Here is a 72,089-nt window from a genome sequence, read left to right on the forward strand (position 1 = left end):
TAAAAACAATTTTTTTTAGGACCATGGACAGTGTTTGGGGCTATTTTAATCTGAGTCCATCGACAGCAGAAGATCCTCCGGTGTTTTTGAGGAGGAGCAGAAAAGTTCTACTTGAGTTGGACAACAGCAAGTAGACATGAAGGAGATAACATTTTAAACTTGACATGCAGTGAATCCACATGTCAATCCAGTCTGGGGCAAAATGAAAAAAAAACAAAGGTAGAGGGGAGGGGCTCTTTTAAATGGTGCAAAACTTCAGAGATGAAGTTGAAAGAAAGAAAGAAAAATGTCCAAAAGCCTTACAAGGACCAGAACAAGTGAAATAGAGCTGGAAATCTGAAAAAAAATCAGATTTCCATAACCACTGACTGTATATGAGAACTGGACTGAGTGACTCCTCCCCCTGGTGTTCCAAACAGGAAATACCAGCTGGCTCCAAGAAGCCAAAATCCCATAGTCTTCTATAGAGAAATAAACAGCTGTTACTCAGTCATTCTATTGGTCAGAATAAACATGTTTCATCCGATACATTTGTTTAACATTTCCTCAATAATCCTCATTTTTTATGATATTTTTTTATGATAGTTTGTTTTTTTTACTGCAGTTCTAAACCATAGGTACCAAAGTAGAATCAGATCAGGGCTTAATGTCAAAGATTTTAAAGGTAAATCTCCATTTATTTAGTTAAAGATTTAGTTAAAAAACATGAAGTTGAACAAAAAACACCAATCTTCAAACGTACCTGCAATAAAATAATTCAACATTTCTGAATTTCCTGCAGCCACAAATCAGATAATCTGACTTTGTTCATGTTTGGAAAATGCTAATGCATGAATTTCAGACCTTCTGTGTAGAAGGTGACTTCCTTGTGGGCAAGCGGAACTTTGAAAGTGAACTTACAAGGACGCGTTGCAATCAAACGCCGTCTTGTGGTTCCGGCGTTTTCTCAAAGGAGAAAAAACTGATTATGCTGGGGGGGGCTGTGTATGTGTTTTTTTTTCCTTTTAATTGTGCGGCTGAAAAAAAAAAAGCTGACAGTACAAGCTATCTCTACAATTCCTCCTCAATTTAAAGCAAAGCGGTTTTTCAAAAACCACATCTTTGATATTCAGCAGAGGGAAGAAAAGATAAAGGAAAAACTTATTACAACAATCCTTGAGGATTACCAGGGTCAAAGTGTTTTGCTTCAGTCATTCTTCAGCAACGACCTTCCAAGAGAAAAGAAAATATGATGAAATATATTTTGGTATTCAGAGTATGATCAGTCACATCAAATTAATCAGGTTTTTGTGGGAATCACTTGTTGGCTTCAAGGAAATAATTTTAAAAATTAAAAAAGAAAAAGATAGGGTTTTGATGGCTGCTTCTTGTGTCCAAAGAAACCTTCAGTTCTAATGTGGAGAAGACGCAGAGCTCTGTACGACATTTTCACTATTCCTAAACAAACAGACAATAGTTTGTCCTGTTGGGGGAAAGTTTGCAGCAGCAATCTGAGGATTTAGGAAGAAACAATTCCTGGTGTTTGTGAGATGAAGACAGATGACTGCCTTTAATTTGGAGCTTGACGGTGCAGACCAGCCTTTTTCTGCTCATGCAGATTAAGGACTTGTTGGTATTTTGGTTACGGATTAACACGCAGCACATGTTTCTGCATGTGAATGATCAGATTTTAGTTCAGAGATTTGCATCTAAAACATCAGTCGGCTTTTAATGCAGAAATTAAAAGTCTAAATTCGACGGTGTGAAAGGGCACAGACCGTCCAGTGGCGTAAAACGTCAGACGGCGTGAAGACAAAGAGGCAAAAACATGAAAACGGTTGGAAAAATGTCCCTTTGGTAAGAATAGTGTAGTGAAACAGACTAGAATAGACTAGGGATGGATTTCATCTGGTGCCAAAGCGGTACTTTGAAAGCGTTCCGGTGTCTAAACAGTGCCTCAAAAATGGAAAAAAATAAACAAAAAAACACAATTGTTTCCAGAAACATTTAAGGCTGATGAAGCAGCTTCATAGGGGGGATGAGAGCGCTAGAATGGGGGCTAAATTTCCCTACGGGAATTATTAAAGTCGACCTTAATCTTCAAAAAAAACAGGAGTGAGCACTTTTCTTTTTTTTTACACATGGGCCACAAAGGTTTGTAAAATTTGGCAGAAGGGCCAAACCGGCGGCAGATGTTGGAGCGTTTTGGTAATCCACCTTATAAGACACAGGAAAAACATGTCTGGACTGCTTTCATTTTGATTGAAAATTGATTTATATATTTAAAAACTAAACATTTTGGACATTTCATTTGAAAGTTGCGACTTTTGTTTTCATTTTAGTGCCAACTGCACCAAAAACACAAACTTAGATAAACGAATTGTTCATGAATTTAGTGGAAAAATGTCCGACTCTGAGAACACATGAAAAGCAGTAAATCTTCAGTTGTTTTCTTCCTCTTTAGAGCTTGTTGCTGTCGCCCCCCCAACAGGGGAACTGCATAACATTTAGTCCTCACCTAAGAGTGCACTGTGAAAGCAAACCAACGAAGGTACAATTTTCACAACTGCCCTTTTAGAACACTTTAGTGGAAAAAAACTATTGTAAAAGCACTTCTGATCTACCAATTAGGATCATGAACCTTTTTTTTGGCATCAGCATCACCCACTACTACTCACATTTTGGGATTTTGACACGGTGGGTGTCTCACAGCGGTTCAATTTAAGGCTTTTGAAACCCAAAACAAACTCGATTAATATAGAGTAACAAAACTTAACGCACATATTCAATGGTTTTCAAGAAATGACATGGTTGCCAAGAACAAAACACCTTTGTTGAAGCCACAGGCATTTTAAAATATTTAATTTGGGTAGATTTAAAGCATTATTTAGCTGCAGGTGCTATTGCCATGGTGACCTGTGGCTGCAGCGGTGGTGCTGCTCATGGGTTGTAGGCTAGATTACAAACAGCCGTGGATGTGAAGGTCATTCAAAGCTGCTTTAATTTCATTTCCTTCAGAAGAAAAGTGGCTCTTTTGCCAGTGTGAGAGCTTTATGACATTTCATTTCACCAGTCATGAACTTATTTTTTACCCAGCAAAAAGAGGATTTTTGTTCCTTGATAGGGTTTGTTTAATTTCAGCTGACTTTCTTCTACATACATACACCTTAGATGTTTTCATATGCAAAATAAGTGGTGCAGCTCAAGAAAAAAGGAAACTACATGTCCAGCATCAATAGGTTTTATCCCTCCTTTTTATTCATTCCCTCTGTGCTCCCTCTGTTTACTCTCTGGAGTATTTTCCTCATTTCTGCTCCATATCACTCCATCTCCTCGGCTGTGTATCTCCACCAGAGCAAAACACAAACACACAGAAAAACGGGGCAATGTGATGAAACGACTCTATAAAAGTCGGCAACAAATCAGCCAAACACTTCCAGAGGCGGCTGGGTGGGTTCAAAAACAGGAACTCAGTGGTAAAGCCTCACATACACAGAGGCTTAAGCCTCGTCTTGTTTTCAAACCTGTGGTGAAAGGTTCGTGCAGGTACAGGTGTATGTAAAACACGGCGGAAGTCATCGTTACATTTCTGGAGGTAGACATCAAACAAGTTTTTTAATTTTATGCCGTAAACTCCTGGACTGAGGCTTCATTTTTATAAATATGTTTTGATTTGAAACGTAAAAAAATGAATCCAAGAAGTGCTTAATGTAGGTAAATCAAAGAAGCTTTAGGAACAAAAATAATAACTCTGCCTAATTCACAACGTTACCATGACAACCATGCAAACTTTGGGTAACCAAATGTGCCTTCTACATGACGATTATTTGTAAGGTAGGAAAAGTCATTACAAACCCGACCCCTGACGTTCATGAGGAGAGATAAAGTCAAAGTGAGGCGTTTCAGGAAATATACATTTTTATCATTTGCAAATTTTTATGCGTTTATCCGATGCTCGGCACAAACAAACTTGTTCTTAAATTAACCGTCCAGAGCCATGGGTGAATAAAATTCGTGGTAACTGACAGTGTTCTACAGCTTAAAAAAATGTTCTGTTCAACTTGAACACATTTACTTGTTATGTCTTGTTGCCATCACAATTATATCAGTGTTCTAACTGTGGTTGCTATGAAAAACTTGAAATTTGACTTTGCATACGGACATAAATAGTCATGTATGTAATTAACTGCACCAGACATGAAAAAAAAATTGTACGGTTGCTATAGATTTTTGGAATTGTATGAGGCCAGGTTAAAAAGTGGAATGAAACAAGCAAAGGATCTGGTTGCCAAGGAAATTTGTAAATATATAACTTTGTCCTACAGACATAACATTTTCTGCTTGTATCCATCAGCATTAGACATGAAAAAGATTGTATGGTTGCTATGGATCTCTGACCTTCTGTAAGGCTAAATGTCTTTAGCACAAGCAGCAGCTGCCAAGAAAACCCGGGAAATTGGGAAACAGACGAGGAAATTACAGAATATATTGATCTGACCAAGACTTGAGGACAGTGCCATGGTGGCTATGACCTGTAACCTTCAATGTGGTCACCATTTTGAACAAATCTTGACGTCACAGCACCACTGAGGGATGTAACTTCATTGGAACTTATCATGGCAGTGAACTTTAGGGTTTAAGCTTCATTTTCTTAATATTTGTCCTCCATGATCAAAATAAATAAATAAATAAACAAGAACATGTTAAAAACCTCCATTGGGATTGATCTTTAAAACTAAGAGTTTGCCACTTTACTTAGTTTCTTGTTTGTATTTATTTATTGGTGTTTACATTTTTGACAGATTTGCATTTTTTTTCCTGGATCTGAAAAAACTTTGCTGCTGCACAGAAAGTTTTAAACCTCTGAAACACAATATTTTGTCTTCTGACAATCAGTGCGATGTGAAAATTTTTTGTTTACACCTTTTTTTTTAAAAAGCAAATGCGTAGATTTTTTCAATGAAGGAACAATGTAATGATGGGAAGATCCATTCTGTCATTGCTTATTCTTTTTGTTGACACTTGACAAAAAAGTGTTCTTCTTTTTTTTTTCTTTTTTTGACTAAATGTAATTTTTTCTTAGGGAACCATGAGATTGCAATGAAAAAACAAAACGACTCTGATTCTTCTACTTTTCAGGTTGGACAATGTAAATATTGCAGGAGCTGGGGGGCTCCACTAGGTGGCACTGTGGATGTGCAGAGGAGCAGTAGCACCTTCAGTTCACTCTTTTGTCTCATTTGTGATCATTCAGTGGCTCATTCACCAGACCTGAAGATCTCAGCAGTTCCACTGTGAAAGGAAGGTTTTAAATAAAAGGTAAAAGTAATCAACTTGTATTGAAATAAAGGCAAACACTTAATTTGTGTCATCAAATACTGCTTTTTAACCTGATGTTTGTTGGAAAAAATGACTTCTGACATTTAAAGAATCCTTTACATAACAGCAAAACAAATGTATCAACTCAAAATGCTGCACTTGCAGTAAAATGAAACTCAGTCAAAGCAGCAGATTTGAATACAGAAGTGAGATGAAAACTACGGAGCCCGTTTTCTGACATGGATAAAATAAAATATATCTTGTTCCCACAAAATAATTACGTTTGGCGAATGAAATATTATCTTGTTCCCACAAAATAATATTCCGTTACCACGAATTAATTAATTTGTGCGGACGAAATAATTATTTACGTCATAACTCATTCATAAACACGGATTGCTGCTTCACCTACCGGACTTCGTAAACATGGACGTCAACAATAGTTGGATTTACACCAGATACCTTCTCATTTCTGTCTGTGTGTGTCTCCTTACATTGCACGGAAGACACGGAGGATGTTTAGAGATCAGATTTATTTATTTTAAAAAGCAAAAAAGCATCGGTAATCACGTTTTCATGTCTGGGTTCATTCACATCCCTGTGCCCTCTCCGTCCATCCTGCTGCAAAAGCCGCTTTCTGCCGCTACTTCCGTGTCACTGTGACCCACATTTGTTCAAGAGGGGGAAAATAAAAACAAGAATGATCTATTATTCTCTCAATGAAAATCAGAAAAATATCACGAGATTTTGGATGCCCAAGCTTCCTGCTTCACCTGCCGGACATAGCTTCTAGCTCCGCTGCAGAGCTCTTTTGCTTGTCATGCCGGCATTCAGGCAGCTGGCTGGCCGGTAGCTTTGGTATGGGATATTGTAATTTAGGGTCGAACAGGAATAATAATATTTAGGACTTGTCTTTTATTAACATACTTGTTAGCAGTCACTTTACATCCGAAGGCTAGTAGGCTACATGCTACGTAGCCAATCGCATGTCCTGTTGTCTATGAATGCATCACGGTTACAGGGCCACGGCGATTTGTCGAGATGCATCATGGGATATCTGTGATGCATGATGGGATACGTGGCATGTAGCCTTCGGTTGTAAATAAATAGACAATAAAAGATCGATCATTCTTGTTTTTATTTTCCCCCCTTTATTTTCCAAATATTGCTCACATCCGTGTTTATGAATGCCTTATGGCGTGAATAACAGGTTAATGATGGGCTAGGTAGCAAGTAGCCTACTAGCCTTCGGATGTAAAGCGAAGTGACTTATAACGTGAATAATTATTTCGTTTGCACGAATTAATTATTTCGAGGGAATGAAATAGTAACGGAATATTAATTTGTGGGAATGAGATATGTTTTATTTTTTCCACGTCAGGACAAGGGCTCCGTAGAAAACCACACAGAAGCAGAAAAAGAAACGTCTAGGTAGCAGGTCAAAGGATCAATATATTCTTTATTAACGAACAGGAGTACTTACTCTCAAAAGGCCAGTTCTTCATACGAATTATTTTTATTATTATTTCTCTGGTTTTTAACTATTTGAACACACATTGAAGCACTTTTTATGTAGTTTTATTTATTATTTATGATTTTTAGTAGTAAGTTGTGTTGTTTTGTAAAGGTATAATGTTGCACCGACCCAGGAGGCACTTTTGATTTCATTCTACGTGTGACAATGACAAATAAAGATCTAACTTTCTATCCATCTGGAGACATGAGGACTTCACCAACTGTAGCTCTTTCACAGACTTTTACAGGACACAATAACAAAATAGAAGCAGGCAGATTAAAGACAATGCAGTGATGGTTAGTAATTTTATTTTAAAGAAAAGAGTCTTGACGAGGCTCCAGAAATTAACCTTGAGGAACTCCGCGTGGATTTACCCCCCCTGAACTTTATTTGTTTCTCTATATCCAGTGCAGTTTCCCACCTAAATTCAGGAAAATTTTAGTTAAAAAGCTCCAGAAACATCCAGAGCTGCACACAACAGATGAGCCTGATTAGCCTATGGAGGCGCAGAGTCGCTGACTGCAGTGCAAACTGATTGTTGAGAATAATAAAGCAAAGTCTTGATAATTTAGCTCAAAGAAGAAAACTATGGTTAGAATAAAGAAATTAAGATTAGTTTGCCTTGAATAGTGGATGCTTTGCAATTCAGGCGGTGCAATTTGTGGCCGGTGGGTTTGCTTTGACAAGAAATGTTGTTGGTCATCACAACACTAAACACATTTCTTCGGGAGCTGCAACATCTTCACCTTGGAGGTTAAAATCCCAGTTGGAACGGTTCTGTTTGGGGTTTGCATGTTCTTCCTGTGTGTTCTGGGCAGGTTTTATTCTATTTGTGGGTTAATTTGGTGACTCCAGTTTGACTCATGGGGATCTGGTTGAGCCTCTGAGGTTAACTGTATCTGTAAATGACCTTATGATGAACTAGAAACCTGATCAAGCCTGCATCCGTAGACTTTAAAAAAAAAAGATGGATGGCAATCCTTCCATTGGTTTGAATTGAGCTGATTTGAACACAGTTTTTCAGTGCTGGGGGCTTGACAGTCACCTGTCAATAAAGAGACCACGCCCACATTTTGATTTCTTTTGTAGTTTACAAAAAGCTTTTATCGGGACGTCCTGCCTTTGTCCAATGACAGCTGGGATCTGCTACACCTACCCACCACGAGTCTGATCTGCATGAAGCGAGTGTAGATAATGGATAGATGGTTGTAAACGCTTTATCTCACCTGCCTCCCTGTTTGTAGCCTGAAACCAAACAGTAAAACATAAAAACAGCTGATCTGAAACCAGACAGGGTTCAGATAAAGGCCTGCACCTTTCCCAAAGAAAGAAAGAAAAAAATAACGAAACACTTCTTCGTTTGAATTTATGCAAGCTGCAATATCACTTCCTTCACTTTGGCAGTTTATTTTCTGGACATTAACATGCACGTCCAGAATGTCAAACAGTATAAAAATGTAACTCATCCCCCAGGATGCTCTGGAGCTGCAGCGTCCCCTGACTGACGTGCATTCACGACTTAATGCATCCTAAAGGTGCCCACCTGAACGCACATAAACACTTGGCCTGATGGCCTGGCCATGCACGACTCGCCTCCCCCTCTATTTATTTTATAGCGTGCATGTATCACTTTATGGCGCCCATCTATCTGGCAAACCTTGAGAAGGCTGTTGAGACTGCGGATAAATCTGAGGCTCTGACACTCTCCGATCTGCCCGTCCGTGTAGCCTGAAATCTCTGTCGGTGATTTGCTCTCTTTCTGACTCTCAGAAGCAGAGGCTGATCTGGTGTGCGTGTGTGTGTGTGTGTGTGCACGCATGTGTGTGTGTGATCAGATAGTGCAGCCCGGCTCTAATGTCACCTGTCAAGATGCAGCTGACAGAGAAAAATACAGAAATATTGGCGGCTGATGTTGGAGCCTCCTGCACGACCGGCTGGGATCAGAGGGAGATGGGTTTTGGCATACGTGTGTGTTTGTGTGTGTAAAAGAGCATGAGAGTGTAATTAATGATGTGTTCCTCCTCTTCATAGGGTAATAGGATTTCCCCGCCCCAGGCGGTACAGAGAGAGGGGGGGGGGCACTCTGCACATATGAATGTGAGAGGAGGGAGAGTGTGTTTGCTGCAGAGTCAGTGAATGGGAGCCCCATGAAGCGATGCCAATAGAGGTTTTTGTGTATGTGTGTCTGTGTGCGTGTGTCTGTGAACACGTGCACGCGTGTGTGTGCATGTGATGGGGGGAGGAGGAACAAGCGAGTGATTTATAGCACCTACTTCAGGTCTCTCCTCTTTCCCTCAGCAGCAGCACAAACACATCCATTACGAAAGCACTGATGTTAATGGGGCTGCCGTGTGTGCGCGCCGGCCTCATTCTCGTGCACGGGAGTGAGAGTGATAACCAGATGCTGCTGGGTGAGAAGGAGGTGAAGGTTACCAGGGGTGCAGGTTTCTCTCTGTGGCTGCGTCCTGTTTATGCCGCTGTGCAGGAGCGTGCACACCAAAGCGCATGCTGGACTTTTTTTTTTTTTTTTTTTTATAGAGTGTAGGCCAATTTCAGTGCGGCGCGTCTGTTTGTGTGTGCGCTTCGCGTCTTGCTCTGCTGGAGACACGCAGCTGAGGAGATGGAGTGATAAAAAGCTGAATTGAGGAAAATACTCTTGAGAGTAAACAGAGGGAGCAGGGAAGAAATAAAGAGGATGTATAGAGCCGCTTGGTAATGGACTGGTAGATGCTGAGGAACACATCCTCGTCTGCCGTGGCTGTGCGAGTGTGCAGAAATGCACACAAACACACACATATGTAGGTGATGTGTGGCTGTCTCCTCTCACATTACCCTTTACCTTAAAACCAGTCAGGGGTAAAATTACTGCAGACTTGGGCCACGTCTGCCCACCTGGCCCCACAGAAAGGGGGGCTGAGGGAGCTGAAGGCTGTCCAAAGTTGTGATGTCCAGATAACCAGAGTCCACTGCAGGTTTGGTATCTGAAAGATATTGGTTATTGGGGACTTGAGCTCGGAAATGACATTGTTTCGCCCCAGTGACAATTTCTTATTTAGCAAATCATTTCGATTGATTCTCGAGGAATGAGAAACATGGCAGGAAAAAAGGTTTGGGTCTCGGTGACCCATCTGTACGGTGGCCATGAAGTCCAAATCACATCAACAGATGACGCAATGCAAAAACATATCAAAGACCACAATGACAATTAAAAGAGCAATTCTTCTTCTTTTCCTTTCGGCTTTTGCCTTCAGTCACCCCGTCTTCTGCATCCTCTCCTCTTCTACTTCTACCACTAACAGGAGTCCAATTTCCACCATCGTCGATGAACAGCACCAACGGCGATTGCGGTTATGGATAATCGATTTGCATATTTGGTTTGGCAGAGACTTTATGTCGGATGCCCTTCCCAAGTCAATCCTCTGCATTATTCCAGGTTTGGGGTCGGCCCCCCTCATCACTACATTAATTAAAAAAAGTTAATAAAAAAACCCAAAAAAAACAACATAACATTTATTAAATCAAATCATGATCCATTGTGAATTTCTGTGGGGCCGTGCGTGAGGAAATCATAAAAATCCATAAAGGAGCTGGGATTTGAAGGTATTGTGATACTATTTGAAAAAGCAATTTAAAATAGCTAAACTAAAAGACAGTCATTCAAATATGAGATTAACAACTTGTAAATCAGACGCCACTAACCAACAGCCTGTTTTTTTCCGTTTACATTCTGGGTTTACGCCGTAGCTTGATCGGACTCGTTTGTTTCTTTTAGCTCATGTTTTTGTTTTCTTTTTAGTTGATGTCATAGTTTACATGTTTAAATAATAATTGTGTCATTTTCTAAGCTATGGTTTCTGCAGAGCGGCTGGAGTTCATTAGAATTTCACCTCTGAGTTGTGGGCGGGACCGTTGGCGCGGAATGAGTCCGCCTCATGCATCTGTTTATATTCTCTCCCGCTGGCTTACAGCTCCCCACACCCCCAAACTGACATTACTGGTGCAGCAGAAATGGCGAGCATTGTCAGTTGTTGAGTTTAGATCCAGATTCCAGCTCAGATGAGGAAAACAAAGACTTACATGGATTTACTTGTAGATTGCAAGCGGATGCATAAGAATGGAGCAGAGCAGGAAGCTTGTGGCTTGCCTTTGTAGGTCCTACGTCACACCTACAAGCTTTTTCAAACAGAATTTTTGTTCGTCAACAATTCAAAATAATGAAGTATTTAAAAATGTAATTTTAGATTAATTTTCTATCTACATGTTATTAACCATCAGAAAATGCTACAAGAACATATTAAAAGCAATATTTTCATTGGAGTGAATCTTCAGCCACTTCAAAGTATATTTTAACCCCCTCCCATTCCATTTTAGTTCATACTTCACATTGTAGTTTGTGCCATAGTTTGCCTTTTATTTGCCTTTTAATTTTGCCTCATGTTTTACTGTAGGTTTAATTTACATCACTGATGGAATTTGATGTTGTGTATTTTTTGCTGTCTTTTTAAAGTTCCATTCCCCCTATTTTAGTTTGCAATGCAGCTTCCATCATAGTTGCCTTTTTTTCCCTCACGTTAATTGCAATAGTTGACAATTTAGCTAATACATATATTTTTTAATTTATTTAACCCTGTTTTAGTTTACATCTTATTTTACATTTAAGCTTATGTTGTAGGGTACTTTTTAGTTTTCTTTTCCCTTTGTTTCAGTTCACATTTTGGTTAACACTGTTTTTTGTCAAAAATTACACTTTAGAGTTTTTCTTTTATCATGTTTTAGTTAGATATTTAAATGTCAGGTTTTACATTGCAACTTCTTTTTATTTTATTTTCAAACACATTTATTTCAACCCCCATCTAAGTTTACATTTTAGCTTTATGTGGCAGGAAATAGCAAAGTTTGAAGCTTTGTCAGGTTCCTCCACATGCCAATCAACCTGTCAACCAATCAAGGCTGTTAACAGGTAAATATGATTATTTTGAGTGTAAAATTTGACTTTTTTTTTTACATAAAGTCAATGAAAAATTGTTCCCTTTCCCAACCTGCCTCTAGTGGTCTTTTGTGGTATTGCATTTATGACACTTTGTGCTTGAATTGGCAACAGAAGAGCGGAACGTCTCAGTAACAAATGCCATGATCAGAAGCCCAAACAAGATGAACTTGTGGATCTACATGTGGTTATTCCAGAATAAAAAAACTTTTCTTTTTCTTTTAATAAGAAACTCATCATTTCAGGTTGTTGTACAGAACTCCTGACCCTAGTTTAGAGTTGAATTTACCTCAATAAATAAATGACTCCATAGAAGAGTACATTTATAAGAGTTTCTAATTCAAATTGGTTTCAATGAATGAACTTGAACTCGTGAACCGTCAATTAGCAGACGGGCAGCAGAACGGAGTCTGCCTGTTCTAGTGACATTTAAGAAAAGGCCCATCAGGCTAACAACATACCACCGAAGAATGGCTGTTTTGGTTTCAATGAATGGCTTTTTCCCCACGCACAGACGCGTATAATATACCATCATCGTCAACAGGAAATAGGTTTCATGACGAGCACTCAAAACTGTTTCGATATTCATATATATCACAACAGAAACAAACTACAAACAGCTCGTCTTGTTTTAATTCAGAAACTCCAGTGGTTCCATTGATTGGTGGAGGGTAAATGAATGAAGAGTGCCACCTACTGGGGGGAAGGGGGGTTATTATAAATTGACACCTGTGCTCAAGCAAGATTCTGTATGGATTACCTGTTGTGGGCGTGGCCTTAGTTCTTTCTAACGGAGGTTAGCAGACCTCAGCTGCTCTTGCAGCATCTCCATCCCATCCAGAGGTTTCTTAGATGTTTCCAGAACATGCAGGGGATGTTGTCTCACTGCCTCAGCCTGGATTTCTGCTCTGTTGTAATACGTACGTCTCAGTGTGTGCAGAAGCTGTTTCAGAAAAGAAAAATCCTTTAGGATAACTTCCTACGAGGCCTTTTTGATCTTTAAAAACCCACTCCGATCATCATTCTATTTTCAAAGCATTTCCTGGTGGTCTTTTAACTATGATTATGCCGTTTTTAGCCAAAACGTCATAAATATGATCTTTTTCAAACAGCGTGTTTTCATCTGCACCTGCTTCATGATTTGAATAAAGAAATATTCTGCAAGACTATTTTGAGCTTAATTTACCTTAAATACATCCTCCATCATCAGAAAAATGTCACAAAAACATGTTAAAGACACTGAAAACACCTTTTCCATCACTGTAGTTCATTATTCGGAGCTTCTGACCGTATCTGAGTGATGGAATAAAGATGAGTGGATGAGTTATAATCCAGGCTGCTAACCCTCCTTTCTACTTTTTAATCTGCTTTCATTTTATGGACTAAGCAAACCAAACCTTTGATTTCTTAGTCAAACATGAGGAGAAATAAAACTAAATGTATAAAAAAAATATTATATTATTATTAGTATTATATATTAGTATTATAATCTGCCAATCAAAATGCGAGCGACCAGCAGCATTAAGAGCAACTAAATGAATAATTTCTAGGATGTTAAAGACACAGATGTCAGAGAACTGATTTATTACTGAGAGTAACAGGAGCATCGGTTCATAATTGGTACAACATTGATCAGGAAGGAAATATTTGATGTCCGATAAGCTTTGTCATTTTCTCTTGCTGCTGTGTCTCTATTGTCTTTACCTTTTTTTGATCTACTTGTGACGCAAACAAAAAGATGTCCAATCACAAGCCTGCATCTACCAAGTTGAGTCAATGACAATTGGTTGAAGTTGAACCACAGTAAGGGAAGTGTCTTGTGTGCACTAAAGACTAGTTGCCTGAGCCATATCAACTGGCTCCTCTGGATGTAGGGGAGCAGCAGTTTCACTACAAGCTCTCTCCGGTCGACCAAGCTCCTCCCCCTATCTCTAAGGGAGGATCCAGCCACCCTACAGAGGAAGCTAATTTCAGCCTCTTGTATTCGAGACCTCGGTCTTTCGGTCATGATGCAGAGCTCATGACCATAGTTGAGTATTGGAACAAAGATAAACAGGTAAATTGAGAGCTTGTCCAGTACAGCGACCGCATAATGGCGGACGCCGCTCCAATCCACCTGTCGATCTCACGCTCCGATCTTTCCTCAGTCGTGCACAAGGCCACAAGGTATCCTCCACCTGGGGCAGGAGCACTCCACCCAGAGAGGACAAACTAACTTTCTCCGGTCAAGAACCATGGCCTTAGCCGCTTCACACTTGGCCACAAACTGCCCCAATGCCCGCCCGGGGTCCCGGCTCGATTAAGCCAACGGGACAACATCATCTGCAAAGAGCAGTGTTGAGTTATATCTTTTCATTTCCAATGCTGCCCAACTTGAATGGCTCAGGAGACAACTGAGGATGCTGGACAACTCCACTCATTTTAACTTATTTTTATTTTCAACAAAGAATGGATGAGAGCTTGATAACATTTAAATAAAACAGAACATAATTAAACAGATATCAGAAATGTTTGTCAGAAATGTACTGTTATTTTAAACTTTTGCAAATATTGTGCCGTTTAACTATTTCGCTTGTTGAATAATGTTCCCACAAATGTCAGAATATAAATGAAATTGAAATAAACGTACCAATGGCGTCACCGAAGTCATCCAAGCATTGAAATGTTTGTGGTTCAGCTCACCATGACTGCCAGACAAAACCGCCACCTGCACACTGTCACCTAGTCAAATACCTCTTCCCATCTACCTACCTGGTAGATTAGGATTCACATTTTCCTTATACTGCCCCCTGCAGCTATGGAGTTGATCCTACCTGGAACAATCCTCCAAATCAATGTTCAGGAGCAAAAATAAAGAAAATAGAAGACAAAAAGGCAGAATAGACAAATCTTAACAAGCAGTGACAAAATCCTGTAGCCCCCAAACCAGACACCCTCTGGCTCCTGGCTGCACCTAGAAATTCTGTCTAGTAAGAAAAAAAAGGTTTTCTCTGGTAAAAGTAATTTTCATTTATAGTTAGGGATGTCAAATAAATAATAAATATCTAGATTGTATCCATTCAGGTAAAAGAACTGGACTGTATCGTATCGCCACAAAGTTGGTTGAATCTTTTATGAGTCGATTCGTGGACCATGCATGGCGATAAGGATCAAATCATGTGAGAAGAAAAGAGACACGTCCCTAACCAGTCTCCTCTCTGGTCTGTGTTTGGCTTTCTTCTTCTGGCTTCAGGCTTTCTTAAGCCCCATTTTTTTCTAGATACATCCAAGATAATTGCTGATCTTTCATCTGAAATGTGTCTGTGCTCCACTTTGCTCTTTTGGGACACGTTTTGAAATGACTTCTTTTTCTCCACATTGGGGAGATTTCAAACTCACTTCAGATTTCACAGCAAGCGCGGCTGAGGCTTGGCAACAATCGACCAGGAAAAAAAACATCTGTGCTGAATGAATTGTTGGCTTTAGGCTTAAAAATTGTGCTGTTTGGCTGCAGCTCAGGTCCTGCAGCTGTAAATATTTGATTTGGTTCCTCTGCAGCAGCTTGTTGCTTTCTGTTTCAGCGTCATTCTGTAGAAATGTTAAATAGTTCTTTTGTTAGAATGACATTATTAATAGTTTTAGAGTCAATTTTTAGAAAGGTTTTTACCCAAATTTGGTGTATTTTTAAAGGTTTTATTGTTATTTGCAGTTTTCTTATCATTTTCAGTTGATTTTTTTTTCAATTTTTAAAGAATTGTTTAATATCTACATTTTTTTATTTATTTCTGTCAAGAGAAATTCTCTCAATATTTATCCCATTTTTAAATTAACTATACATTTTACATCCACTTTGTAATTTTAACTAGCTCGTCCAACTAAAAGTTTTGATTATTTTTTATAAAAAAAGTTTACAAAATTGTCAATTGTTTTTACAGAACACTCACAAGAGATCATACAGTTTTTCTATGTCAATATTTTGTTGCTAAGTTATGTAACCATAAAAAATGGGTTTTAAAACGTTTGACTGTTATTATGATGTATGAATTAAACATATCTGGATCATTTTTCCTTCTTTTATTTGATGTTTGCTCCGGTTTCTCTTTGTATCCACTTAAAAAATAACATTATTAGGTTCCAAATGTCCTTGCAAAATGCTACATTTTTATCATGAGTTTATTTTGTGTATTAATCCTCTCCTAATGCAACTCTTTTTGGTTTAATGTCTATCTTTATAGAAGATATTGTGTAGTGGTAACGAAGCCCAAACTCCAGCGCAGCGTAAGCAGCCATGAAGCGGGCTGGTCTTAGTAAAAACTGTGGTCATGTCAGAAATCTGTAATTTAGGCAGCAGAATCACCAGAATCAACAAAATTGGGCAAACAGGAAGTCAATCAATGAGAAAGAGAGATTACGAAAGTCTCCTAGACTTTCAAAATAAAACAACACACTCAAACTCTAACATCACCTTCAATCTAAATGGTAAACTCCTGAGTTTGGAGCCACTGTGGTTCATAAATAATCTGCTGCCATAACATGCCTAGAATAAAGAGAAGTTTGGATTTACTACATTTTTTATTCCTTGTCTCGTATTTGTCTAAAAATCAACCTTGGCGACCTTCAATTAAGTAACAAAGGTTTATGAATATTATACTTCATGAGAGTTACAGCTGTTTCACCAAATCCGTTTTTTCTGTCTGCTAATTGTACTTTTCCCCCTAACTTGCTTGTTATTTTATTTCCACTTCTGTTTTAAGGTGATCCACACAGCAGCTGATCCTCTGATTTCCAGTTTTCTTTTGGACAGTTCAGTTATTTATTGTGTTTTTGTTTCTGAGGTATATTTTTTTCCAATTCCACTAATGAGAAGTTTGGAGAAAATACGGCATAAATACAACACATATCAGCTCTCTGCAGGTAAATGAGGAAGATTATGTGGAAATTTCAAGAATTTGTGACTTAAAACATAAAATTAATCTATAATTCTTCAAAAATGACTAAAGTGGCATTTGTCTGCCCCCTCAAATAAAGGCAAAACTGTTGATTTACTAAAAACCCCAGACATTTTGGGATTAGATTTGGATTGAAAAATTCAGATCATTTTCATTACAACAACAATTGTAGAAATGACTTTAAGTTTAGTGATGTTTGCAGAGTGAACAAAATAAAAAGTGGAGAAAAAGACAGAAACAAAAGATGATTTTCTAGTTGTAAGAGGTTTTATTACCAGTGCTATTTACATCAAAGTGATACAGCCTTCCCATTTCCCACCCCAAGAACCCCCCACATTCACACCTCTGCACACACACACACACACAATCATCCACACATTCACACAACTGTATCCAAGAATATCTGGGGTACGTCCCATATAAGACACATTCTTTGTCGACCGTACACGGCGTCCAAAGGAAACACAAAAACATCTCACAGGTTTTCCATGTGCTTCATGAGTTTGATGAACCGAAGGCTGAACGTCAAACGTGACCATGAACTGCTCGCACAGGCTTGACCACTAGATGGCAGCGAGCGCCACGTTTCAGCGTTGATGTCACAGATGTTGTCTGCCCCCTCTTTTGTTTCCTGCCTTTAGAGGAAGGAGACCTCAGCTGTTGAAGGACGTTCCCAATTATGGGTGCAATGTTCTTTTGAAAATCATTTCCATTAAAACGTGTTTTTTTTTAAAGGGACAGTAACAATAGGAAGGTCAGGTGGAGCAGTGAGCGGAGCAGAGCTACCAGGGCCGCCTGGATGTGTGCGTCTGCAGAGCTGTTCGTGTGCTGAATGATGGTAAAGACATCCTTCTTTCAAGCTCTGATCAAGCACACGCCTCTGTGCGTGAGGAACGTTTTGAGTGTGAGGAAGCAGCAGCCTTTGATTCGCTCCACATGAAACAATGTTTTCAGTGAGATGAAACCGTGCGACAGATGAACTTGGAAATGTTGCTTTGAAGCCTCGTTTTTGAAGATGTGGTGAGAAAATTAAGACCCCCTTTGGCGTTTTGGTGCTAATGTGTTTCTAGAGCGTTAAGAAGGAACCTTCGTTACATCAAGGAGAAGCAGAGAAGCACTGTTGACTTTATTTTTTTTAGACATTTCAAGTCTGGTAATCCAGGAGGGCGGTGTCATTTTTGACTCCATCAGTTTATGAAAAAAAAACACAACAAAAAAAAAAACGATCTGTAGAAATTTGAGCGCCCCTCCCTCCCCTGCTAACAATGCTGTCCCCTGAATGAACCGGGCCTGCTCAGCCCTGGACTGTCTTTGTGTTTGGTCCGTTTACCACGCCGCTGCTTCTCCCATCTCTTGGCCCTGATGGGACATTGGAGCGCTGTAGCTAGAATTGCTGGCCAGGGAAAAGGGGGGGCTGGGCCCACCTCCGTACGCTTCCCCCGGCACCGGCTGAAGGGAACTGGGTAAGCTTGGGTCGGGGCTGGGAGTTTCTGCATGAGAGATCATGTCCGTGAACCTTTGGTCGTCTGACGGGTGGTGTCCCGATCCCTCCATGGCTCCAGGCCCAGAGCCCAAAATGTAGGGAGACTCCGCCGGGGACTGCGCCTGTGAGGACGGGGGGCCATGGGGGAAGAAGTCGTAGTTGATCCCAGGTCCATAGTAGTCACCTTGGTATTCTGTGGAGGGAGTAAAACAGGGTTAGCGTCTGTCTTCAAAGCCCAAACCTTGAGGATGAAAGTGTAACGGTCCTATTTCTGAGTCAACTGCATTCATGCGGGGGGGTAGACCCGTACTGGGGCTGTGGATTTTGGGTTTTTTCCGGGCCTGTGGAAGCTTGTACGACCACTTCAAAGAATGTCATGAAATGTCATGGAACGTACCATTGTTGTTCGTGTGGTAAATATATCATGAAGCATTTGTAAGGCCAACGTAAGTTGGATGCACTACGGGTGACACCGTCGCATGGCGCCCCCATAGCGCCCCCATAGCGCACTCTAGTCTTTAGTTAGGCACGACCACTGGCTCCTTACTGACCCCAAGCAAAGGCTGCACGCACGGGGTGTGCACGTGATAGTGCCCATAGGATGTCCACACACAAACTCAACTCTGATTATCCAATTATCCTAAATTCTAACACCTGCATGGCCCGTACAGGTTTGCCCATTTTTCGCCAGCAGACGGCCCGTTTTCACCTGTAAGAGCGGTTGGGACTACTCTTACACTGGAGTTCCTCAGGGCTCCGTCTCAAGCCCCTCTCAAATTTCTAACATTCAGTCATTTCAAGATGCAAATAGCAAGATTGTTTTACTTTTGCACAGAGGCCCTGATGTTCGCTGATGACTTAATGATTTGAAAGAAATAAAAAAGAACACATCGCAAATTAGCTGCAAGAAAATACAGAAAAAAATCCTTAGAAATATATTTTTCAGATCATTTGTTTAAACTTTTAAGAGATAAAAATTTCAACTTTGTAAATTCGAGGTTCGGCAAAAAAAGAGGAAATTGATAATTAAAGAAATGTCATTTACATTTAGAATGTGTCCGAACTCCATCTATAAAGGGATTCCGCCATTTTTTCCCCCAAAGTTTCAGAATCTACTACTGCAAAATTCTGCACCCTTGTTCACATGTGAAAAACCTGCGTACATCAATACTCACTAAACTGGCAAACATAGACCACAACCAACGTTTGAACAATTTTTCCCAAAAAAAATGTATTTACATTACATAATCAGAACATAAGAACAGGGGATTCATAATTATTAGATTTTCACTTTGGCAAATAGGTGATTTGCCGTTCAAAAATAAAGACAAACCGCAGTGAGCATGTGTCCGAATTACATACAAAGTAATTCCAGGGCACTGGACAGTCCTATACAGTCTTCATGGGGTTAGAGGGAGTGGTGAGGGAATTTCCATAGCAGTAGTCTCAAAAATTTTGAAGCCCAAGAGAATCAACTTTGGATCCAACCATTTGGGCTCAATAAAATCTAAAAACAAAACAGAAAAGATTCCTAAGCAGAAGCTCCTCCCCTCCTGGATAACTGCTGAAATTGATCATGTCCAATTTCCAGCCAAGCACTCAGCAACAGCCTCATTTGAGTGTATAAACAACTCCACACCTCTCCAGCTCACTTCTCACGCCTGCTCCACACTGCATTCATCACCCCCCCCCCCGATCAGCTGGCAGCCGTGTGTGCGTGCGCCTCCACGGACGCCCCCCCCCCTTCCGCCTGAAACTTCCGGATGTGGATGAGAAATTCTGAAATGAGACTCCGGCTTCGCCTCTTTGTCACGTCTGGAGCAGCTTCCAGCCTCCCGCCTCTCCGAGGTGACTGCTCCACAGCTGCAGGCTCTGTCCAGTCGGGATCCAGTTTATCGATTGACACGATGGCGGTATTTTCAAATGACGACACTTTTGTTTATTTTTGATTGAATGATGTCAAGTTTACAGGAAGCTTGGTGTAAACGATCAAAAATCCTACTAATTCTCCCTGCACACTTCAGCTCTGCAGGAAACTTTTACCAAGTTCTGACTTCATAAATCAGCGCTCTCTTTCATAAAAATGAAGACGTGCGCACTGAACCTGATGCAACACCGTCTTTATTTTCCTGAAGCTCTGGGCAGGCTGGTTGCACTACATTGCATTTCACTGTTGTGGTTCACCAAATAAAGAGACCGCTGAGCGTGTGCGGCGCCGGAGTTCACAACAAACTCAAACAACGTGTGATCTATCAAAACAGAAACTAAGGTATGATAAAAAAAAGATCAATAAATCAAGACAAAGTAAAATAAATGGTGAAATTAAGGACACACCATTGGGAAAAGTAGGTGGTATTGCAATTGACCATGAATTAAACTGGAAAGAAGTCTTAGGTATAATATGTTGTATATATTATATAGTGTGGTTGTACTGCCCTACCGTGAGTATAGTATTGACGCATGGGGAAACACTTCATAAAACCGCCCTATATTTAGGGCCGGATATCCCTAAATGGGGCACAGGTAGAAATTTGGTGGGGGCAAGTCTGGGTTTGCTGAGAGTTCGGGGTATTATGTCGCTCCCAAAATGCTTAAAATTCCTGCTATCATCATATAAGTTCATCTCTCTGTATATCTATCTTCTCTTTTACTCTATTTTTCCTCTAAGTTTTATGTTGGATGCCCTTCCTGACACTACCCTCTGCATTTACCAGGCTTGGGACAGGAATAAACACGGCCCAGTGCCCTGTTCAGGCTTCATCTATACGTTTTCTTGTGTGCTTACTTTATTTTTCTTTTTACATCTGCCTCCCATTCCCATTTTTGTCTTATAGCGTTCACAACAAGCAAGTGAAGCAACTGGCCACGCCCACCTTATGTATGCATCTACCAACCAGCAGCTCCTTTAAATAGGAGACGGAGAGAACTCTGATCATTTAAAAAAATAATCAAACTTTGGAATGGGGGGGGGGGTCAGTTGTAGGATTTGGGAGGGCAGTGGCCCCCCCTTTCTTTGCATATTCCTATAACCGGCCCTGCCATCACCCACTGTGCAGATTGCAAAAATGAGCTATAAGAATAATTTTTAAAGGTGGTTATTATGAATTCACCAACATTTCTTTTCTATATATCAAATTTACTAAAGGATACAAATATAATAAAAAATATAATACAATGCAAATAATTCATAAAGCTAGACTTCTTCCGCAGAACAAACAAAAACTGTTTCAGGAAAGAGAAGGGGAAAAAAATTACATCAAACAACTTCATGTAGGGACAACACTAAACATTCTGTGTCTGCAGGGGGGGGCTGTGAAATAACATGGAAAACATATTTTTAGCAAACATGTAAATAAGAAAGTGAGAAGCCTAATAGGAAAACATGCGGAGAGTCATGACTTCATGATGTTGCATTGCTACCTTGATGCTTTTAAAAAGAAATCTTTTGTGTCTATGTCACAGTAATTATAACAACGTAAGACTGGAGGTTGTTTTTAACATATTTATTCAACTTTTTTATTTTGTGCATTAAGTCAAAAGAAAATTAAGGAAAATCTTACCAGAACATAAAAGTATCCATCAAATTCACTTTATTCCTTTAAATTCTTTTAAGCAAAATTCAATGTATCAACTAATTTAAATCAAAGTGTTTTTTTCAAAAATCAATATCTTTGAAATTAGATGTGATTTTTGTTTTTGTTTGCTGCTCATCTTGTCTTTTGCTGCAGCGTTTTTGTTTGTTTCAGCTCCCGTTTCACAGCTCTTCTCGCCTCAAACGGCAGCAGGAAACAAACTGACAGATTAATAACAGAATCTGCTCACAAACGGCTTCCTTTTAGCGGAGAATCACCTGAATGAGCGCATTCTGATTTAACCCGCGACACTGACTGACGTGTTTACGCCTCTGAGAGGCTCCAGCATTGTTCCAGCCTCCGACTAATGTTTGACGTCTTCGGGTCGCCTCGTCTTTCAAGGCTCTGTGGGAGGAAATCGTCTCCGGCAGAAACTGTAGATGAGTTGCTTCAGGAATGATCCGAACTGTCCTCCAGCCGCTCCCCATTCTATATAAAATGCAGCTCTGTAGGTTGAAACTACAGACTCAAAAGACTCCAACTTATTTCTTTCATTGTGATAAACGATACAAAACAGCCACACTTGATCAAATAAAATGATGTCAGTCTTTGGGAAAAGCTCCAACTGAGAAAATACTGCACTCTGACCTAGAACAACTAACTTTATTTACATTTATAAAACACCAATGTCAACTATAATGCCAAAGAACTGAATTTAAACCCCATTTAGCTCAACATTAACCAAGGACTTTTCTTTCTTTCAGGTTGGAACAACAGGCCACACAAAAACACTGTCAAATGAGGTGAAACGATCAGAACCTTTGGACTTTTATTGTGAAAGGACCCTGTTTCAGACTTGTGAGATTAATTAAATTGCCTTCGCCTCTGCCTGAAACTGCCCTGTGGCCCCCTTTGACCCCCTGCAGTTGTATGTCATTCCAATAACAGGAGAAGTTAATTAATCTTTGGACCGTCTTCAGAGCATGTTTTTCATTTAAACTGGCAGATCTGCAGCAAACATACACTTTTGGGCGGACAAGTGTGGCTTTATCTCACACTTAGTTATCCACATTTCCATAGCAACCATCGTTTGTTTGCCACGCCCGTATAAGTAAGAATGCGACAGGGAGGTTCTCTGTCGTCCAGGTCGTGTTTTCACAGGATTCTGCTCTTCAGGGCAACTGGACTCTAAAGGTTTATCTGACCAGCCAAACGTCTTCGAGATCAACCTGTAGATGCTTGTTGCCCTGAAGAGCAGAATCCTGTGACGGCCGGATTTAACCCTTTCTGTTCAGGTTTTAGGAGATTGTTTCAAGATATTCAACAATAAATAGATATCTTTGACAGATCTGAGTGTTTTTTTTTCTTCTTCTCGTTTTTACATTTCACCTTTCCTGTAATGGGCTGGTGAACTGTCCAGGGTGTATATGACTGCATATGAGAACTGGACTGAGTGACTCCTCCCCCAGGCGCTCCAAACAGGAAGTACCTGCTGGCTCCAAGAAGCCATAGACTTTTATTGAGAAATAAACAGCTAGTATCAGTCATTCTGTTGGTCAGAATAACCATTCTTGCTCTGACACTTTTATTTTAACACATTCGTGATAATCCTCACTTTTTTATGTATTTATTGCATGTTATTCAAGTTATAAACTGACCAATCAGAAGTAGGTGGAGCCTGCGGGGATCCACATCCAACACTCAAAATGTTTGTGTTCAAGTGGTAGGGGTGTGGCCTTCCGACATGCTCGCTCCTGGCAAGAGTGGTTGTCATAGAAACAGTACTCAGACAGACAGACTTGGACCGATCACGGCGATTTCTGGCAGTAGCATGGCGGCTGATGTGGTTGGAGCCGTTAGTAATCCGTTTTTCCACAGGTGACGTCACACTCACTCAGTCCTGGTCTCAGATACAGTTGATGGGTTTACTACACCTTCGCTCCAATGACCCCAAGACCCCGGGAAGGTAAAAACATGTGGAAAATGTTTTGTCTAAACCTAAACTTTGTCTAATTGAATCACATTTCCTTAAAGCTTTTGAACAGTAACATATAACACCACAATGTGTCACATAGGCTCGTGTAAATCCATAACCTGCAAGAAAGACTGTCCCACAAAACCACAATGACATGCATAAAATGCATGTTTATGTCTATAGGATTTGCTTTGTTTACGTGACACAGAGTTTTCACGCAGGGCTCTAATTTTTACGTAAATTAATCCTAAATGTTGTTTGTAGGATTTTTAAAACTGCTTAGTTCTTAGTCCACTTCCACTTTGTCTCCATGGCAACCGTATGCAGGCTAGTCTAAAGAAATTCTAAAAACTTAATTTCTTTACCTCTTTGTTCTTTTCTTAAAACTATTTATGGACAATGAACCAAAGGAAGTAGTGGACGCTGCCACCCACTGTCTCGGACATGAAACAGCACTCAGGCTTGGTTCAGAGAATGTAAGTGTACCCTGGCACGGTTCGGTTTGCCCACCTAGAGAGAATGGGCCTTAAAAAAATGATTCTCTAAACTCACAAACTAAAATCAATCCCACTATAATATTTATTTCATATTTTATGCTACAGCCAGAGGAAAAGCAGCATACCTTTGCACAAAAGGCAGACAGAGACCAATATATTGCCAAAAGTGACAGAATCCGCTTGTCAGGACCCACAAAAGCCCATTTCAAGCACAAACTGTAATTCTCAATCTGAGCTTTTGTGAAGAAAGACTCTGTGAGATCACAAAAGCAGTTTCATATAAATTCAGAAAATAGAAAGACGAGTGGAAATCTAAAGCACAAAGTGTGTGCTTTAGCCAAAGTGTGAGGGTTTGCTCTGTGAGACGCTTTTGTGCCAGAGTCACTTGACTTCCTGAAATCTATTCTCCGGAGCTCAGAGAACTGTAATTATTTTCAACCTCTTTACTGCAGTCCAACTTTAAGCTGTGAGGGAGGAAGGTCATCTTTTTTATTTTTTATTTTTTTGCAGCGTATCTTTCAAAAAACCCAAACAGGTTTGAGGTTCTAAAAATGATAAATGGATGTATTTTTAACTTTGGGTTAGTTCTGATGAGCATCGACACATTTCAGAAATCCTGACACGTAAGGCGGGGCTAAGAGGATAAAATGTAGGTTTTAACAACTCATTAAGCCCCTCCCCCTTAAGAGAAACAGCTGGGCAATGTCCAAATTCTCTTCCTACTCTCTGACTACTAAAGATTATATAGTGCGGGACTATCTAATGCCCTGAACTTTAAAAGCAATTCGGACACCATGCTCATAACTTTGTTTAGTTTTTATTAATGCCAAATATGGCGTCACCCATAAGCTGAAACCTAACACACATTTTACAAAGACTGTTTATGAATCCGCTGTGTTCTGATGAGGAAAACTTAGAAACATGTTCCTTTCAAAAGACAAATCGTTCAAAGTCAGTGCATTCTGGGCTGCATTCGCCAATCTCATGAGCATCGATGCACACAGAGGCTTCTGGGAAATTTCTAGGGCACTAGATTTGGGAATCGGAGACCCAGACAGCTCTACTAAACGGCGAACGTCATTTATGGTGCACTGAGTCGTGAGCAGAAAAAGGAATTCGGAACTTTCATTTGTTCTGCGGTAACTTCTGGAAAACCATTGCATCATTTTGTTAAAGGAGGAGGTCAAAGGTCAACCTCTGCAAAAAATTTAAAAAAGTGACTCGATGCTCATTAGATTAGCAAATATAGACCACAATGCATTGCGTTTGTACACTTTTTAATAAAAAAATTGCATTAAATCTATTATTTCTAAATCACCAGAGTTTTGATCATCAGAACACAGTAGATTCATAAATAGACTTTGTAAAATGATAGAATAGAATAGAATAGAATAGAATAGAATAGAATAGAATAGAATAGAATAGAATAGAATAGAATAGAATAGAATAGAATAGAACAGAACAGAACACTTTTTAGCAGCAGGTAAATTGTGCATGGCCCAACGGCAACAGTGCACAGGACAATAGTGAGTAAAAATAAAATTTAAATAAAAAATAACAATATTAAAAAGACTACATTTCTTAAGTTTATCACATCCTGTATGATGTTTGAAAAAAAGTAGTTGCTGTATAAATCCAGAGCAATGGATTGTCCTGCACTATATAGTCTTTTAGGGGTTAGGAGGTGGTTTCCAGGAATTTGGGGAATAGTCATATTTGGTTAAATGAAAGATGAAGGTAATTGTTAAATACTTATGTAGTGCTTTTCTACCTTCTTCGAAGGCCCAAAACTCTTTACAGCCACAGTCCCATTCACTGCACCACAACCGCCCCCGTGCATGCAGTGCAAGGTATACACGCACAGCATCATGGGTATAGAAACCAACACAAATGGGCTTCCATACAACTTTTCAAAGATCTAAGTGTTCTTCACTTGTTTTGTCTTCACAGGAATTTACAGGTGAGCTGATTCAAAACAGATTCAGGCGGATGGATTTCCCAAAGAAAAAAAATGATGGTGGAAACTCCACCGCTAAGAGCAAAACACCTCAACTGTTTTAACCCCCTCAGGACAGTCGACCTGTTCCACATGTAGGTCAAAAGATCAACGGGATTTACACCAAGGATCTACTACCTACTTCTAGCTTTAAAAAGCAATTTTCAAGTAACAGATAAAGTGTTTAACGAGACCTAGCAAAAATGCACTTGAATGCAACTAGCGATCAAATAAAAAGGGACCAAATGACAGCCATTAGATTTTTTTCTACCACGCTTTTGCATTTGTGTTGGGAAGCCTTTGTGGCTACAGCCCATTAGCAAAAGATTGTTTCTAGGTGCAACAAAGCACAATGTGATAAACGCTCCTTTTTCTGCAGAATTATGTATCAAACCAGTTTAAAACATGGCTATAAGTTATGTATGAATTGCAGCAGCACCTGATGTCAAGACTCTGATCAAATGACGGGATGATGATGTCACATTCGCCAAAAAAGGGACAACTCCAGACTAACTAAAGACAGAAAAAACAAGGTAATTAAACGTGTGGTTTTATTCAAAACGCCATTCAAAGCGAGACAGACGTCTACGTCTCCCCAGACCCCCACCAGCCGTGATACCAGTAACTCCTGGCTCTAACATGGAGACTTACGTTAACCCATTAACGATGAAGCCGTCGCCGGTGACAGCAGAATAACACGGTAAGTCTGTGAACATTTACGAAATTTAACGTCTTTCCAACAGATTCTGATGTGGAGAAACGCGGCTTTGCGCTAACAAACAACACTTTACCAACGTAAGGTCAAATATCAATGCAAACCACTTTACTCCACTTCAGAATCCATGGGATGAATGTAAATTGCGTAAACGGCTGAAGAGTTATGGTAAGAACGCGAACACTGGAGCTAAATCTCTAGTGTTAAGGGGCTAACTAAGACTGGTAACCTCTGACGTCATTCATAAGATCAGCAAAAATGTAGTTTTCAATAAGGTGGGGACATTTGCTGGAACTTACTCCGCACAACTCAATGACGCTCCATAAATGAGCAATTGGGAGGGACAAGGTGAAGACTCAAAAGTCTGAGTAAACTCTTTTCTACTTTTATTTTTCTTGGGTTTTTAGAGACCCACTCCAATGAAAATTGTGTTTTTTGATGATTGAGGACTTAATTTTAGCTCAAAATTGCATTTATGAGTAATCCTTTATTGAAATTATGAATCAGAAGCGGTTTAAAAAAGATTGTATTTGTGACGTAGAAAATACGGTCGGCCACCAGCTCCCTGCTCCACTCCATTCCGATTAGACCTGCACAATAAATCGCAAATTTATCGTTATTTCGGTTTCAAGCTGTGCAATATCCATGTCGCAAAAGTGGGCGAAAATCACAATAAATGGTAAACCTTAAATGTGCAAAAACAATCTTATGGCAACTTCAACTATTTAATGATTTGAATAAATCCCTTTAAGCATTTGACCAATCAGATGGAGCCCCTTACATTCTCGACCAATCAGATGGAGCTTTTATGTTAGATGTTTCCCTCCTGATTTGGAGGATAATTTAAAGTATTTTAAATCTTATTTAAATTAAACTTTTGCAGTGAAATGGAAATGTTTTTGTTGCTATTTGTTCATGTATCCCAAGTTATATCGTCATCCCAATATCGATCACTAATATCGCATATCGCGAGTTTTCCTCAAATCGTGCAGCCCTATTTCTGATAAATCCATCTGCAAACAAATAGATGAACGTCTTTGTTTTCCTGGTCTGAGCTGGAATCTGGATCCAAACTGTACGGCTGGACAGCTCCAACATTGCTCACCATTTTTGCTGCACCGCTAATGTTAGGTTGGGGGTGTGAGGGGCCGTAAGCTAGCAGGGTAGAGTGTAAAGACAGAGCTCTGAGTTGTGGGTCAACAGCCCCGTCCACAACTCAGAGGGGAATTTCAAATGAGCCCAGAAAACAACACAAGTGATAAGTTTGGGCTAAAAACGGCACTCTCAGTTTAAAAGACAACTAGGAACGCTCTGGAAATAGATCAAAAGACTGGAGTGGGACTTCAGGATGGAATTCAAAGGGAAATTGCTGCCTTCTGAAGTCAGACCCATAACCCTAACCCAGGGTTCATTTGCAGAACAGTGGCGTTTCATACTTTAACACAAAGAGGATGTTCAGTCTGCCTGGAGCATCATCTCTCTCTCCTGAACCTGCCTCTAACATCACACCGAGTCTAGACAGATGTTCAAACCCCCACAGCTGAATCCTCCACCCTCAGTTGAGATGAATTCAGATCCCATTCTTTCTTTCATTAATTGTAGATCCCCTGTTCAGAGTCAGCCAAACTGAAGGCGGCGAGTTCTCCAGCTGTCCGGGTATCTCTGCCCCACTCACTGCTGATCACCCATGTGTCTCAGTAAGCGAACAGAAGATACCCCAAGTGGAATCCAACTCGCAGCTGAGTTTGGAACCCAATCAAACGTCTGACGATAGAGAAACTGGAGGTACGGAAGGTCTAGAAGGACATTCTAGTCTGTTTTTGCGGTTCAGCCAAGAGTGAGAATAACTGGTGGTCAATTCTTTTTCCACTGCTGATAACCTGGACCAGGTGTGTCCAGGTTATCAGAAGCTGAGGTGAGCAGTGCTGATACCGACTAAAAGTCTAAAAGTATTTAAATGGTTAATCAGGAAACTCTAATATTTAAAAGCATGAACCACATTTTATTAAAATAATATTTTACCGTTATAATCATAAATTAAATTAACAAAAGCTGTAGCACCTGTAAAAACTTCCCTCTGAAAATCTTTTCACCTTTGACGGCTGAATTCTTTTTTTAAGCCCGTTCAAATTAAAATATCTTAGCTGGATTTCTAAGAATTTCTCCTAAACCACCGCCTCATAATTTCAACATTATCGGAAAAAAAAAAATCCTAAATAGTTTAAAGAGGATTAAAGCCCTCAATATATTCAGCTCCTTTGCATTCATTAATATTTTTCTTCACCACCTCTGCAGTAAAATCAAATCCATCCTGCTTCTGGAGCTCAATGACAGGCTTGATCCTGGGCCTCCAGATGCTGCACCGGCTTCCTTCTGCCCCCGTCTGAACGGATGGGAATCAGGAACCAAAGGGGGCAGATTTCACCAAATCTGTTGTCTAATTACAGCTTTGTCGTTGCACTTGGCTTTTCCGAATTTTATCACGAGAAACAATAAGAGATGGCGTGAATTTTCCCCAAACATGCTAATTATTTCATCTCACAACCAGACCCGGGCTCGTTTCCCCCGACCTTGAAATAAGCTTGTCTCGCCGCCATGTGTTTGTGCGTGAGTGTGTGACTGTGTGTGTGTGTGTGGGGGGGGGGGTGTTAGCTCTGCAAACTATAATTACACTCGCACATGCATTCCTCGCCTGTGAGCGGCGGCGGGGAGGCGGCGAGCTCAGATAAAGACGGGCGGGCCAGCCTGCGCCACACAAAAGGGTGTGAAAGGAGAAGGCGAGGAGAGCCGGGATGCAGGTTTTGTCCGCCGCTCTCCCCCTCCTCCCCGCAGCCTTGGCGTCTCCAGTCGATTGTCTCCTCAAGGCCCCACAGGTAGGCGCGCTGCTTTGACCACACACCGCCCGCCTAAAACACGGCAGGTGCATCTGCTGTAGCTCAGCGTGAAGCTGCAGCGTTTCCTCTTAGAAAACATCATTTCTGCCATTTTGCATCTAAAGTGTTTGGATCATCGTTACTTTTCTTTCAACAGATTAGCAGAGGTGCAGTTCCACCCAAATAATCAGATGCTTCTGCTAGTTCTGCACATTGAGAAACATAGAAAATTCCAATTTTTTCTAAATGGTTTTGTTTTTCTGCCATTTCTGCAGGCCTAAAGTTGAATCTTTGATCTTTATTGTTCAACAAATCGATCTCTGTGACTGAAACTTTTCACACTTTCCTCCAACATTTTCATCTTGTTTCAGCTCTTTCAAAAGTTCTCTTTTTGCAGACGATTTGTTAAAAAGTCACTAAAAATCTTTTTAATAGTTTAAATGGTTTATTGTCTTCTTTAAACCTTATTAGTTGTCTTTTATCATTCTTTTTATTAGTATTTAATTCAATTTTGCTTCTTTTCTGACTTTTAACTTTAGTTTTATTGACCTTTAACCCTCAGAGTGTCTGAACTCACCGGTGAGTTTTGCCAATCACATCAGCTGTTTGCATGACACCTACCCCCCCCCCCCCCCCCCCCCTTTTTTTTAAATAGATTGTATTCATAATTTAATGCAGATGTTTCAAAAAGTCTCAAATTTTGAAGTTTTTGGTTTAATAACAGACATGACAAGAGTTTATTTGCCATTGTTTAACCAGGAAAATTCCTTGGGATCCATTGATCTCTTTTCCGAGGAACTTTCCTGGCCAAGAGGCAAAAAAATTACACACACCCAGAAAATTATGCCACATAATCGTCATTCCGCTTCAAATGAATCCTTGAGTGGAGCTTTAGTTATATTTCACATAGTTTGGGCTTTGTCTTAGCTTCGTTTGTGGATTGATACATTTTATTTTGTCTCTACATGTCTGACGTCTTGTTATAAAACATACAAACTGTTTGGTCTCATTTTTTTTGTTATTTTTTCATTAAAAAATGCTAAATTTACCACTTGGAATTGAGTTGGTTGGACAGTTTTAGGTACTTTATGGAATTATTGTCTACTATAATCAAATATATATCTGTAAGAAGAAGAAGAAGAAGAAGGAGGGGCTGAACTAAATAGGCTGATGTTGAGCATTTTAACAACAAAAAACAGTTTTAAAGATAATTTAATCGAGCAAATTGTCAAGAAGGAAAAAAACGTTCAAAAGGGCCCCAAATTACTAAGGGTTAACGAAAATAGAGGGGGGCCCCCAAAGAAAACCGTGCACACGGCCCCCCCAAAAAATCAATGTGCCCCTGGAACCACATCCATCACAGGCAGATATTCCTTATTTTCCTTTGTTCATCTTTTAATTATTACTATTCTATAAAGAACTATTGACACATTTAGATGTTCAAAACACTGAATACGGTTTATGTGCTTTTTTTATGTTTTTAAAGGAAAGAAATGTAGAAAAGAGTTCAAAATGTGTCTCAAAAATGAGCATTTTCACACAAAAATGACAACTGACATCAGTGACTCGTTGGTGTGTTTGTCCTGCTGTTGAAATAACCTGCTGGGAATATTTTAAATGGTTTGATTTAGTTTTTGTCCAACTTTTGAGCTGAGTTTGTTCGGATTCAAGAGGAGATGTAACACAAACAAGATGTCTGAATCAACGCAAAAAAAAAGTCCCAAGATCAACAATGAGAGACTCTTTCTGCCATTTTTCAGGTCCTAAAAGTGACTCTCTGCCTGACAGACAATCCATCCATCCCACTGAAACATGAGTTCACTGACGGAAGCTGCTGGACTCCTCTGCAGGCGCTCATAAGAACTAGGTCAGTCAATAAAGCTAACAAACTGATAAACTCCATCGGAGTTCATCTGCAGCCGTTTCCTTCGGCCCCAACCGTGAGACCCGCCCCCCTGCATGCGTCCCATCTGCACAAAAGTTTCAACCTCTGCCTGCAGGACACTTAAGTTTTCCGTTTACAGACGCAGAACTGTGTTTTTGTCAAAAAATAAACGAGTTCCTCACCTCCGTAGTAACCGTAAGCTCCGGGTCCTAAAATGTCGGGATCCTCCAGCCGGCCTCCCAGAGGCCGCATCCTCCTCGGACCCCTGAAGAAAGCGTGGCGTCGGGCCCCCAGAGCACTCAGCTGCTTCATTCGCCGTTCTTTGGACCTTCTATTCTGGAACCAGACCTGAAGCAAACCACCAGCGGGTCAGACACATTTAAAAAAAAAAAAATCTGTCTTTGGCTAATTTAAGTTTCTGCTCTTTTCTAGAACTGGTGCTAAAATAAAAATAAAATCAGCCTTCAAATGACCCCATTAGGTCAGGCTTTGCCTGTCCAAATGAGAAGATTCACTCCTCCTCACACATTTCCAGCTACATTTATCACAATTCCACGCGGCTTCACCTTTCTCTCTGCTCTGTGATGGAAAAAAAGGAATTTTTCCCAGATCGGAATCACGAAGCAGAAACCCATTCAGAGCCGATTCTGGGATGAATCAGAAAGCAGAAATCGGGAAATGAGCGTTGAGACGGAGGAACAACAGACACCTTCTGCTGGACTTTCCTCCTCAAACAATCAGAGGAAAGGCTTGAAATCAAAATATGATTAAATAAAGTTTCTTTGAAGAGGAACAAAGGAGGATTTACAAAAACGTCGCGCCATATGGAGGAATGTCTTTGCATTACAAGCACATAACACATCGGGCTTCGCCTTTGCATCACTGCTGCATAATGATGTATGTTCACACCGTGCTACACCAGAGGCAGAATCCCACTGTGCTGCAGATTAACAAACACACAAAACAGCCCCCCCTCAAATAAAAAAACCCACTTAGGCTGTGCTCTCTGGGCTCCAGCGGCAGAGGCAACACCTGCTTGTTGAGAACAATCGTCTAACTGTAGGGTACATTTTTATGGAAATGCTCTCGCTTCCCTTGAGAGAGCGTTGCTTAGGGATTACATCCACATGCTGGAGGAGCGGCGAGGCTCACGGGGCTCCCCCGCGTTGAAAGCTGTGGTATTTAACACACGCTGAACCAGGAGGGGGGAGGCGAAACACAGCCTCCATTTTGGCTTGGAGCATCGCACGAGGAGGCTGGAGGAGCCGCTGACTGACTTATTGACTGATTGATTGAGCTGAAAGAAAGCAAAAGCGCCCGTGGTGGCTGATGGTGATGCGGGCGAGGGCGCAGCGATGCTGTGGCTGGAAGTGAGTGAGAGCGGCGAGGTGGGGAAAGGGGAGGGCCGTATGTAAATCTGTGAAATCAGCGATAATTACAGCGAGTGCACAAAAAGCCATATCACAGTTGGCAGAGATGGTGCTAATCATCCTGACACGGTCTGCACCCAGACACCCGGCTGGCTCGTGCACACGCACGCCTGGATCTGCGTTTGAGGAGGAAAAAAAGACTCAAAGCAGCGTGTGTTTGTGTTTCCTCCCCAATGGCAGAAAAACAACAACCAAAAAAATAATACAAAAACTAACCTTTTTTTTCTAATTTCATGGCTGTGCACCAGAATAGAATGCTGCTTTGGCATATTATAATTAACAGAGCGCCAATAAACCAGATTATTTTAAATTCAGCAAATCTAAATGCAAATATAAGATCAGTTTGAATAAAATTATAACTTCGAAAATGAATATACAGATTAAGTGGCAAATAATTTAAGTCAAAATATTAATTAACGATTATCCAATAATCACACAGCAAAAAAATGTTTTTTCACAAAAAAATACTTTAAACTAAAAAATGATGTGTTTTTATTCATTTCTAGATTAATGGAAGAGAGGATGTTCTTTATTTATGTTTTCTTTTTCTTCAAATTGCAATTTCACCACATTCATTTTTTTAATGCTTAACCTTTCAGCAATTTCTCCTTTTTAAATAAATTTGTACCTCAATTATTTTGCAAATATTTACATTTCTGCATTTAAATAACATAAAATCAAACAAACCGGCTTTTTTATTATCGCCGCTTTCTCAGCGCGCAAAGGTGGATCTGCTCCTTAATGGCGCACGTCATGTTTTGACATTCTCTTTCAGATAATGAGGCTTTCAATTAAATGTAAAATTAAAAGGTAATTTCTGTGATTTATAATCCCTCGTTTTTCTCTGCCCTCCTCCTCCCTCCACCTCGGGGTTTACCTGGATGACGCGCATGTTCAGCCCCGTCTCCTGCGCCAGCTGCTCCCGGATGTGCCGCGTGGGCTTCGGCGTGGCTACAAACGCCGCCTTTAACGTTTCCAGCTGCTTGGCCTTGATGGTGGTCCGAGGCCCCCGCCTCTTTGCCCCCGAGTTCTGCTCCTCGTTCTCGATATTGTTCGTTTCCTTGTCCGAGGACGTGGAATTGTCCGTCTCCTTGATGTCGTCCTGAGTCGGGTCCGGCAGATCCGGGGATAAACTCCTGTCCGTGCACGAGGACACTGCGGGGAGGGGGCGCGCGCCGGAGATAGGTCACGGTCCGGGGTGTCAAGTAGGGAGGGGGGCAGAAAAAAAGGATGTAAAAGTGACACAAATGTGCGCATTATCTAATAAAACAGTGCGATTTTTTTGCAAATTTTTTTTTAATAATATGATTATTTTTTCATTTAAAAATAGAATCTAAAAAATGTGTGCATATAAATAGAAAGAAAACAATAAAAGAGAAATTTATATTAATCAAATATTATAAACTTTTTTTAAAAAGCGCAGCGCACGCGACCTTAAAAATAACAAAATAATTAATAATAAAACGCTCAAAAATCTCACATTGATTTATGAATTGAAGCTTAGCACAAAAAAACAGTTATTGATTAGATAAATATAAAAACCTCGAATTTTTTTCTTCTTCTATTTTTTTTCTTTTTTTGCTGCAAAGGCCGCGTTTGCGGCTTTCCGCTCACCCGAGTTTAGGCTGACTTCTTTGATGCTTCCGGGGCTCAGGTAGTCTTCTTTGCACACAAACTTGTTCTCGTCTATCACGTAGAGCTCCTCGCCCGTGGACAGCTGCTTGTTGCACACCATGCAGGTGAAGCAGTTCAGGTGGAACACCTTGCTGCGCGCTTTGCGCACCAGGTCGTTGGGGGAGATTCCCTGAAGGCAGCCCGCGCACTTTGTGCCAAACCGCCTGAATAAAAGACGAAAAGGAAAAAATCAGATATTTTTTATGTCGTTTTTTTAAATAAATATTTTTTCGAGAAGCAACACATTTTTTCCCCTTAAATACAGATATAAATAAACAAAAGAAATATCCTAAGCTCCCAAATTTTAAATAAATTTTATTTATTCCTTGTATAAAAATGAATAATTTGGAAGCAGTGCTTTGACAATCCCACGCAAAAAAAAGGAAAACGCATTAGTGACAATCAGCACATTGTAGCAGGGCCTATATTACCGGATTAAGACGCGCAGAAGCATCTTAGCGTGGAAATCTTTTCTTAATCCATATTCACGCGCTTAAACACCGCGAGGACTCATCTGTAAGACGCACAAACGTTCCAAGAAACATCCCTTATGGTTTATATAAATTAGACATTTTGCAGAAAAAGAAACTGAAATGTTTAAGTGAAGTGAGTGAATGTCAGGCCTTTACCTGTTCAAGATAATAATGGAGGGGGTGGGGGCTGGGGGGTGTTTTGTTTTTACACTAATGTGAGCTTGTCTCCACATTTGCAATGGTATCTCTTCACCATCTGCCTTTCACATGCATGGCCCCCCACCCTCCCCAGGCAAAAAGGGCACAACTCTACTTACACAACAAATGGACACATTAGGGTGATTACTGCCCATTTAAACCCGCCGCGCTGGTGTGAGGGCCGAGGCAACAAAGACCGAGGCTGTCCGGCCTGTCATTAGACAGTTTAGGGACAAAACAGGCTCGAAAATGATGCTGGGGGACCGACAAGGCCCGCACTTAGCGCTCTCAATTACCGGCGGCACTTTCGTTTTTCTGCCTAATGGAGGTTTGGAATTCAAATTAACCAACACAAGTAAACAGAATAAATGTAAATGTGACATATTTGTCATTTGGTTTGATTTTTTGGGAGGCTGTGTAAAAGTCCCAAATCCACAAATTTGACAGCGCGACCTGACCCGTGCGCGCGCAAAATTTGAATTCAGGTGTGTTCCCCCTCGCTCTGTTTTACCTGAAAAAGTCCATTTTGCAATAGAGCTTCCCGTCCCGGGAAAAGCACTTCTCCGTCAGGTTGCAGTTGCAGTCGCAGCACTGCACGCACTTGGCGTGCCAGGCTCGGTCCAGCACGTTGAGCAGGAACCGGTCCAGGATGGGCCGCTCGCAGCCGGCGCACAGGACCATCATGTTTCCGGCCTTCAGGGCGCCGAGAGCCAACCTTCCCACACGGACTGCGTTGCGCGGACTGGGGCGGCCCGGTTCTGCGCGGAACAACGTCTTGACTCCGGGAGGCGGTTGCTGTGCAGGCGGGAAACCGGTGTCAATCCACCGGGAGCTGCTGGCGCGGAGTCCCGGTTACCTGTCACACAATCCACAACCCGGCGGAGAGCGGCGGAGACTGCGCAGCGTGCAGAGCGACCATGTCCTCCTCAGAGCCGCGCCGGAAACACCATCGCCGGTCAGTTTGGAGTAATCCCCCCCTCGCTCCGGGAACGTTCACCTCACGTTGCCACTTTCACATCACTGTGCCTGCGTGGGTTATCACGAGGTTCTGCCAGCGCGAGGCGCATCCAGAGCTCAGATTGGAGGACGGCCTCGTTAATTCCCGTGCCAGATGAGCCAATCACAGCGCAGTTGTTATGGTTACGCGCTCATCGCCTTCAAGCTGGACCCGAGGCGCGCAGGAATACCTGCGTGCGTGTTTTTTTCACCTCTGGTGGGTCACAAAGGATCGTCTGCAGGTTCGGTGGAGATGGAAATGCAGCAAAAGACCAGGTAGAAGTGAGTCTGAGCGCTTCGGCTCCGTGGCCCCGTGACCGACCGCTCGCGCAGGCTGGAGGAGGGGCCGCGGGCCCTTTCTCATGCACGGACCTGTTTACAGGGAAATGCACGCGGATTAGCTGCAGCTCATCAACAGGGGAGCCCGCGCCGCAGCCTGCAGTGCAGCGGAATCTCAATATTTACCAACAGACTCGTGCTGTTAGTTGCACCAAAGCAAATATGCGGCGCGCTAATTCCTGATGGGCCAGACTGCCTTCACCCCCCAGCCTCACCCCCGCTGTAATGAGGATTCATTTGAATGACTTTAGGTGTGAATTTCCGCCCATTTTCAGGACAAAGTTTAGATAAAGAACAATTAAACAGCACATTAGAACTCCTTACGTTCTACTTTAAATTTAAACAAACATTTGTATCACTAAAATCACAAGTTTAATTCATTTTTTAAACATTGTATTAATCATTTTAGCCATTTAAACGCACTAACGGTTAACAAAACAAGATCAGATTTGGATGAAAGCAATGGATTCAAACCAGCAACCATTGTATCATAATATATTTCGTCCTGTCATTTTGCCCCCACCCCGGAGTGATGCCAATAGTAAATTAAAAAACAAAACAAGAAACGTTTGTTCATTTTTAGCAAAAAATCAAAAGCTGTAAAATTAAGAGCAGCTAGGTTGCCAGGTTGGTGGTAATTTCCATTCTTTTTAGCACATTTCATGATTATTTGTCTTTTGTTTTGTTTTGTTTTTTGACACACAAGGTTTTTAAATTCACACTGGATATAAATTAGTTTGGCCTGAAAATGCATTTTGCTCACAGGCTGCCAATGGACAAAGAAATGACTATTTAAATTAAATTTCATAAAAGTTATATTCTTCTGAGCTTCACTTCTGTGAGTTTGCGTTTGGACTGAAGGTTTGTTGATTATTAGGCTGAAGCTGCCGGAGCCTAATCTGTAAGATTTACAAAAAGGAGATTACAAATCTCAAGTGCTTTTTCTGTGACCTTTCAGAGGTCAAAGGGAATCAGAGCCCATTTGTCCATAATTCAAAGAAGAAACTAAACATAATTGTAGAATAAAAGCGCGCTCCTCTTGTTTGCTGCGTTTTATTGTGCAGAGGAATAAAAAGCCCGGCTTTCTTCCTGCTTTGTTCGACCCCCTTGAGAATGCAGAACGCCACCCCCAGAAAAAAGGAGCCTCACCTGTGTGAAAGAATGAGGGAGCTGTCCACGGTGCTGAAGGCACAGAGCACCAAGGACGGCAACAGGCTTTCATTTCTTTCACAGAGAGTCTCGCCATCCCCGCTCGCAGTCCTTCTGCAAACAGAACGTGCTCTGAAAGGTTTCTGCAGGGAGACTACCACAATGAGACGGGCACCCCAGACCCCCTTTTCCTCCTGTGTCCGTGTTTACATCGCACAAGGGGCAGGCGTCATTATCATGCCAGTGGTGGAGATTATTAAAAGACTCATTCACAATATTTCTTTTGCAGTCCATCAACACTTAAATGTCCGAATGAAGCAGAAGAGATACTCTAAATTGGAAAAAATACCAAGTTGTATCGCCTATACGCTGGAATTTCTTTGAAGCTTTTTTCACTCACACAGCTTAATGGAGATCCTGGTTTTTCTGTCAGGATAAAAAAAAAAAACTCAGGAGAAGCAGGATGGAGTGTAGCAGGAAGCTTTTTGTCATTCAGTTTCAAACCAGAAAAATTTAGACTTTACTGGGTGTATTATGGGATGTCTATATACCTGTTTGTGCATACAGCTTGGCACAGCACTCCTTTCAAGGACCAAAAACCTCAAGTGCTTTGAAAATTGCATATTTTCTATAGTAAAAGGTCCTCAGGAAGGTCTGCAGAGCTGTATTTCTTTCTTGTTTGCCCTGCTTTTTAATCGACAATGCACAGATACATCTGCAAATCCACGGTTCCAGGGTGAGGGGGGATGTTAACGCAGACTTAAAGTTTGCGAGTATTTTAAAGACCCACTCCAATCATCTTTTGTTCTATTTTCATAGCGTTCCCAGTGGTCTTTTAATTATGATTATGCCAATTTTAAGCTAAATAAAAAAATCTGTTTCGTTTTGTGGGACATAGTTTCTGAAGAGCGGCAGGAGTTCATTAGAGATTCACCTCTGAGTTGTGGGCGGGACCGTTGGTGCAGAGTAAGCCCATCATCCCTCCCGCTAGCTTACAGCCCCTCACACACCCAACCTAACATTACCAGTGCAACAAAAATGGCGAACAATTTCTGAGCTATATCCATCCGTACAGTTTTGAGCCAGATGACGAGGACAATGAGGACGGGAATCCAATTGTCTGCAGCAGAATGGAGCAGAGCAGGGAGCTTGTGGCTCGCCGACTGCAGCTACGTCACAACTATAAGCTCTTTCCAACTGCATTTTTTTTGTTTGGTCCTGTTTCACAATGATTTGAATTGGGGATATAACAATTAATCAATTAATTGATTTTTGTTCCTACGATCCAACCAGATCTGAGGCAAATTGTTATAATCAACTTATGCTATTATACATTTTCTTCTAAATTAAATAATATTGGAAAATACTGATAGGATTGAGGCACTATCTATATATAGTGCCTCAAGTCGTAGTCAAGTCTCGTAGTCACGTCTTAGTCGTTTTTCCTTTATTGTAAAATAAACCTATAGGTTTATTTTACAATAAAGGAAAAACGACTAAGTTGCATCACAGTGGACAAAACGCATGTGATTCAGCAAAAACTGATCAGTCCATCATCAGTCCAATGTGTGGAAACACTTTGACTTTTGCAAAGACATGTGAATGTTCTCTTTGGATTCTTTGGATATGGAAAAACAACAGTGGGCTGAACTTTAAGAAACTAACATGTGAATGGATTTGACATTCATTCTTGTTTCCTTGTTTGTTTTGACACATATTTCATTTACACTTGATTATCGTCCAGGAAATACAAGGAATCTGGAAAACTTCACAGTTCAGTACCAGGTATTTTTGTGGAGCTTGTGGCTCGCCGACTGCAGCTACGTCACAACTATAAGCTCTTTCCAACTGCATTTTTTTTGTTTGGTCCTGTTTCACAATGATTTGAATTGGGGATATAACAATTAATCAATTAATTGATTTTTGTTCCTACGATCCAACCAGATCTGAGGCAAATTGTTATAATCAACTTATGCTATTATACATTTTCTTCTAAATTAAATAATATTGGAAAATACTGATAGGATTGAGGCACTATCTATATATAGTGCCTCAAGTCGTAGTCAAGTCTCGTAGTCACGTCTTAGTCGTTTTTCCTTTATTGTAAAATAAACCTATAGGTTTATTTTACAATGAAGGAAAAACGACTAAGTTGCATCACAGTGGACAAAACGCATGTGATTCAGCAAAAACTGATCAGTCCATCATCAGTCCAATGTGTGGAAACACTTTGACTTTTGCAAAGACATGTGAATGTTCTTTTTGGATTCTTTGGATATGGAAAAACAACAGTGGGCTGAACTTTAAGAAACTAACATGTGAATGGATTTGACATTCATTCTTGTTTCCTTGTTTGTTTTGACACATATTTCATTTACACTTGATTATCGTCCAGGAAATACAAGGAATCTGGAAAACTTCACAGTTCAGTACCAGGTATTTTTGTCTGAGTCGCACTGGTTGAAGTTTTGGCTAAAGATGTGCTGGATCCATTTTAGATCAGTGAATCGGATCGTTCAAAACGAACCAAACACAAATTAGGACATTTATACACCTCTTATTTGAATAAATAAATATTCCGAAGTGCAGTTTTAATCTTGATTTTCTTCATTTATGTCTTCCTAAATCCTACAAGAAAATGTTAAAAGCACCAAAAACCCCATTTTCATCAGAGTGGGGGTTTATTTTATTTTAAAAAAAGGGAAAAACTGTTGAATTAATCTGATAACCTGACAGTTTTTTCCTGCAAAGTGAGCTAAAATGAAGCCTTAATGTTTCACACAAAGGTTCATATAAATAAAGGATGTGGAGTGTGTGTGTGTGTGTGTGTGTGGGGGGGGGGGGGGGGGGGACACCCGAACGCCACGGCTTCAGTCCCCCCCACACTCTGCACAGTGACAGCCCAGACACCTGAGCAGACCTCGCCCCTCCCTCCCTTGCAGCCTGCGCGGCGTGTCACCCCAGCCCCAAAGGCACGCACATACACGCACACACGCGTGCTCGCACACACGTTAGACCACCTCCGGGGCCCTTCTTTGGCAGGGGCCGGTCCCAGGGGAGAGGTTAGCATGATGGATGTCTGATTGGTAGCCCTCCCTTAGGGCCTCCCTCCCCGTCACCTCTCTGCGCTCTGAATTAAAAGGCCGTTTGTCTCCTCCGAGTCCTCAGCTGTAGAGCGCCGGCCTGCAATTTCACAGCACTCAGAGAGAGAGGGAGACCATTACAGAGGAGGTTGTCAGGGGAGCCATCAGAGCCCGGACACGCCTGAGGGACTCTGTCTTTCCCCCTCTATCTTCCCCGGCTCCTGCCTCCTGTTCAGCAACACCTCTATCGCACTGCAGGCAGCCAACCCTGCCCTCAAATATATATAAATATGCAAGGCCTGGCTTGTTTTCCAAAATGCACAGACTTATATGCATATAGACAATGTTCTGATTCTCTCTGTTCCTGTTCAACAGAAAAAAACAATGGGAAACAGTTTGAACATAAAAATCCCAGAGAGTTGGAGCAAATGGCTTGTAACTAATGGTGGCTCATGTTAGAAAACAAGCAACATTTATGAGAACAGTTTTGCTTTTGTTTGTTTGCATAGCAGCAAAAAAAAACAAACACCACACAGCACCAGACAGAAAATCCAGACAGAAAAATAAACACAAGATTGTTCTGTTTGATCGCTCATGTTCACTTACATTTACAGGGACGCCTAAGTCTGAGACGTGTTTAAAACTAAAAAAAGATCAAAGTGTCGAGCATTACAGTTTCATAAAAAATGACTTCTATTTAAAAGATGCTACCATCAGGAAGTGGCTGTTCAATGTTTTATTTTTTTAAACTGAAAAAATGAAATGAAGGAAGCTTTGTGACTCCTATTTGAATTTTATGGCTAAAAATAAAGTTGTTGATAAAATTCTATAGTATGCTTTAGCCAAAGAGTAAAGGAAATGATTTTCACAATAAAATTATTTCTGTCAAGTCCATGACGGATTCCCTTCAAGACTGGAAAAAGTTTTCTACTTCAAATTTGTGTTTGTTGATAAAATATTAATTTTGTCTCTTAGTAAAAACAAAAATATGCTCCAAAATGGCAAAATTAAATTAAACTTGAGAAAAAATGAGTACAAACTGGACATATTTTAAGTACCTTCAATTCTTTTAAGCACACACAAACCCGTCAAGCCATTTTTTGCAGCACCATTCGCCACATATTGACATTTTTTCTGTTTGTCACATTCATGCCCTTCACATTTGATCATGTGTGTAGAAATGTAGGTCAGACTGACTATAGATCCGCTCCCACAGCTGCAGTTTAACGATGACCAGAATACATGCAAAACATGGCCTACCTCTGAATCAACTGAGCTGACTTATGGGGACCTTTCCAGGTCTGTGCTTGCAAGCAGCGCCCCGTCTCAGTCTTTTAACTCGCTTTTTGATAGTCAGTACTCAATGTCATTTGAATATTTGGTCTTTATTACATATATAGGATGTTCAAAGTTTAGTAGCTGATTGACAGTTCCAGTTCCTTTCTGTTTTTTTTCTGACACAATTATGAGGCAGGAGTGTCTTTTTGCAGGAATCCATGGTTTTGGAGCCGCATTAGCACTGAGTGCAACAAAAAAAAACACTTCTGTCCCTTTTTTGAAGAGTGTGTCTTTTCTCTCCATCCTTCCCCTCCCCGTTGTTAAGAGCTCTGAGCTTGTGGCACGCCCAGCGTATTTCCCACGTCACGAATACGATCTTTTTCAAACTCCTTTTTTGTGTGCGAGATACTCAGACATTTCAGTTGGAATCTTGATTTTCTTCACACAAGTCCTCCACCACCAGAAAATGTTAAAAACACCGAAAACACAACTTTCATCAGTGTCAGTCTTAGACCTGGCTCAGTGCTGCACAGACATAAGAACCATAAAACAAGAGTGCGGACACAGGAATCACAGAACGGTTTTACACATGAGGCAGCACAGTGAGCTTCTGTAGCAGAAGCAAGCATCGACAATGACCAGGTGAGGTCTCTGAGAAACGGAAAGTTGGATGTTAATGATGAGAGTTTGAATGTGGTTTGAAATGCCTTCCAGTCATTTGCAGCAGAAAAGCGGAAAACATCACGGCAGAAGACGGTTTTAGGAATACTGTGTTTGACCTGGTAAGATAGAAGCTGTGCACGAAGTGGAGGAGAGACGACAGATCAAGAGGAGTCTTATTCGGGATTGTTTTGTAGATGAAAAGAACCAATGATGGAGTTGGCGTGCGTGGAGAGAGGGCCGGCGCACCGGCTTATAGAGGTCACAGTTAAAAGGAGCATTGAGGATAAAGCTAATGGCAGAGTGAGAACATCTTACTTTTGGAGGGCAGTGATTGGTGCCTTATTGTGTACCATGTCACCCAATAAAGTAAGTACTTAATCAAATTAAATGCTTTGAAATGACGTAGTATGAAGTTTTAACAAGAACCAAACAGTGGCTTCACCTATGTTGGACCTCCAAAGAAGGCAGGAAAATCGACAGGAACGAATGAGTGTTCAGCTCTGAAAAACTGAAAACAAGGAGCTGATATCGTGATCAGTTGTAGGGGGACGGAGCAGGGAATGGAACAGCGTTAGAGGAGCAAACTATGCCAAATCTAAGCAAAGAAAGATAGAGTATCGTCCAGTAACTATTTTAACTATGTATAATGTAGCCACAAGGGGGCTAAAGCCAGGTTCTCATTGTGCCGGTCCCATGCCCAGATCAATACAGCTCTTCTTTGCCAAGAAGAGCATCCGACGTGAAATCTTTGCCAAACCAAATATGCGAATCAGACCTATGATGAAGCTGGTTTGCTGTGGCAACCCCTGAAGGGAGAAGGCTGCCTTGCAGAAGAAGCCTTGTAACATATGCTCCCATATGCGCGTTTCGGGCTACTGCATTCAAAACTCTAGCATTCACGCATCAGTATGCAAGTGTTTAAGTCCGTTTTTGGGCTGGTTGTCTCTGAGTCTTCATTTCTGCTGCCACATGGTAGAGTCAGAATTTGGCGTCAACAACACAAAACCATGGATCTATCCTGCCTTGTGTGAACGGTTCAGGTTGGTGGTGGTGGTGTAATGGTGTGGGGAATATTTCCTTGGCCCACTTTGGACCCCTTAGTACCAATTGAGCATGGTTCCCAAGCTATGTGAGTGTTGTTGCTGACCATGTCCATCCCTTTATGACCACAGTGTACCATCTTCTAATGGCTACTTCCAGCAGGATCATGAAGCCGGAATCATCTCAGACTGGTTTCTTCAACATGACAATGAGGTCACTGGACTCAAACGGCCTCCACAGCCACCAGATCTCAACCCCCATAGAGAACCTTTGGGATGTGGTGGAACGGGAGATCAGCATCATAGATGTGCAGCCGAAAAATCTGCAGCAACTGCATGATGCTGTCATGTCAATATGGACCAAACTCTCTGAGGAATGTTTCCAGAACCTTGTTGAATCAATGCCATGAAAAATGAAATCTAACAAAGTTCTTCTGTGAGCCAAAAGTGTTTACTTCTTTTTCTTTTTAAGCATCTCTGTAATGTGAAGCTATTTTCCAACACAGGAACCTGCCCTCATATATGAATAAAGATGTGGTAATTATCGGGGCAGGGCGGGGAGGAAATCATCAAGAAAAACAAACAGCTTAGTTCTCAAATATACCTTTCTCATTTACCAAGAATAAAGGACTAATTCAAACAAGCAGACTCACCTTGCACCCTGTAAGCACTAAATGTGTCTCTGCATGCAAACAAATGCTCGAAGGCAAACAGACCGCGATGCCGTAGCCTGTGAATGTGGATAGATAATTGGAGAATAATTCAGCTTCAGGTGGGCTTGAGTAACAGGCTGATGTGCAATGCAGTTCATCAGAATGAATTTCTCTCCTGCAGCCAGGCCCCGTGTAAAGTGGTGTGACTTTATGTGGAGCCGTGTAAAAGGACAGGAGTCTGAGATTCGGCCATTCGTAGATGGCTCATACTGTGTTGAGTTCTGCCCCCTCCAATGAGATATAATGAGAGAGATCACCTTTCTTGGTGGGCCATCCTAATGAGGTAATGAATGGGGGTGTGCATTGCACCTTTGCCCTCACCTACTCTATTAATCAGGGAAGGGTCACATGTAGCCGCCAGGACCCGTCCTTTCCCATCTGGCAGCGCTAATGGACCAAACGATGGATTGAAGGTGGTTTTAGTTAAGAAGGAGAAAGGGATGGGAGAGAATCCAGAGGAAATCCATGGGTGGAAACAGCTGATTGGCAGAAAATCCAGACTTTGAAAGTGGAAGGAGTGAGGAGTGCGTCTGACGAAGACCTCTGACCTCATTTCAGCCAATGAGGGGAATCACGAGCCGACTGGGCAGAGCAGCACCAGCGGCGGAAATCATCCAGAAAGAACTAAAAATAAAAAAAAAAACACATCCACCTCTCGAACAAGAATGTTTTAAATTTAAACATTAAAAAAAAAACATTTTTGAAAACTCTTTGACGAGTTTGCGATTGAACTAAAAGGTTTTTATGCAACACTTTACACAGAAAACATGTTCTTCCCATCATCAATAAGGCATGAACTCCATCAAAAAACTGTTTAAAAATAAAAAATAAACACCAAAGACAAATATGTTGAGAAGTTAGAAAAAAGTTTAGCTGTTGCCATTATCAGCAAATTAGCCAAACAGGGCTTTATTAGCCACATTCATTCAAATAGCAATGCTTCACTGAAAAACTGACCAGACACGGATTTCCTCGAAATTACCGTAGTCCTTAAAAGAATAGACTACTTTACTGATTTTGAATAGAGTTGCAGAAATTACCACAAAACCATCAAACAGCACAGAAACAAGTTGATATATCATAAAAATAAAGGTCTTTTAAACACTGATATATTTCACTTTATTTCATTAAAATATGTCTGATAAAATGGAACAAAAAGTAAATAGAGAAGGCACAAACTAGTTATATCACAAAAACCAAAATACAAATACTTATATTGTACGAACAAATTATTAATTGGTATTTGGAAAATCATTGGTTAAATGTATCGTTACGCCCCATTTGATGTCTAGATCAGTGTTTTGCAACCAGTGTGCCGTGGGAGATGGTCAGGTGTGCCGTGGGAAATTGCCCTTATTAAATGATCTAAAAACATTTCCCTTCTCCAAGATATCAGCTCTTTGTCCATCCAAACAGGTCTTGATATTTTCTAAAAAGTACCACCCCTTTAGCTGTCTCCGCCAATCATTCTTGGGGGCTTAATCCCACGTGATCAGTCTGACCAATCAGAAGTGGTTAAAATCTGCACTTCCTTTTTCTGATTCTGCTGATAAAATCTCTCAGTTCTAACAAAAATACCAGCTAAAGCTCGTCTTTAGCGGTGTAGCTTTCCACAGAATCCGGTGTCAGACCGTGGAACAAGTGAACAAAACCATGAAGCTCAGAGACGAGAGTCTTTCAGCGTTCGGCGGCTGTTTGCACTACATCTCCCATGATGCATTGGGTTAAAGTGACAGCGTCTCAGCGCACAATGAGTCTTCTTTGTTAAACGACTTGAAACCACAACAAACACACAAACCGTTTTTAAATCTTTTAACTTAACTTTTATTACATCTTTTAGAAAAAACTGCCACAATTATCACAAAAATGCATGTGAGATTGTGGAGGGACTGTAGATCAATACAGACTATGAGCTTCTCCTTTTTTATTTTTGGATGTTGGTGTGCCGCGGGATTTTTTTCAAGGTTAAAGTGTGCCGTGGCTCAAAAAAGGTTGAAAAACACTGATCTAGGGGTACCTCGAGGAGCATAACATAAAAGTAAATGTTTTTGGCCGTTTTAAATGAATAACAAAAACACCAAAAGATTGTCTCCATACAAATATAGCCAACAAGAACTTAAAGTGAAGCAAAAGGCTACAAACAAACCCCACCTAACTGAAATATAAAATCTGACCTGTAAATGAAAGAAAAGGGAACCCAATGACGAAACACTAAACTCCCTTGACTAACGTAAACAGGAGAAAAAATTTGAGAAATAAAATGGCAGTTCACCCCTACAGCTTCACATTAACATAACTACAAACAGAAGACTACACATAGTGGGCCTGAACACAAAAACCACAACTACAAAGTGCAAAATAAACTAATACTTGCAACAAAGTGCAACACACAACAAAATCATTGGACAACAGCACCAAGCCTCAGTGGAGCCATGTTGCAGCCAAGCTCCCTTCTCATGGTCCTGAGGTCCACATGGTGCTTTTGAAAGCTGCCTTCATCAGTTTGGATCCAATGGGAGCCACGCCTTCATGCACCACACCTGAAAATAATCAGACAAACATACACACAAAGATGCACAAAAACACAGAAGTCGCACTCTGATATAGAAAGAAAATACACAACAAAGAGGACTAACATTTTATTAGGAGTTCTACCTCAAAACAAAAATTCTAATTTATCAAAATAACAATAAGAGTTGTCAATTTTAAACTGTAATTAGAACATTTGTGCTGTATTAATGTATCAGATTGTTTCCCTAGCTGCATTTCCAATTACTATGAAATGGCGTGAATTGGAATTGCAATAATAAATTTGCCTAAAGGAAACATTGTATTTTTAAAAAATTCGCATTTATGGGAAAAAGAGTTATTGCGGAGGTGGTTTTTGAGGTGTATCAAAATTTAAATATTTTACAAAAACTGCAAGTTAAATGAGTCACATGACCAACATCCGGATGTTGGGTTGGGCATCATACAGCTCATCCAAAGTTGAGCGTGTCATGTGGAATTGTTTGATCCACAGCTCCTCTGTAAAATTAACAACCACCATTTCCCAAAATGGCTTCATCTGTAGCCCCTCCCCTGTGTGAGGAGCTCGCCGCTCCACGGCCTGAAGAAGACGCAAACGTCTCCTTTGATGGATGATGATGAGCGCTAGTGCCGTGGCAGAAATGTTGAAGTCATCGCGTCACTTTGTTTGTGTTTATTTGCATAGTTATCATTTAATGGCAACATTGTAATTAAAAAAATTGTGGTTTTTTTTTACATTTCTATAATGTATATAAAGTTTTGGGCCTATTTTTTTAATTGAAATGCATCTAATCGCATATAAAATTGACTAAAATTTCATTTTAAGAAACATACTAAATAAAGTAAAATATGTTACTTCCGAAATAAAACGGTTTTGATCACCGGTGTTATCAGGAACCTTTTAACCGAAACAGATCCAGTTCTGACATTGCAGCTTTATCCATCAGTCTGCACACATCTCAGTTTTGGACTGAGTAGTCCCACAGAGCGGTTGCTGTGGCAACCGTAGTGATAAGCGCCACATTAAAAACATTCCAAAATATAGATCTGCATGGAGGAAAATCACGGACGCCCAGCAGGAACGACAAATCTGTTTCTTGTTATTTTCTGCAGAAACATTTAATCATGACAGCATGAATTCTGAATGCTGGAGGTTAGTGGACATCACCTGCAGTGTGCTTCAATTGCAGCTTGAGGCACCGCCTTTTAATAACCAGAAGAGGAAATCAATGAAAAGTAGTCTGTAGTTTGATGATCGCACCGGTGATTGATGGTTTGTTCATGAACACTTTCTTTAGTGGAAGCAAATATTCTTTGCTACGGGTTAATATAAAATGTTAGTTTTCTCGTAATAAATAAGTAGAAGTAGTAATCTGCAAGTCATTTACATGTTAGTTTGAAAAGTTATAGTTCGGGTTTTAAATGAACAAATATAGCGTTTTTTATTCTTTTCCATTTTAGAGCATGTTTTGTGTGGATCTTTACTGCTGCCTCTGTCTGGAAAATAGCACTTATTTCAAAGTTAATTATTTGTCCCTGAAGGTATGAAGCCTTGGTTGACAGGTCCCCCTCCGCCCTGTCAGAGGGGGACCTGGTCGCAGACAAAATGGCGGCAGAACATCATTAGCCGGAAACGGAAATTGTTTACGTTTTCAGAATTGTGGCGCCTTTTATTTAAACTTTTTCATGCGGATAAACAACAGTGTGCAACACGAGTTTAAAGCAAAAACAAAGTATTTTGATTGATAAAACTGTCAGTTAACATTAAAATACAATTACAAGCTCAAAAAGTGGATTTTGCATGAAATAGGCCCTTCAAATAAAAAAAGACATACTAATTAGTGGCCACAAAATAGTGACATTACACGAAGAAAATACTGACTTATGGCCACAAAATAGTGAAATCTTAAAAAACACCATTCAAATTAAAAAACTGTAAGTTAGTTCAGTTCCTAAACAGCTGGGTAAATAAATCGAGTGCACCTTCACTGGACTGCAAAGTACAACTAAATACATTCATCTTCAGCCGTTGTTCCAACATGTTGTGGTACGATTGGGTTAACCGTATCCAACTGTTTTAGAGAATACCTCTGGGTAAAACCACCATGTAAATACAGTATTGGGCTTTATGACAGATCAAAGTGATTATTAGGAAACACGCCTTTAACTCCACAAGTCTTTTATATTTCCTAACTACTGGTGTATGGGAAATGAGAATTTTGGTATACGTTTTTCTTTTTGCCTAAACAAACTGATTTTTAACCGGGGGGACTTAAAACAACAACAAAAAAGGTCTTCAGCTTTTCTTTCACAGGACAGCTTTAGGTTTAGGGACAAAATTCAAAGTTTATTGCTTTGTTGTTGCACTAGCTGTTACCCAAACAGGCTGAAATCACATCCCTGTAGAATGATTTCACTGTTTTTTCTTCAACCTTCTTTGTCCAACATCCATTATAGCGGGTAAAACATGAATCTACTTATAAGCAGGCCTCTCCGCTGGTCAGCTGATCTGCGAATTCGACTGAAACCAAGCAAGACCGGCTGAGCTGAGGAAGAAGAGAAGGAGGCAGACGAGATGGAGAGAAATAATCTCAGCAGCGTATGTGTTCTCAGCATCCCGTCCTCCCCTGGCTAACCGCACCGGTGGCCACTTGAATTAGCAGCAGAGGATTATGGGCCGAGAGCCTCATTAATCTGGGCAACAAACAGTGGCCAGTGTGAATATTTGCACCCAGAAATTGAAAAGATTAAGTCCTATTTAACAATGACTGGCAGGCTGTGTGCAGCAAGAGGCTACTGTTAAATATTCATATGCTGGAGTCCTTCTTTGTGGGTTTGTTGTGTGCAAACGAGGGGATGCACAAAGACGAGAAGGGAGGGTCCTCTTCCGTCATTATGAGCAGATTGAGCAGCTCTAAATGACAAAGAGTTGATATGAAATGATTTGCAGAGCTCACATGGCCACTCATTAATGAGCAGAGAAGGCGATGAGGTCTGCAGCAGAAGCCCATCACTCCGGCCGCCTTGTCAGCCTGGCAGGAGATTCCCTCCTGCAACCACTCAGCAAATACACCTGCTATTCATTTCCTACAAGGCAGAAAAGGCGCTTCAGACCTGACAAAGCTATTTACCCACCTCCAGCCCAGCCTGCGCCGACGCTTTCGCTAATGTTTTCCCTTCTGCAGGAGATCAATATGTTTGGAAGCAGACAAACAACCCTGCTCTGCCAGGCAGGCTCTTCTCCTTTAGCGGGCCACCACTGGGGGCCCCTGACAGCAGATGTACACAAGCAAATCAACAAGCAATGCTTCTTCCGAGTCAACACCGGACACAATCAACAGTGCGGGATCTACAGAGCTAGGAATTAACACCACCGGCCCATATGTGCCACAGCCAGGTTTGACCCTCATGGTTGCCCGTGTGCCAAGTCAGCTGCCAGGAAGCAAACCAGAGAACAAGTATTGATTCGCGGCACCAGCCGGGAGGGCTGCAGGGAAATGTTGATCTGCTGCAGCGATCATAAGCACGGAGAGCCGACACGCAGCTGGAGAGCTGGACAGTGAATGAGAAGAAGCGAAGCAGAAAAAAACTCTGGAAAACACAGCATCAGAACCAAACAGTGAAAAAAAAAACTGACTGAACCAACAACCAAGCCTTCCTGCAGAGAACCCTTCATGGACCGCTCCACTCTTCCAACCACACTTCCTCTCCCTCTCATTCTGTGTGCTCCTGCATCCTCTCCCCTCTTGTGTTTTCTCAACTTTTCCAGTTTCCTAACTCCTCTTCTTGTTTCCTCTCATTACCACTTTGCTCTCCTCCCTCCTCTCCTGTTGCAATTTACTCCCAATGTCCACAGAGGTCTCAGTCTGTTTATAGCTGCCTGCTCTTTGGCTGTGCGTGTCTTTGTTTTCAACCCAAAATTACTTATTTAGGCCTCATATAACATCATGGAATGGAAACAAAAGTAGAAAACAGAGAACAGTGTTCACATTATATTTAACAGCTAAAAGCGCAGGCAGGTGGAAGAAGCCAGAAAGGCTTTTGGTGAGACCACCCTAAATGTCTTTTAGTTTACTCATCTGTTTATCTACATTTATTTTGATTTCGCAACTTAATCACAATATTTTTACATTTTTTATATTAAGCTTTGTAGAAAGTCAAGGACTTTGCATTGTATAGAAGATCAGTGTGGCTATTCCATGACTATTCCGTGATCTTATATCACACACACACACACACACACACATGTATATGTATATATATGCATGTTCATATATAGATAAATATATATATATATATTGCTCTCGACTTCTTTTGTATAAAAGAAGACATAGTTCAGGAGTCATGCTGAATAGTATAATAATATGGTATAATATAACATAGTGATTGTAAGTAAAGTATTTTTTGTATATGGAAACCACCTGGTATTATAAAGTGCACAAAATACAAATGTAAAAGTGAACAATTGAAATCATAAATATTGAGTAACTTTAACTTATTAGGGCAATTCAATATGGAGAAGGTATTCACAATTGTTTTTAATAATAGAATAATTTGAGTAAATAACTAGTGCTTCCCCAAGCAATGTTGTTATATGTTATATAAGGGTAGATCAGGCTTTAGTATTGTATTAATACACATCACAGTTGGACCGCATGCCATAATTTAGAAAACATTCCAACAGATTTTGTTGTTTTCTTGTACACTATGTCCTTTTCACCCCAAATTGTCATCAATCCAAATACCAAAGAAAAATACTTTTGAAACTCTTGTTATGTTAGCGATCTCTAACAAATACTATCTGCCCTGATTTAGTTCTATTTAGTCATAACTTCTAAAAATCATAGTTTATCTTATCGTTTAAAACATGGAAATTTCTGTCAGAAAGAAAAAGAATTGTGTCATCAGCAAAGAGCAAAGGAGGAGTAGCACCAGAAATATAAGCAAAATCAGTTATATAGCTAATTAAGGGTAACGGCCCCAGAATCAACCCTTGAGGAACTCCATATTTTATCAAATTTATTCTTGATTCAACATTGTTCAGTCAGACACTTTTTTTATTTTTATCTCTGAATAAATATTTATGTAGTTCTGTAAGCAAGACCTTATGATTGACAGTATCAAAGGCTTTGGAGAGGTTCAGAAACACTCATATTGCAAATTCATCATTATCCAAAGCTGTATTCTACCCAGAAGTTATTAATAATTTTTGCTAAATCCAAATTGGTTTATTTAGTCTCTTGTATACACGTTTTTCTAACTTTTTTTTAGGACTTATTCAGGTCAATAGTTTGAGAATATTGTCGCCGTAAAAAATGACAATTTACAAGAGTTCAGTGCCAGGACTAACATCCAAGCTGCAGAACACGTTACCTGCAGTTTGGTTGCGTACTCATTCACGTGAACCTGTGCACGTGAATAAGTGTGCACGGCAGATGCAAAAGTGTTCTCTGAGATTTCTCTCAGCAGCTGTTTGCAAATGTGGGCGTGCCGAAAGTGTTGACGGGGGCCGGATCCTGCTTGTGCGCGCGTGTGCTCCTGCGTGTGCGGGAGCACCGGGGTGAGTGTGGTAAATTGTTCTGTGTGGTGGAGATAACACCAGATCCTTATCAGCTGCATCAGGGGGCTTAAGACCCCCATGAGTGTGAGGGGAGAATGCATTTTCCTCACTACTCTGCATATTACAGGATTACACTGCACCTTTGGATATGCTTGGGCAGAGTCTGCCTCATGGCTGTGTGAATGCGGATCACTGAAACACATTGTGAATGCAGTAAAGTAAATATATATATATTTATATATGGCTGTGATCGTGTTTTTGTTTTGCAATTTATTCCTGAACAAGAACTTGTCCAAACAAGACCACGTGAACTCACATCTGAATTCTGAGCAGAGCTGCTGTAAGTCAGTCAAACGCCTTTTGTAATCTGTAATGTCTGCTGCAGCACTCAGGCTCTCCATCAGATTTTTAGACTTTTAAAGCTCACTAAATTAATTGGATTTGCTGGATGAAGATGTGAGCTTATCTGGCTGAGGATTGACTTGAGCAACCACTGCCCTGGACCTGATCCTCCAAACACTTACTGCTTTTTTGGGACCTTTAACCTGAAGCTTTCAAACTGACTTGAGGTTTCCTTTGTCTTTCTTGGACTTAATACTTGACTGGAACTTTGAAGGTGTATTCAGGCTGGAAACGTTCACTGGTCTGGATGGAGTTGGCTTAATTTGGTCTGGATTGAGTCCCGAACCTTGCATTTGGTCTGTATTCAGAGTACCGTCAAGCAAACTTTCCTGTTCCGGACCAAAGCTTGTAAACAAAGTCACCAAAGATCTCTGGAGTCATTGGCCAGGACTTACAAGGGCGGGGCAAAGCAACAAGAGAAAGAAATAAAATAATAATTGCAAACCCTGTTGGGAAATTTCATCTATTCAAACTTTAAATTTCCAAATCTGAAAGTCTGTACCAACGTCAGGCACAACATTTTTAACTTATACGACACAGGCAGACTGCAAGGCAGTAACTGAGGGGACAATATCACGTTGAAAGTTTTTTTTTTAAATCAGCCTGCATTCATCTGACCACATTTCAATGAGCTGTGCTTGCATCATTGCCCAACGTTTGTCCGCAGCTTTCTGTTTACATCCCATAATGACCAGTTACATCATCCATTTTGGTCCAGTTATTCCGCTCCAAGGACGGAGCAGAATAACGGTATGGATAAAGATACTTCCTTTTCAGAGCCAGTCGACAGTGATTAGCCTAAGTGGTCAAGTCAACGTTTCTATGGCAACTACTGTCGCCAATCAGGAATGAGCATGTTCGAAATCCACACCCCTTCCACTGAAAGCGGGCTCAGGATAACCTGTCAATCAAACGTTTGAGGTGGTGGCCAGCGGGTGCTACACGCTTTTACTGGGGCATCTGATTGGTCAGTTTATAACTTGAAGAACTTTTGATAAAGAAAAACAAAATATCATTAAAAAAAACGTGATTAGCAAGAAGATGTTAAAAAAAGGTATCGGAGTAAGAATGGTTAGCCTAACAAATAAGTAATGGCAACTTATTTCTCTCTAGAAGGGAAGGATTTTGAATTCTTGGAGCCAACGGCTACTTCCTGTTTGAAATGCCAGGGGGAGGGGTTGCTTTGTCCAGTTCTCTTTATACAGTCAACCTGTCAGACACTCAGTCACCAACACCTGTTTTCGTTTGTTACGGTGGTGGTTCGTTAGAAAAATAGCATCTTTTGACTGTTACGTTTACTTTGTCCTCTTTTACCTGCAGAAACTGTGCTCAAGACTACTTTAAAGAAAAAACTTAGAAGAGGGGAACCAAAAAACCATAAAACCTGAATGTTGCTTCGGAGCAGAATCAAAAGCATCATGTCTTTATCCGCCAAAAGGCCTCTTACATAGCTAATGCTGGTAAAGCTTGAAATTCAATTCTAGCAGGAGGAGCAGCAGCCAGAGTTGTTGAATGTTGGTCTGACTCAGTGAGGAGTCAGGCTTCAGTGAAAGCCACGACAGATCAAACACAAAGCCTCCTTCATCGGCCTGATGCAGCACAAACGCGCTGTAACCGACTCAAAACCTTCCCAGCAGTGACACATGTGCAGGTGGAAAATATTCAAACAGGTCCGCTCGCTGGGTTTTTTTCTTAACGGAGGTGGGGGGCCCCGTCTTCTTCTCCTTCCTCTCCTTTTCAGCGCCTCCTTCTTTGGGCTCCTCACGGCCCCTGGCTAATTACTCCCTTTTTCAAATGCAAAGCAGTGGCAGAAAGTGAGATGATTTCTCGGCGGCCGCTTTTGGGGTAGGGGTGGGGGGGTAGCAAAGAGAGAGAGAGGAGCTGGAATGGTGGGGGGGGTGACTTTCTTTCCAACCTTTGAAGTTGGGCCCGGTAGGGAGGGGATGTGTGTATGTGTTGGGGGGGGGTAAGAAGAAAGTGAGGGAAGATCGTGTTAACGAGATGGCCTCTAAAGACAAATTAAATGGAGGGAGAAAAGAAACAGGATCGGGCACGGCCCTACTTACAGACTCCTCACAGACTCACTCTTTTCAGGTGATCCAAAGCCTGAATTCCTGAGCAGGCTTCTTAAAGGACTTGAAGTGTGGGGAGAGTGAGTAAGGGGCTGCTTTGGGGGCAATAGGCTCCGCGGATGAGTGCAAATGTGCACGCCGGAGGGTCACCCGTCCTTTAGTCACACATCCCGGCCCCTCAATGGGGAGGTCAGGGACTTACACACCGATGGAGGGTCAGAAGTGGCGGGGATTACACGTCTGCTCTAAGTCCCCCAGATCCCCGTGTTTTCACTCCATCTCGCTGTTTGTTGTTTTGTGGCGAAGCAGACGGAGGAAAGAAAAGGAGACGGTCAGGGAATTAGTGTAAAGCTCAGGAGATGAATGGGCATCTTATTCGCACCTCTTGTTGGCTGTTTTTCAGCCCCCAAAACAGCCCTCCCATTTCTTGTCTGAGAGAAAGCGCGTTAGGGTTGCCTTTGTGCGCACAAAAGGAGACTCCCCTCATGGCTTTCATGCTCCTGGTGGAGCAACAAGAGGATTTGGCCCTCCGTGCAGCGCCCCGGAGTTGCTCCGGCTTTGATTGGACATCGGCAGGAGAGAGCTCCACAACTCCTTTTCTGGATTAATCAAGTGATTCCAGCTCTCCTCAATAACACCTTCTCTTTTTAACAAACCCTTTCTGTGTGCCGGTAATCCCATCTTCCACCTCAAACACCTCGACCGAAAAACCATGCCCGTCCTTTTCCCCCTGATTGAGAAACACTTTGTTCTCCTAATTTTTTTTCCTCTGCCTCACGCCGAGATAATCTGATGTGTGGGTGTTTGGGTTTCTCATATTTCTGGATGCTTATCACAACCGACATAAGAAAATATGAGCAGGATTTATTCAAGGATGTTTTAGGGATCTGACCTGACGATGAAGAAAATAGTTTCCTGCTGTCGAAATGAAAATATAGTTTTTCAAGAAAAGTTTTCCCTCCTTAAATCTGAATTCAGAGGATGGCACTGTACAAGCGCCAGCGGCTCATGTTTTATTCTGCCTTGGTCCATTTCCTGATTTAAACAGTCTCACTTCAAAGATTACTTTCTTATTATTTCTGATATAGCATTAAACCATCGAGCACATCGAGATCAAATCAATTAAATTCCTTTTAGTTCAGTTCAACTCAATTCAAAGACTAATGTGTAATGTCAGCCATCACCGGTTGGTGGGAACCGTGAAAGACATAAAACCCAAATCCCTGAAGTTCCAAAGAATTTTCTGTCGCTGGTGAGCGCTCCATCTATTCCAGCAACAGCTCCTTCCATGCAGAGAACATGCGTAAACTGTGTAAATTGCATTAAGCATGACGTATACATATGATTTTTTTTTTCAGATGCAGTACATTAAAGGTTTCTCTACTTTTTTTCCTGTAGAAGTTGTTGTGGTTGAAGTTAAGAAACTCAATCAACCCTCAGGAAAGCGGAGCAGGAAACAAAAAAATCAAGTAGTTAGGGTGTAAAAAGAAGTGTGGCAAAGAGATCACGGCGTGCAGAAGCAACAGTGGTGAGCTTTGGTGTCGGTCAGACCTGTTAAATAGAGAAATCACCTCGGTTGAGGCTGTCTGGCAAAGCGAAGCAGCTAAAAGATGAAGACGCACATCTGAAGAGATGTCAGAACAAATGAGGACTTGCCTGTAAAAATTACAAAGACATCTCGAAAAAGGACTTTCAGTCCCAGTGGACTCACTTTGAACAGGCAGGAAATGATACAAAAAATGTCTCATTTGGATAAATTTGAAAGTGCTGCATATGTACCATCATTCAAACGTAACGCTCACTATTTGGAGCATAAAACTTTTGAAAAATTGTGATTTTCAAAAGTTATTTTGCACTTGACATCGACAAATGCACTTAAAACAAAAACACAACATAACAATTTTACTCTTGAAACTGAAAAATTACTGCAATAATATGACTTTTCCCTTGAGGGACATTCTCTCTTATGCGTTCGTCATGTCAAGACGCAGACATGGACACGAAGGTCGATGTGGATCGGTCAGAAATTCTTCCAATCAGCTTGCAGACTGGATCAGGTTTGTGGGCGACTGGACACATCTCAGCATTGACCTCCATGTCCATGTCTGTGATTGGCCGTCTGTTGAGGCACATTTGTAACGTGGTGTTTTGTTTCGAACGCAGAAGAGGAAGAATTTCTCTCGAGTGAAAATATTTTTGAGTTTCAAGTGCAATTTTCTGGTTCCTGGTTCAAATCCCAGCCGTGTGGAGTTTGCATGTTCTCCTCGTGTCTGCGTGGGTTTTCTCTGATCACGTTGTTTTCCTCTCCTAGTCCTCAGACATGGTTCATAGGTTAAAACATTGTCCTTAAGCTGTAAATGTGTGTGATTGCTTTGCCCTGCGACGGACTGATGACGTCTTCAGGGTGAACCCCGCCTTCGTCCAACGGTAGCTGAGATAGGCTCCAGCAACCCTGTGACCCCAAAAGGGATCCAGCGATGTCGTTTTCTGATCTGTAACGGCTACCCGTCCCCGCATGCGCTAATCTTATCTCACTTCCTCTTTTTACCGCCATGGCAACAGTTAAGTAATCTGAATTAGATTTGCCACCGCCGCTTGCAAATGTTTGTACGATTGTTGTTCCAATATTCTAAAACGTATAATTCCCTAATAAATTATCTAAAATTATATACAGTATTTAATATATTGAAACTAAACATCTGTGATCGGACAAATTTATGTTTTCCTCATCGATGGAGAGTTTCCCAACTGAATGACAGCCCCATAAAAAACAAGATCACTGCCTAAAAGCAACACTCCAAATTCATCAATAATAACGTGTCTGTGTTAACTGAGTAAGTTAAGGCCGATTCTGGATTCATTCCCTACCCCTCTGGCTTTTGGGGTATTTGGAGCTGTAGTGGTGTCCCAAAGTGTTATTTTAAGGGGTGACTTAGGACAGGGAGCATCCCTCCACTGGTAAGGAGATCCGCAGAGGGGAAATGCATTTCTGTAAGCGTAGGTTATCATTGTAATGATGAGTGACTTTTTTTTTTGCATGACTTTTCATAATGATCAAATCAATGTTGTTGTGTATCTTCTGTGCACTGGCAGCTACGCACTAACTGTCATGACTGGCTAGGCAGACCCAGATGCTGGAACCCGGAATGATGACAGGAGGTGAGTTATGGCAAGAAGTGGGTTTATTGATTCAGCTGGTGATGTAATCTTGGTACGGCAGGGAGGCGACGTGGCTGGAGGGAGTCCGGGGATCTGAACACCAGACGAGGACAGGAGGTACCGCTTGAGGAACCGGACCGTGGCGTGAGACGTGGCTTGATGTTCGACCAAAAGCTCCACTGAGAAGGTGAGTTTCAGGAGGGTTTCTGCTCGGCGAATCAGCTTTGGCGTCCACTCGTGGGAGTAGGTATTCCTGGAACAGGACAAGAGGTTCGTGAGACGAAGACGAGGGATTCTTAACATGAGACGAACAGAAGCCAGACTAAGCACCATTAGAGGCAACGAACTCGCGTTGAATACTGGTCCTGGAGCTCCTTATGAAGATCTGGCAGGCTGATGAGTAGAGTGGCGGCAGCTGCGGTGAATTAGGCCAAGCAGAGGGGAGAGGGGGAGGAGTCTGACAGAGGCACCATGACAGTACCCCCCCCTCAACGACCGCCTCCAGGCGGTCCAGGACGGCGATCAGGATGGGCCCGGAAGAAATCCTCGATGAGGGACGGGTCCAGGATGAGAGAGCGGGAGATCCACGACCGTTCTTCAGGACCGTAGCCCTCCCAATCAACCAGGAACTGGTGTCCGCGACCCCGACGACGGATGTCCAGGATCCGGCTCACCGTATAGGCGGGGGCGCCGTCGATGACCCGGGCGGGTGGTGGGGAAGCGGACGGCGGGCACAGAGGACTGTCCTGAACGGGTTTGATCTGCGAGATATGAAAGGAGGGGTGTATCTTGAGAGCTCGAGGGAGGCGTAGACGGACACAGGTAGGATTGATGATCTTTTCAATGGTGTATGGTCCGATGAATCGAGGAGCCAACTTGCGGGAGTGAGCATGTATGGGAATGTTGCGAGCGGAAAGCCAAACCCTCTGACCAGGCTGGTACGTGGGTCCCACCACCCTGTGACGATTGGCGATGCGACAGTTGCTCTCCTTGGTGCGGAGGAGAGCCTCTGTGGTCTGGCGCCAGATGCGTTGGCAACGCTGGAGATGTTCCTGGGCCGAAGGCACCGCCAAATCGAGTTCCTGGGACGGAAACAGAGGTGGTGAGTACCCGAGGGCGGCTTCGAAAGGTGACATCCCAGTGGCAGAGGACGCGTGAGTATTGTGGGCATACTCAATCCAAACGAGATACTGGGACCAGTCCTTGTCGTTCTGTGCCGCCAAGCAACGTAGTGCCGCCTCCAGTTCCTGGTTGGCCCTCTCTGCTTGACCATTGGACTGAGGGTGATAACCGGAGGTGAGGCTGACCGTGGCCCCTAAGGCAGAGCAGAATACCTTCCAGACATGGGAAATAAACTGGGGGCCACGGTCAGATACTATGTCCATGGGGATGCCGTGATGCCGAAACACCTGATCGACCAGGACTTGGGCCGTTTCAGTGGCTGAAGGTAGCTGGGCTAAAGGGATAAAGTGAGCCATTTTGGTGAACCGATCTATGACCGTGAGGATGACGGAGTTACCCCGAGAGGGAGGCAGTCCGGTGATAAAGTCCAGAGCAATATGCGACCAGGGACGGCTGGGAGTGGGTAATGGGTGGAGCAGACCAGCAGGGGGAGTATTGGCGGATTTTGAGCGGGCGCAGGTGGAGCAGGCAGCCACGAATTCTCGTACGTCCTTCTCCATAGACGGCCAGAAGAACCGACGCTTGAGCAGGTTCAAAGTACGTTGGACCCCCCCGTGGCATGAGATTTTGGAGGTGTGGCCCCAGGACAAAACTTCGGATCTGAGGGAAGTGGGGACGAACAGAGTTCCATTAGGACAAGGGGCGTGACCAGGTTCCTCACCTTGAGCTTGGATGACACGAGTCTCTATATCCCAGGTAAGGGCTCCCACAATGCAGGTGGGAGAAATGATGGTGGCGGTGGTTGGTTCGGAGGAGCTGTACTTGCGCGACAGGGCATCAGGTTTGACGTTACGGCTTCCGGGTCTGTATGTAATAGTGAAACGGAAACGGTCAAAAAACAAGCACCACCTTGCCTGTCTGGAGTTGAGTCTTTTCGCTGTCCTCAAGTATGCCAGGTTCTTATGGTCTGTCCAAACCACAAAAGGATGTTCTGCCCCCTCCAGCCAGTGCCTCCATTCTTCTAGGGCCAGCTTGATGGCCAACAGCTCCCTGTTCCCCACATCGTAATTTTGTTCTGCAGGTGATAGCTTCTTAGAGAAAAAGGCACATTGTTTGAGCTTACCGGTTTGGGGCTCTTTCTGAGAAAGTACAGCCCCAACTCCCGAATCCGAGGCGTCCACTTCAACCACGAATTGACGAGAGGGGTCTGGTTGAATCAGGATGGGAGCAGAGACGAATAGTTTTTTGAGTTGATCAAAGGCTTCTTGAGCTTCCTGGGTCCAAGTGAAATTCTGAGAAGTGGACGTGAGACGAGTGAGGGGTGCAGCGATACTACTGAAGTTCCTGATGAACCGCCTATAAAAATTAGCGAAACCAAGGAACTGCTGTAGTTTCTTACGACTATTGGGGGGTTCCCAATTGGCAACGGCATCAATCTTTGCGGGATCGGGTCGAATATGGCCTGGTTCAATAATATACCCCAAAAATTGGACATGGTCAACATGGAATTCGCATTTCTCTGACTTGACAAACAGTTGATTTTCGAGTAGACGAGTGAGAACTTGACGGACGTGCTGTTCGTGTTGGATCTGGTTCTTGGAGTAGATGAGTATATCGTCCAGATACACAAAGACAAAACGATTAAGAAAGTCCCGTAGGACGTCATTTACGAGTCTCTGAAAAACGGCGGGGGCGTTGGTCAGCCCAAAGGGCATGACCAGGTATTCATAATGTCCGAGTGGGGTGGTAAACACCGTCTTCCACTCGTCCCCCTCCTTCATCCTGACCAGGTGATACGCGTTGCGTAGGTCCAGCTTCGTGAAGATTTGGGCCTCCTGCACAGAGTCAAAAATAGTGGATATGAGAGGAAGAGCGTACTTATCTTTCACCGTGATCCGATTGAGCTCTCTGTAATCAATGCAGGGGCGTAAGGTCTTGTCCTTTTTCTCCACGAAGAAGAATCCTGCTCCAACAGGTGATGATGAAGGTCGAATGTGACCCAGGGATAGGGCCTCCTGAATGTAGCTCTCCATTGCGAGTTTTTCCGGTCCAGATAGATTGAATAGCCTACCCTTGGGGAGGGTGGAGCCAGGCTGTAAAATTATTTCACAATCATAGGGGCGGTGAGACGGTAGAGCGCAGGCCTTGGTTTTGCTGAAAACTTCGTGAAGATCATGATAGCAGGCAGGGATTTTGTCCAGATTAACATCATTAGAGTGTTCAGGAGACAACTGAGGAATGGACGTGATAGCAGAGGCAAGACAGTTTGCCAGACAGTAAGAGCTCCAATTGGTGATTTGACCCAGACTCCAATTGAATTGAGGATTGTGGAGTTTTAACCAGGAGAAACCCAGGATTATGGGAGTATGAGAAGATTGTGTGACGAAGAACTGGATGTTTTCTCTATGATTGCCGGAAGTGAGTATTTGAACGGGTTTGGTGCGATGGGTAATTCGGGAAAGGTGTTGTCCACCTAAACCAGAAGCTTGTACGGGAGTGTCCAGGGGTTCTGTGGGGAGATGTAATCTAGTGACGAGATCACGGTCTATGAGACTTTGCTCTGCCCCGGAGTCAATGAGGGCCTTGGTGATATGAATTTCGGACGTAGTAAAGAGTTTGACAGGGATGTAGAGAAAGTTAGCCGTAGAGTCAGCAGAGGAGTTTTCCCTCCGCGGCCTGTCGCCCGACGGGGGGTTTTGGGAGCTTAACCGCAATCTACATTGTGACACTAAATGACCCTGAGCGCCGCAATAATAACATGAGCCCTCCTTGCGACGTCGCTGACGCTCCTCTGACGACAATTTTGAGTGTCCCACCTGCATGGGCTCTTCCGATGTCTTGGGGTCAGGGAGTGAGCCTATTTTAGGTTGTATCCTGCCGGGGAAATTAAGAAAGGAGTTATTATTTAAGGTTTTGCAGTGGTTCACGTGGCGGTCATTCTGTCTTTCCCGGAGCCGAGTGTCTGACCTGAGCGCGGCAGATACCAAATCCTCAAATGTTTTAGCCTCCGGCTGGGTGCATAAATGATCCTTAATTGGTTCGTTCAAGGACTGATAAAACACACCCTTAAGTGCTATGTCCGGCCAGCCGGCTTCTACAGCCAAAATGCGATAATCGATAACATGGTCGCTAACTGACCGATCATGCTGCTTTAAATGTAAGAGGTGCCGGGTGGCTTCTTCTTGTCTGCGTGGCTGATCAAAAATAAGACGAAATTCCTTAATGAAAAGTTCGTATGGAAGATGAGAAATCGGGTTGGAGGCAATGAAGGCTTGGGCCCATTTGAGAGCTTTGTTGCGAAGTGAATTGATGATAAGGGTAATTTTACTGAGATCAGAATGATAATACCTGGGGGCTTGATGAAATATGAGCTGACACTGTAGAAGGAAACCGCCGCAGGCTTCTACGTCACCGAAGAATGGTTCCGGTTGGAGCCGGAAGTTTTCGGTAGTCTGGATAGCACCGGAAGCAGAAGCGGGGATGTTGCCGGAAACCGACGGGAGCGGTCCTGTAGCAGAGTTAGCATAATGCCCGGTTAGCTCAGTGAGGGTTTGCGTGATACCTTGGAAACGGCAGATCAGGTCCTCTTGAACAGCAGTTATACGGGACATGGAGCTGTAGAGGAGTTCTAGAAATACTCCTTGCTGAGAGATCGTGTGACGCAGATCTTCCGGGTCAGCTGGGTCGGGGTTTTGGCGAGTTCGTTCTGTCATGACTGGCTAGGCAGACCCAGATGCTGGAACCCGGAATGATGATAGGAGGTGAGTTATGGCAAGAAGTGGGTTTATTGATTCAGCTGGTGATGTAATCTTGGTACGGCAGGGAGGCGATGTGGCTGGAGGGAGTCCTGGGATCTGAACACCAGACGAGGACAGGAGGTACCGCTTGAGGAACCGGACCGTGGCGTGAGACGTGGCTTGATGTTCGACCAAAAGCTCCACTGAGAAGGTGAGTTTCAGGAGGGTTTCTGCTCGGCGAATCAGCTTTGCCGTCCACTCGTGGGAGTAGATATTCCTGGAACAGGACAAAAGGTTCGTGAGACGAAGACGAGGGATTCTTAACATGAGACGAACAGAAGCCAGACTAAGCACCATTAGAGGCAACGAACTCGCGTTGAATACTGGTCCTGGAGCTCCTTATGAAGATCTGGCAGGCTGATGAGTAGAGTGGCGGCAGCTGCGGTGAATTAGGCCAAGCAGAGGGGAGAGGGGGAGGAGTCTGACAGAGGCACCATGACACTAACATAGCTGACCGGCGACTATTGATGACATCACCAAGCGTTAGTAACATCTAAAATTGAACAACCTATTTTTTATTTGTCACTCCGCCTGAAGGGATAACGGTTGGGGTAAGGAAGCAATTCGGACTTTTTTAGACAAAGTGTCGGTTCCTCGTACCCTAGGGAGTAAACTGCCATGTCAAGAAACAGTAGATGAAGAAAACATTTGCCTGTGTGGTCTGAATTTGTACAGTTTTGTTCAAAATGGCATAATCATAGTGAAAAGACCACTGGGAACGCTTTGAAAATTGATCAAAAGATGATCGGAATGGGGTTTTGACAATGACGTGTTTGTTTTTGGTGTTAAAACTAATTTAAAGGATGAAAATATTACTGGAGTTACGGAGTTCAAACCGTATCTTTTTTTCAGCTCCTGATTCGCAATGATGTTAATAATAAAATACTCAAAAATGCAATTTTGAGTTCAATTTTCTTAATATATTAAACCCTCTTTCATCCAAAAAATAAAATGCAACAAGAACATGTTAAAAAACAACATTGAGTGGATCTTTAAGTCTAATTGTGCACAAAATGCTACCAGGAAACAAGCTTTGTGATCCATAATTTCTCTTTTTACTTTTTTTTAAGCAAACAGCTGCAATGGAAACGTCTCTGTGCACAACACGGAGTTCGCCCAGACTTTGACAGCCTGTTTGTTTAAGCCTGTAAATGGAAATTAAACTTCATGTTTTTAGCTGGAAGTGACAGCCCTTTACAATGCGATTTTTGTTTGTGGAAAAAAAAATCCTTTGGAGGGAAAACATGTGCAAGTTAAACATCAGTTCTGCTGCGAGTTGTTCCTTTCATTACAAAGATAGCTCCTCTTGTGTTGTAAGAAATAAACATCTACTCCCTGTTATTGTGCGGTTTTGTTGTTTCCACACGCTGCATCATCCGTCTTGCACCTCTGTATACCTCGCGAGGTGCTTAAACCGCACACCTGTTCTGCAGGATATCTTTTTCTTCTCAACTCAACAAGGCCGGATCTGCCTTATCAGCTCGGCAGCTTTGTATCTGTACAGTTGGAGGATTTTCAGCGAGTACGTGGGTGGCTGTTATAGATGCGGCAAAAAAAAAAAAAAAACAAAAGAGGAAAAACACAGAGAGTGGGAGAAAGGGGGGTTAGAGGTGGTGATAAACAGAGTTGGGTGGGGTGATGTGTGGGGGGGTGCAATGATAAATCAAGTTCCAGACTAATCTATTTAGCATGCTCTCACCATTATCCTGTCAGTGAAACAGCTAATTAATTAACTGATTCCACAATGAAGAGGTTTTGAATGAGCCCATTTAGATAATTACTACAAGGAGCCGATCGGGCCAGTCATTTACAAATGTCACACAGGTTCCAGCATTGGCAGCTGCCCTTCATGCTGGCCCAGGTTTGCATTGTCCCAAATACTCGCCACGCTGTCCGTCAGCAGCTTTGTTGTCAGGTTTACGTGGAGACAACACAAAGATCTCTTCCAAAAACCCAACAGAAATCCACCGACCATCTCTCCAAACCATCAGAGGTATAAGTACTCCTGAACAATTGAAACATGTTGTGTTAAACTTTAGGAACAAACTCTAAAACAATAATTCATTCATTTAGTTTTAATCTGAAAAAGTGATACATTTAACAAATAAGCTTGTCAGTGTTACTCAACATGAATGAAGTCAAAGAACGTTCCCTTGTGACCTCAGTTAAGTAGCATTTAAAATTGGAGACTCACATATAATTATTGTTCATTAAGAATAAAAAAGTATCGTGGATTCATGGAGTCAAACTTTGAAGCAAATATAAAGATAGAATAAAAAGGTATTGCAGTTCCACCCAAAACCACCAGAGGCAGAATGCAGAACAATGTATTCATTTTTTTTTTCATTTACCGTATTTATTTGTTCCTTTCATGAAAATTTATGTTCAAATGTTTACATGTTTCTCTTACATATTGAACATTTTCATGATTAGAAGGGAGCAGAATTGAAGAACACAATTCTTATAATTGTCTGCTCCCTTTTAAACATTGCATTTACATTTCTCACACCATCACCTGTGCTCAGATTTCACAATATACAGTTCCACTACACAATAAATACATTCCATTCATTTAATACATAAATTCCAAAAATTCCATTCAACAGTCAAATTTGTACAAACTAATTTGTTTAGCTTTATACATCCGTTTAAATTGAATAATATTTTGACAACTTTTTAACTGATTCTCCTGGGAATTCCACATTTTTACCCCTGCTATAGACAAACATCTATAGCATCTATAGATGCATCTATGTATCTGTCTAGGTTTTTTATTTGACTTTGATCATATTTCACTGCAGACATTTACTCGTGGCGCTGAGGTGGAGCACTGAGGTTGACCACTGATCGAATGATTACAGGTTGGAGAGTATGAGGTATCAGTATGTGAATGTGCATGTGCATGGGTGAACGGGAGTGTGACTACAAAGGGATTTGAGCCTTCTAAGAAGGTAGTAAAGCACTATATAGGTATACATCACTTATCATATACTTTAAAAGTAAAGATAGGAGGAAAAAAACAACAAACACCCATGAAGGAGTGAGAAGAAGTAAAAGCCTTATAAGTTCTCACCCCTTGCCCTTGACCAATATTGTTACACCCAATGCATCTCTATCTGGCCTGTTCCCTATCCAATGAGTACAGATACCCATAGATTTTATTAGAGCTCAACTTTGTGCATTCTTATAAGTGGTTAAAAAACGCTTACTTCATTTGGTCGTGCCTCTTGGCTTGTTTTCAGAACACCGTTGAGTAAACTTCAAATATCTAGTCCCTCTCCAGGCAGCAGTTTTACCTTCCAGAGTCCAAGTCCAAGTCAAGTTTCAAGTCTCTGAACTTACAGTAAGTCTGGGTGAAATCTCAAGTCAAGCCTCCAGTCCCTAGATTCAGGTCTCGAGTGAAGTCTGAAGTCTATGAATTCAAGTTAAGTTCCAAGTTTCTTGACTTGTGTCTCAAGTCAAGTTTCAAGTCTGTGAACTCAAGTCCAAGTCAAGTCACAAGTCCCACATCAGTGACTGACTTGTAAAGAAATTCCATTATTACAGACGTTGCTTCGAACTTTGAGTATCAAATGTCTGCAGGTTTGAAAACCAAACCCATTCTCAAGAATATTACGGGAAAACTCTGACTCCTGTTTTAAATCTCTGCCCTCAAGTCCAAGTCGAGTTTCAAGTCTAAAAGGAAGAAGGAAAAAGTCAAATGCCTCAATTGCACGGCTCTTCATTCATGGTTAAGCCTTTTTTTTTTAGAATCCTCAACAAAACTATTCCTGTAAAAAAATAAAAAAGACTCTTGTTTGATTCCATTTGTCATGTCGCCCAGATTCACATGATCTCAGGAGGGCCTTGAAAACAACCTGAACACAGTCAGACACTGTGCATGTCTCCATTGTCCAAGTAGGGGAACATTTAATGTTTAATCTTACATCTTCAAATGAGATTCCATGAGTCTTAAGACTTCATCCATTGTTCTGAAATTCTTCGATTTCCTGCCATTATTAAGAAAACCAACAAGAAGACACACATGTGAATTATAGTTCTTGTTTTGAGAACTATCATCACCAGTCCTCCAATCCTGAGAGGGTCAAATCTGAAGGAGTTTAAATAAAATTAAAGAAAAAACAAGCCAGCAGAAGGAGGTTAATTAGCCCTGCGAGAAAACCGATACTAAAGTAAGTATCTTTTAATAAAGAATTTGTTTTGCTTAATTAAAGAGACGTGGGTTTTGTTGTTTTTCGGAGTCAAGCGGTCGGTTACTCCTGATTGTATTTAGAGGATCTTTAACTCAGCCTCTTCATAAAGCTGAGTTGGAGTAGATCTGTATTTGATCTCACCAACACCTTTTTTTTTTTACACCACAGGCAAATCGTTTTTATTAGGAGTGACAAAGTGAGGCCAAGAACCACTCAAGAGAAAGATAAGTGAAAGAAGATCAGGAAAACAGCTCCATGATAGGTAAGCTGCCTTTACATTTATTTTCGTACCACTGCTGAAATTTAAGTTGTGAAGTTTATCTACTCAGTTTCACATTTTTACTTGATGAGGGTCAGTGTGGTCGCATGAACCCACACACCATCCTGTTGTGTTCAGTGTGGGAAAGCCCCGCTGGAATTCAGACAATGACCCCAAGGTGGTTATCTCATAGCCTGAGTCACCGATGGCGGTTTTGTCACTTATTTCAATCAAACAGCCAACAGCTCAATCCACTCCATCAGATCAGAGCTCCTCTTCCTATATCTCTCTCCTTCCATCCTTTTCATTCACCTCTTTGAATAATGGTCAATCCCACATCAATACGCGAGGCTCCTTTCACCGCTGCTATTCCCAGAGGTGGCCTCATTACCCTGGGGTGTTTTGTTTGTTTGCTCGATGGTCAAAGAAGCTGAATTGAGCAGCAGGCAGGGGTGGATTAAAAAAAAGGAGCTGGGGCAGGGATTCTGGGGTGTAAAGTGAGGATTTGGTTTGGCGGGGCAGGATTCTGGGTGGATCTGAAGAGGACAGATCAGCAACTGAAGGACAGAAGGCCACAAGAGATTCCCTATTATCAGTAAACTTGGTTATCAGAACAATGGAAATGTAGGCAAAGAAGAATGCAGGGCTTTGAACAAGTCCCATTTTTCTCTAATAATAATGCTTCGACAATTAGATATCTTAGAAATGCGAGTAAAAATGTGATAAAGATGCAAAAAGATGTGTGTGAAACAAGTCTGTGGGATTTAGGCTCTGGGCAAATGACGTCATGTGTGCTGGTGGGATAAATTCGGGCCATAGATGAATAAACCCCTAGAACCTAGAGACATGGATGGTAGTTAAGGGAAGTCCATGACAAAGCATCGCCCCAGGTGGAGAACGGGGTGGAGGAGGGCTGACAAACCATTTAGAACGCAGAGACAAATACATTTAAAAGTGAAATGTAGCTATTGGTTAAGAGTGCAGGTTTCATAAATGATTGGTGTGTAGAGGGACGCAACAACCCAACATGTCCAACAGTGAAGTAGATCTTCCGTAATAAAATTGTGTCAAGGCTTTACAAATATAGCTAATAACTTTCTGAAATTTAGAACTGTTGAGCTTGGATAACACTTTTTCTTTTTAACAATACACAAAGTCAATAAGAGATACAAAATGCTTACATGTTATAAAAAAGAGAAAACCCATTATTCAGGTTGGCATTTATTCCTTCCTACCTTTTGTGGTTTTGGATTTAACATGATTCAGCAAATCAACTTTCAAGCAAATAAATAAATACTGCAAACTCATTAATTTATTTGTTAAAGCAGGATCAGAAAACTTGTGGTAAACTGTACTCCATTGATTAAAATGCTTATGTTCATTTAGTATCATCTGCACAGATGGAGAATCTTTTTTTTTTTATTCATAATCTGGACCAATGAAGACTTTTAGATGTAAAAGAGTAGAAGCCCCAGTGGGTAGCCTTGCGGAGCACCACATGTCACTTCTGTGTAGTTTCAAGTTTCCAAAAGACTCAAAACAAAACTGTAAGGTGAAGTTACAAACTTTGAACTTTGTTTTACCAGTGATAATCATAAAAAAATAAAAGGATCTATCTATAGTGCTGTAAGGTTACAAAATACAACCAACAAAAATGTTTTAATGATTTTTGCTTTAATTTAAAACTGTAAATACAATTCAGGTCACAAAGGTTGAACACTACTAACTTGACCTTTAAGCCCAGAGATGGCCCAAATAGGAAAGTTAAGCTTCCATGGTAAATCTAGACACCTTTCGGAGTTCACCCAATGTATGTACAGGTACTTTAGGAAGGGATTCCACAAATATAACAGGACAACAAAAGTAAGGTGTGTGCAGAACTGCTTTAATGTTCACTATGAACAATCTGAGATCAAGTTTAAAACTGTCTTTGCTTCAGATCGTACGGTGGCCCAGAAGGGTCACAACAAAACACATTAACTTTACACACAACACACTAACTTTACACACAACACACTAACTTTACACACAACACACTAACTTTACACACAACACATTAACTTTACACACAACACATTAACTCACAACACAACACAATAGCTCACAACACAACACATTAACTCACAACACAACACATTAACTCACAACACAACACATTAACTCACAACACAACACAATAACTCACAACACAACACAATAACTCACAACACAACACATTAACTCACAACACATTAACTCATGGCCCAGAAGGGTCACAACACAACACATTAACTTACCTCACAACACATTAACTCACAACGGAAGTAAAGCAGCAATTGAAGTGCTTTTATTCTGAAATTTCTACTGGGCTGAGCAGCTAACTACCTAACAGAAAGTAATGTCACAGTGAGCTGTGGAGGGAGCATGTTATTGCTACAAGAGAAGCTAGCAGCAGTGTTGCCAGAAACTTTGTCTTTACTACGGTTCTCCTTCCTCTAAACACACACAATATGAACACACACTCCTCCCTCCGCTCTGACACCCCCCTCTGTCGCTGCACGCGCGCTCCTCTCCTCTTCTTTTTTCCGCTCCGTCCTGTGTGTGCGTGTGTTGGGGACTGCACGTGCCTGTGTGAGAGGACGGAGCGGAAAAAAGGAGAGGAGAGGAGCGCGCGTGCAGCTCCCTCCACAGCTCACTGTGACATTACTTTCTGTTAGGTAGTTAGCTGCTCAGCCCAGTAGAAATTTCAGAATAAAAGCACTTCAATTGCTGCTTTACTTCCGTTGTGAGTTAATGTGTTGTGAGGTAAGTTAATGTGTTGTGTTGTGACCCTTCTGGGCCATGAGTTAATGTGTTGTGTTGTGAGTTAATGTGTTGTGTTGTGAGTTATTGTGTTGTGTTGTGAGTTAATGTGTTGTGTTGTGAGTTATTGTGTTGTGTTGTGAGTTATTATGTTGTGTTGTGAGTTAATGTGTTGTGTGTTAAGTTAATGTGTTGTGTGTAAAGTTAATGTGTTGTGTGTAAAGTTAATCTGTTATGTGTAAAGTTAGTGTGTTGTGTGTAAAGTTAGTGTGTTGTGTGTAAAGTTAATGTGTTGTGTTGTGACCCTTCTGGGCCACCGTAAGATCGGCTTTAGGAAAATGAAGATTGGCTTCAACTTTTAGAAGACCATTTCAGTCAGACAACTCTTGCAGTTAGAAATATTTATTTCACATACTTAATTTTCACATTCTTTAAGTTGGCATTCACATCTTTTTCGTTTGGCATAAGGCTCCGTTCAATTACATGAGATAATTTCCATAAAAGGTTCGGGTAACAAAAACCCCCTTAACGGAGCCCACAGGTGGAAGCCGGGGAGGAGGGAGGGGCGACGAATGAGCGCTGAAGGTAAGAAAGAGAACGAACAACTGCGCACCTGGGCTTAAATAGGACGCTGAGCAGGTGAGTTAATTGACTGAACCACCCTAGGGGAGTGAACTGTAAAACACTGCCGAGTGTGCCTGCCTGATATTACGACAAGTCGCTTATTCAAGACGCTTACAAATGTAACGCTTGCTTAGCTTGCTCTGACCTACAGAAGACTTATTCGACTCATGGAGCCCCAGAGTGTGTGGATAGAAAACGCAACACAGGGATAAAGCAATCAATTGACTGTATTAAAACCCAAAGAAAACAAATAACAAAACAACAAGTTGAGACAGTGGAGAAGGGAGTGTCCAGGAATCTGCAAGAATATTTTTCAGTCTTTGGTTTTCAAAGTTCCTTTTTCCTTTGGGTATGGAGTCCTTGTCAAATTTCCTTTTTCATAGGTTCATTGATCAAGTTCTCATTGACAGTTCGTGGGTAGCCCACCATGCACCATTGCTGTATGGTGCAGATCAAAAGTTGTTCCAATCAGAGATAGAAGTGTGCGTGTGTGTGTGTGGGGGGGGGGGGGGGGGACCTGACAGAAGAGTAGTTTGATCAAATGTCTGGTACAGCGAGATGTTACACCAAAGTGTGGTTTAAAGTTTAAATAGCAGACAGCTATAAGAGATGCAGCCAGCCACAGCAGATCAGGAACAGCCAGACCTTGGATGACAGGAAGTGACTTTGTGCCCCGGATGTTAGGGAACTGGCCCCACCAAAATAAGAGCGCCCAGGTGTTCCAAATCTGTTGATGTCAGTGGGGAACTGATCCGGGTTACACAAAGAAATGCAAGAGTTAAGCATTAGTAACATGTACCTGCATGGGGGGGTTTGACCCGTGCAGGTGC

At 41.7% G+C, this 72,089-nt stretch overlaps 1 protein-coding gene and 2 long non-coding RNA genes across 4 annotated transcripts; 1 reads left to right on the forward strand and 2 right to left on the reverse strand.

Annotated features, from left to right (window-relative positions):
* Positions 1-7,805: 7,805 nt before the first annotated feature.
* Positions 7,806-14,680, reverse strand: LOC110016003 (uncharacterized). Its single transcript, XR_013659300.1, has 3 exons — positions 14,431-14,680; positions 12,562-12,744; positions 7,806-9,795 (listed from the first exon to the last, which is right to left on the reverse strand). It is a non-coding gene; the product is annotated as an uncharacterized LOC110016003 (long non-coding RNA).
* A 2,297-nt stretch (positions 14,681-16,977) lies between these two features.
* On the reverse strand, positions 16,978-36,909 carry lhx5 (LIM homeobox 5). The gene is made up of 5 exons (XM_004074634.5): positions 36,012-36,909; positions 34,770-34,993; positions 34,033-34,310; positions 31,908-32,073; positions 16,978-18,405 (listed from the first exon to the last, which is right to left on the reverse strand). The coding sequence occupies exons 1-5, from the start codon at positions 36,182-36,184 to the stop codon at positions 18,056-18,058; spliced, it is 1,191 nt and encodes a 396-aa protein (XP_004074682.1). The 5' UTR covers positions 36,185-36,909; the 3' UTR covers positions 16,978-18,055.
* LOC110016027 (uncharacterized) lies at positions 23,145-32,194 on the forward strand. Of its 2 annotated transcripts, XR_013659301.1 has the most exons (4): positions 26,048-26,347; positions 26,686-26,785; positions 26,852-26,952; positions 31,601-32,194. It is a non-coding gene; the product is annotated as an uncharacterized LOC110016027 (long non-coding RNA). The 2 variants fall into 2 exon arrangements; XR_002874318.2 differs by having other exon boundaries at positions 23,145-26,785.
* Positions 36,910-72,089: the final 35,180 nt, after the last annotated feature.

This window comes from Oryzias latipes, chromosome 12 (genome assembly GCF_053564925.1).
Source record: "Oryzias latipes strain Hd-rR chromosome 12, Olatipes_Hd-rR_3.1".
NCBI lineage: Eukaryota > Metazoa > Chordata > Actinopteri > Beloniformes > Adrianichthyidae > Oryzias > Oryzias latipes.

Bases quoted from the DNA above. Each gene is read 5' to 3' on its own strand.
- lhx5 (XM_004074634.5), bottom strand. From the start codon at position 36,184: ATGATGGTCCTGTGCGCCGGCTGCGAGCGGCCCATCCTGGACCGGTTC. The intron at 34,994-36,011 runs GTAAAACAGAGC...TCTTTTATTCAG, and splicing joins TGCAAAATGGACTTTTTCAG to GCGGTTTGGCACAAAGTGCG. The intron at 18,406-31,907 runs GTGAGGAACTCG...CTCCCTCCACAG, and splicing joins AGCTTACGGTTACTACGGAG to AATACCAAGGTGACTACTAT.